The sequence below is a fragment of the Cyprinus carpio genome, chromosome B25 (assembly GCF_018340385.1).
Source record: "Cyprinus carpio isolate SPL01 chromosome B25, ASM1834038v1, whole genome shotgun sequence".
NCBI classification, from domain to species: domain Eukaryota; kingdom Metazoa; phylum Chordata; class Actinopteri; order Cypriniformes; family Cyprinidae; genus Cyprinus; species Cyprinus carpio.
In genome coordinates this window covers 18,123,295-18,195,383 of record NC_056621.1, presented here as the reverse complement: position 1 = coordinate 18,195,383, position 72,089 = coordinate 18,123,295, and the positions used below count along the sequence as shown (strand labels likewise).

General features: G+C 35.6%; 5 protein-coding genes across 8 annotated transcripts; 3 read left to right on the top strand and 2 right to left on the bottom strand.

Moving 5' to 3' along the window:
* The first annotated feature begins 14,266 nt into the window (after positions 1-14,266).
* On the top strand, positions 14,267-19,032 carry LOC109050952 (ferritin, heavy subunit-like). Its single transcript, XM_042753257.1, has 3 exons — positions 14,267-14,675; positions 15,692-15,838; positions 17,925-19,032. The coding sequence occupies exons 1-3, from the start codon at positions 14,508-14,510 to the stop codon at positions 18,207-18,209; spliced, it is 600 nt and encodes a 199-aa protein (XP_042609191.1). The 5' UTR covers positions 14,267-14,507; the 3' UTR covers positions 18,210-19,032.
* Positions 19,033-23,449: 4,417 nt separating this feature from the next.
* On the top strand, positions 23,450-25,624 carry LOC122142478 (myoblast determination protein 1 homolog). Its single transcript, XM_042753411.1, has 3 exons — positions 23,450-24,159; positions 24,562-24,640; positions 24,806-25,624. The coding sequence occupies exons 1-3, from the start codon at positions 23,653-23,655 to the stop codon at positions 25,042-25,044; spliced, it is 825 nt and encodes a 274-aa protein (XP_042609345.1). The 5' UTR covers positions 23,450-23,652; the 3' UTR covers positions 25,045-25,624.
* Positions 25,625-27,242: 1,618 nt separating this feature from the next.
* Positions 27,243-32,768, bottom strand: tnnt3a (troponin T type 3a (skeletal, fast)). Of its 3 annotated transcripts, none has more exons than XM_042753414.1 (13): positions 32,632-32,768; positions 31,659-31,660; positions 31,489-31,528; positions 31,343-31,356; positions 29,834-29,852; positions 29,700-29,745; positions 29,490-29,606; positions 29,317-29,394; positions 29,037-29,150; positions 28,836-28,948; positions 28,669-28,759; positions 28,510-28,550; positions 27,243-27,457 (listed from the first exon to the last, which is right to left on the bottom strand). In XM_042753414.1, the coding sequence occupies exons 1-13, from the start codon at positions 32,751-32,753 to the stop codon at positions 27,421-27,423; spliced, it is 834 nt and encodes a 277-aa protein (XP_042609348.1). In that variant the 5' UTR covers positions 32,754-32,768; the 3' UTR covers positions 27,243-27,420. The 3 variants fall into 3 exon arrangements, with proteins under 3 accessions (XP_042609348.1, XP_042609346.1, XP_042609347.1); XM_042753412.1 differs by lacking the exon at positions 31,659-31,660 and adding an exon at positions 30,666-30,671 and having other exon boundaries at positions 32,632-32,701; XM_042753413.1 differs by lacking the exon at positions 31,659-31,660 and having other exon boundaries at positions 32,632-32,709.
* A 1,584-nt stretch (positions 32,769-34,352) lies between these two features.
* Positions 34,353-40,439, top strand: LOC109090845 (proteoglycan 4-like). The gene is made up of 3 exons (XM_042753410.1): positions 34,353-34,561; positions 34,858-34,908; positions 37,119-40,439. The coding sequence occupies exon 3, from the start codon at positions 37,134-37,136 to the stop codon at positions 40,128-40,130; it is 2,997 nt and encodes a 998-aa protein (XP_042609344.1). The 5' UTR covers positions 34,353-34,561; positions 34,858-34,908; positions 37,119-37,133; the 3' UTR covers positions 40,131-40,439.
* Positions 35,831-68,275, bottom strand: LOC109090848 (non-muscle caldesmon-like). 2 transcript variants are annotated; one of them, XM_019104690.2, is made up of 13 exons: positions 68,031-68,275; positions 60,179-60,325; positions 54,640-55,009; positions 54,409-54,548; positions 52,962-53,220; positions 52,241-52,369; positions 45,349-45,392; positions 44,587-44,668; positions 44,111-44,251; positions 43,371-43,469; positions 42,320-42,412; positions 42,072-42,180; positions 35,831-36,950 (listed from the first exon to the last, which is right to left on the bottom strand). In XM_019104690.2, the coding sequence occupies exons 1-13, from the start codon at positions 68,135-68,137 to the stop codon at positions 36,925-36,927; spliced, it is 1,746 nt and encodes a 581-aa protein (XP_018960235.2). In that variant the 5' UTR covers positions 68,138-68,275; the 3' UTR covers positions 35,831-36,924. The 2 variants fall into 2 exon arrangements, with proteins under 2 accessions (XP_018960235.2, XP_018960234.2); XM_019104689.2 differs by having other exon boundaries at positions 52,962-53,223; positions 68,031-68,272.
* Between the last annotated feature and the right edge of the window lie 3,814 nt (positions 68,276-72,089).

Genomic DNA, 72,089 nt, shown 5'->3' with positions numbered 1-72,089 from the left:
CATGGTGTAAAAAAGGTTGGAGACCCCTGCTTTAATGTAACTCCCATCATATTTGTGTGAAAAAAGAAAGTCATATACACATGGGATGGTTTGAGGGTGAGTAAATCATAGGGGAATTTTCATTTTTGGATGAACGATCCCTTTAAAACATGTTCCTGGTGCCACCAGACATTCCATCTAACTGAATGTGGCCCATTGGCTGCAATGGCCATGCACGAAAAAACTTCTCTGGGAAGGAGCGGGGCTTTGAAAGTCTGGATTGGGACGGGAAGCCCTTTAGATGAGACACTCAGCATGGCATTTAATGAGAAACAATGCAAGCGTTAAAGAATCCAAATGGCGCTGTCAGAAATGCAGTACTTTTGCCAAAGCACTCAAAATCCTCTAAAGTGATGTCCACCTATTGCATGTTCTACTCAGGACATTAATCACATCATTTCCATTCCCATTTTGTCTGTACACTTTTGTTTTGAAAAAGCGAAAAGCTCCTGTTTCACTTCTTGGAACCTTAGTAGAGCCTCCAGAGTTCAGCTCTGTGCTTTAATGTGCAACTTGGTTTCAGACACTTTTGCTCCATTTGACCGAGGCCAGTTGGGGAGATTTGGCAGAGGGCGCAAGTGCTGATAGGACAAAGTCCATAATGTTGCACACGCACGCCAAAGTTTTCAGTAATGGCAGCACTGACAAAAAGAGAATTATGAGGGGACGGCATAGCTGAGAGTTTGCCAGAGAGGAACTAGCATTTTGGACATGGGGGATATTAGATCTCAGCATACCAAAGGGACTGAGTTCAAGCTGTAGTGTAATATATGACCTATACATTTAAAGGCACAGTTCATTCAAAAATGAAAATTCTGTCATTGTTTACTCTCACTCACGTCGTTCCAAACCCATAAGGCTTTGGCAACCTGGTCTCATAAAAACACGTACCTCTGTGCACTTTTTGTGCAGCACTGTTTTTACATACCTCACTGCACGTTTCGCCGCAGTTTCAAAGAGAAATGTCCGCTGAGTGGCGCTAAAACACTGGTTCTATTCGTGAACCCTGACATGTTTTTAATATGTTGAAATGGGTATGTATTGCTGTGTTTTTATTATGTTGTTTCTGGTACGTATTGCAGTGGTTCAGAATTCAAATATCTGGGGACTGTCTCTTAAACCTACCCAATAGTGTAGAACCTATCCTAAACCCACCCATAAGTGTAAACAAATGCATACAAAAACACATTTGTTGATGCAACGTGCCATTTGAACTTCCTTATATGTAGATTTGAACTGCTTTGTCGAACTTTTGTTACACGGGGTTCAAACCGGAGCTCCTCGCCTCTCAAGTATGTCTCCATGCTCTGTGAGCTACCGAAAAAACCCACCTAACCTATGAAAACCCATAGATATGAAGCTGGATATGTGCGCTGCTAACATTTAAAAGCGTCAGTTTTCAATCTTTCAGCATATTAATATTGTTTTGCAGTCATAACATGATATTCTTCAAGTAATTGTGCGAAAATTATGCTTTATTAATCAAAACTCTGTAAATTTGTGTGAAAAGGAATAAAAGGTGTGTGAGTTTTACTGCCTCTAGTGTTCATTTATTTTGGAAACCGCAGTGATATTTTGCGTCTCACTAAAAAGTGCACTCAGGTACATGGTTATACCATGAGACCAGGTAGGGCTTTGGTAATTTTTTGAAACACAAATTATGATATTTTTAATGAAACTCGAGAGGGTATGACCTATGTCATCTGCTGGAAACACCATTCTCTCATGAATGGGCATACAGTTAACGAAAGTAGAGATTGCGGATTATAAAGTTTTAAATATGAATATTTTTCTTACAAAAATGCATTGATTCGCCTCAGGAGGCCTTTATTAACTCTCCGAAGCTGTGTGGAGTATTTTCTATGATGGATGGATGCACTTTATTGGACTTCAAAATCTCAACACCCATTCACTGCCATTATAAAGCTTGGAAAGAAGAAAAAGTTAGCATTTTCAAGACCTCAAAACACAGTTGTCATGTAAATGACTGGCCAAAACACATACAAAGTTTTCCATTTTTAGTTGAAAATGGTGCCAAGTAAATGCCCCCTTAATTTTGGTCAAATGGACTTTAAATGGGGAGACAGAAATTTATCTTAATTTGGGTTTCGAAGATTAATCAATTTTACAGATATGTACCGATATGAAGGTGAGTAAATGATGACAGAATTTTAATTTATGGTTGAACTGGCCCTTTACAATAAACTGCAATTTAAAGAAGGTGTTGATCTTGAATTTAGGTCTCATTTAAGAGTTTTTCTTCCACTATCTGCACTTTTGTTCCTGTATAAAACTTAAAATTTAGACTAGACTTAAAACTTTGTCTTCCAGTATTGTCCAGCAATCAACATTCATACATCACAGAGGGATTATGTTATTTTCTGAATCAAAAAATGTAATTTTCATGACAGTGTGATGTTTTGTGTTAAAAAGCATTTTATGATAGTACGGAGCCCCTCACATCGCATGCAGAAAAAAAAGCAGGCTAAATCGTGTGCACGATTTACTAATTCGTTCCCTCAATTTATAAATTGTGCACACAATTTACTAATTCGTTCCCTCAATTTATAAATTGTGCACACGATTTACTAATTCGTTCCCTCGATTGGCTAAATCGTGCACACTATTTATAAATCGAGAGAACAAATTAGTAAATTGTGTGCATGATTTAGCAAATTGAGGGAATGAAATAGTAATCGTGTGCACGTTTTAGTACATCAAGGGAACGAATTAGTTAATTGTGCGCACTATTTATTTATTTTTTCTTGCATATCATGTGCGGGGCTCCGTATGATAGAACACGTTTTTAACAAAATTATATAGCTTATTTCATAGTTAGCAATTGATGTCTGCTAAATACAAACAATTAAAAATTTCATACCAACTTTGAATTAGACTTTGAAGTCAAACACCTTGTGTAGAGTTTTAGGCTTTAGGCCCCAAAACCTGAAGGAGCCCAATGGCTATTGTGAAGTTCACCCTCATGCTCGTGTAACCTAAGCTAGCAGTATTACAGGGGTCCCGACACCTCGCATTAGGAGGGGAACTGCATCTCTCTGGCTATAAACACCAAGGTGGACTCATAACTGTCCACACCAAGCACATTCCAGAGCTTTTGTCACAGCCACGCTTCAGATTAGCATTAAATCATTTGAGCAGTAACTAAGTCACATGAACGCTGAGAGAGTAATAGCAGGAACTCAGGGAATTAAGACGTAAAAAGTTTATTATTTAAGTGATTGTGAATGGAGAGAAAATTAGGTTTGCAATCTTTATGCATTGCCGATTAAAAATGAATCAACCAGATGCAATGCATTTATCACTGATAATGATAATTATCATTGTCAATTATCATTAAAAAATTTGTCATATTTATTTTAAATATTTAAACAAAAGTTATATTTGTATATAATATTATTTATTGACACAAAATCTGATAAACTGTAAGTTTTTTTTGACATATTTGTAATAAAATGTCAAGAAGACGTATTGGTAAAATTAAACTAAAGGAAAAAAATCAGATGTAACTAAACAAAAGAACAGAAAAGTAGACTAAAAATGTTGAACAAATGCAAAACATCTTACAATAGCTGAATTTATTTCATTATTTGAAAAAAAAAATTGTACATATCTGAAAGTTTAAGAGTTATTTCATCATGTCAACAATAAAAAAATAATGGACATTTTGCGTGAATAATCCAATTGTGAATTATTAACACCCCCCCAAATAATAAATTATTATTCTAAAAATAATAATAAATTAATGTATTACTTATTTAGATTTAACTAACAATGGTAAATATTTAAGTCTGATTTCCTTTCAGAACAAAAGTCCCCAAAATAATTTATGTAAAGTTCAAACACTATGGTGACTGTCTCTTTAAGGACACACCCAGTGTTAACAGGTTGAACCAAATGTTATCAAAGACCTTGATCTCAGGTCTTTCAAACAGTAGGTGACAGGATTAAGATATTCTCTTCCTTCCATGCGATTAGTGACAGTCAGTAAACAAGCCAGGGTGAGGAGAGATATGCCCACCTCACTAATTACTGTAAATTAGAGTAATTAGCAAGAAGCACCTTCTGTTTCACACAATCTCTTCCCAATATGCATGTGGCATCCATTTAGCATCAGACTGTTAATACTTAAATTAGCCTTTTAAGGCTAAAGGTGCCAACCAACATTGAGGAAGATACTGTACATTTTCAGTTTTTGTTTAGTTGACTGGACAAGCATTCCTTAGCATTCTATTTTTAAAAAAGACTAAGCAAAAGTTGTCATTAAACAATACAGTAAATGACTTATTCGACACCATTCATTGCATTCCATTCCACCTACAAACAATTAAGACACTCAAAGGTGTGAATCTCGCTGAGTGAAATTGCCACTGGTAGCAGTAGACATTCCTCACATCACCTAAAGCCTACATTTGGGCCACCATGCATCTCAAACCCTTCCACCATTTGCATGTGACAAAAATGTTGCAAAATGGACCACCAAGACAAAAGCAACAAAGCCGTGGAGGTGACAGCAACTAACTACAACAGAGACATCACTCTGGGCCATCACCTCCTTATTCTTGGCCTCCAGTAGCTAAATTTGGCAAAAGTTGGTGTGTCTTCAGGCTGGTTTTCACACCTGTCACCCCGTCACCATCCAGGTCCCAAACCCTGAGCTTACGTTTTAATGTCCTGTTGTCGCAGGGCAGAGTCTCTGTGTGTGTTCCCCAGGACTCTCACCATGGGACGCAAGCTAACACGGGGAGATCAAAGAGAGGACACTATGAAAATATTGAAGTTCTGTGATCTTGGTCAGACTGTTGAAGGATAGACAGTGGCCCCAGCAGAGGGCCATTACTGCTAGAAACATCTTACGAGAGAATCGAAAGATGGAAAGCTTGAACAGTTATTTTCCTGCTTTTCTTTTGTATTCTTGCTCATGGAAATGCTGTTACTAACTCAAACTTAAACCACATTTTTGAATATGTTAGGAAGGATATATGAAGGTGAACGTGAAAACAAGAATATGCCATCCTGCTTGGTGATCTGTATCTCTGTAATGTACTGATATTGCAGGTAAAAGTAAGAAGATGTGCCTCATCTCTGTTCTTATGTCTAAGAGAACTTTGGAACCATGAAGACCACACAGAAAGCACCCTCTCTCTTTCACATGTACCACACATTGGAATAACCCCATGCCTAACCTATAATGTAACGTAACTCTCATTAAAATATAATGGATTATTTGGAGTGATCATGAGGGTGTATATAGAACAAAGTCCCTCTAGCCTTGTCCACTCCAGTTGTCAAGATTGGCATGACTGACATAACTCATTACACAGGACATCATAAAGTTATTCTCTCTGGCCAGATAAGTGAACCCGAGACTAGACCACTGATGTAATTGATGTACATTGACAATCATCTGATGCACATGATATTTGTGTCAACAACTTGGACTCATTTATCTAAACTTGATGAACAGGAACACAGCAACAAAAATAACCCATGCAAGTCCCCAAAAGAACTTGTCTTTGGGTGGGCCAAACTGAAGGTGTACCTTGATGACCACTAGTGTTGTTTTTATAGGTCTCCTCTTCAAAGCACATGTTTACAGGGGTGCCAAAAATTGGGCACAGAAGACCTGGGATTCTGACACACAGGGACACACACACAGAGAGTTAAGTAGGGCAGCTATGGACCCCATTCCCAATCCACATTTCTAGCTATTCACATCCCCAAGTATTCAATTTCATCCCTGTATCTCATAGAGTTGAGTTTCCATTTAAAGTCCTACTGAATTCCCCTTCCCCCACCTAGTTCAAGTCCTCTGCCATCTGAAAAACAAATATCCACACCATGACACTCTAAACACCTTTAATCCATTCATTATCATGTCATGTCATCCCCATTGCCCAACTACTTAGAGGCTAATGGACATAAGAAACAAGTTTTGGGCACTGACAAATTCTTGTTTCCAGAGGGAAAATGATTGTTAAAGTATGTTGTACTCTAGTTCAGCTATATGACTGGATATTGGCTACAAAATCAATGAGTAACTTAAAGCACAATCGCTAAGTAATTTCCTTAAAATTTAGAGGGGTATCAATTTTGAAAAGGCATAACACATTTTAAGCTTGTGCCTACATGGTCACTAATAGGCAAGGTATAGTAATACTCTTGAGTAGGAAGTGGCCAGCTTAAAGCCCCACAATAAACGTTGATGGAACAGCTATGAGGCCAAGATGACTTTCATATGGTACAGGCGTCATCATCACTATTCACAGAAATCTCCTGAAACATGAGCCTGTGATCAGGGCAGCAGTGCCAGAGCTCTACCTTCCCAAACATTCCCCCCAGCCTGGGCCAACTATTGCCTTCACAACATTCGGCATGACTCACATTCTACTCAACGTCAGAGAGCTGGAGCCTTCAGCCAACATTACAGCCAAGTGAACAGTGCTGTAGCACTTCTAACATGCAAACTTGGATGTCTAACAGCAGTGATTCTTGGTTAATGAATTTAACTCTTCATTTGCATAATCAGCATACACTTACGTCACTGGTGGTTCCTATAGAACTGTTTTTGACCCTACTCTGAAGTAGAAGCTAATTTAGATCCCTAAAATGGAGTTCCTAGAACTAAAACCGTTCATAGTTCCTGAGGTGCGAACATGCCAAAAAGCAGGTACTTATGAAATTATGGGAATTATAAAAAGGTTCCTCCGATGCAAAAGCCCCTATAGAGACTTGGTTCTTCAAAGAGGTGGGATCTTTCAACTTGGTCCAAAAAGTAAACACCTAACACACCCTAAACAAGGTGCATCATAACATGGGAAAGGTTAGGACGATTCCAAGGGCCCTGATCAGAGAGGGGGCCCAACACAGACACCCACCGAGAGGGCCCGAGTCAATATGCTGTTCAGGGGGCGCAGAAATTATAACAGCACCACTGCCCTAAACTGACAGAAAAAGTTCTAAAATTGTACATTCAGAGGTACAACAGCTTGTCACTAGGCAAGTACCATCAGAAGTACATCTTTGTACCTTATCTACCACTAAATGGTGGCTGCTGTTACATTGGGGAAAGTTGTGGCCTAATATTTAGAGAGTCAGCCTCGTAACCCAAAGGTTGTGGGTTCGAGTCTCGTACCAGCAGGGATTGTAGGTGATGAGAATGAATGAACAGCACTCTCTCCCACCTTCAATGGCTGCCCACAGCTCCATGTTTGTGTTCACTGCTGTGTGTGTGCACTTTGGAAGGGATAAATGCAGAGCACTAATTTCGAGTATGGGTCACCATACTTGGCCACATGTCATGTCAAAACATTAAGGATAGATAAGAGGTGGATGAGATACAAAGATGTGCCCCGATAACAAGCAAAAGGTAAACTTCTTGCCCAATTTAATGGCAGTGTATCATATGACAGGGAGTTTTATATAAAGTGATAGCTTAGTTGTAACTGATAATGCTGAAAACAACCAGGCATCTGATGACCTGAGCTCTCCTGCAGATCTACCATCAGCATTTATCATTTCTTCATTCATGGCACATTACTGTGGAGGATTTCATTACATGCACCAAAATGCACTACTCTATATTTGTCTCTTTAATGAGGGTCCAGCATTCCGCAGAGCTTTCGGCCTAATCATTGTGTCTAGGACAACTATGCCTGGACACCCCCTCACTCACACCCATATCATATCCCCATAACGCACGCTGGTCGTCAACAATACGGCATGCATCTGACTCACAGTGCTTTTAACTACACCTTTACCAGCACTACAAACGACAGCCACGAGTTGGTTACGCACACTCCGAAACCCCCTTACACAACCATAAAGGATCCCATAACAGAGTCTTTCCAACGGGGATGACTTTAGGGATGGTGTCAAATGCCAGCTATGAAAGAGCATGCCGACCAGAGGATTAGCTTTTGAGTGTTATGATCCACCATTGTATTTTTCTTTGCCCTTCTTTCCACCCTGTTTAGATGGCAATTAGTGAGCTGCCAGCTTGGGCCGAGTTGTGCGGGTGACGTTACTGAGTATTGTTTATAGACAGCTGCTGGCCCCGATAAAAGCTAAGGCCCATTGATGTATTCACCAGCTGTGCTTGTAAGCTACAGGCTGCCTCCACTACTCTGTCAAGAGCTGTCGAACCTGAAGAGTGACCCCTCGTATAGCTCGCACTGACAGTTCGTATGTTCATTTTGAGTACGAAATGGACACAGTATGTATCGGGGTGTGCATTGACTGATCAAAAACAGTCACAGGGCGGTACGCCGGTACCTTTTCTATTTATCATGATAGGGTGCATATAAGAAGCTTAAATTTATAAATGAGTACCTAAATGATACATATTAGTACATTTTAAAAGGGTACCGCTCCAGTTACAGTTCTTGTACCTTTTTTCCGAGATTGTATTAGTTGTGCACTATGCAAAGCTAGCAGACAAGATGTTGAGATGTTGTGGGTGGTTTCCAGGGAATGCTAGCCGCTTGCTAGCAGTGCTAATTTTGTAGACAATATTTCTATTAACAATGTTTGCTAACAAAATATATTTTTTTAGTTAACAACAACAAGTTTAAGTTACAAATAAAAACTGATTTAAATAAATAAATAAATAGTCCACAAAATTGGAACACTTTCTGAATGTACATAAGCAGTAGGCAATTTTACAAGGAAAATTTGGTTCAGTGGTAGAGCATTGCGTTAGCAGTGCAAAAGGTTGTGGGTTCTATTCCCAAGGAACACGTTAGGTAAAGCATGTTAGCCTGAATGGAGTGTAATTTGATTTGGTTTGGATAAAAGCGTATGTTAATTGATTTAATTTGAGTATTATGATGTTATGATTACTTTATTGCTATTGAGTGAACAATAAGTTATCATATAATCCATAAAAAAGTAACTGTAGTTGGATTACGAGTATATTAAAATGTGCTTGATTTTTGGAATCTGATTACATATTCCAGATTACGTGTAATCAGTTGCTACAGTTTTATTGATATTTTGGTTACTAGATATAGCTTGGGTCCTTCCTTTAATGTAAATCTATGATCTATTTTTCACTGAGATTAAGAAAATGGGACCCACTTTATATTAAGTGTATTTTAAATATTTATGTACTTACATTTAAATAAATATCTGGTAAAACATACTTATTGTGTACATACATGTTTTTACCTTGCACTTATGTTAAAAAAAAAATAAATGCTATCCTGTAGTGTAATTACATCTGTAATTCATTTCTGTAGTTACATCTGTACTTACAATGCTGACCCTATCTCTAAACCTAACCTTACCCGTATCCTATTTTAATAGCAGAAGAAGTGTTTTGCAATTCAACATGAACACAATAGGCACATTGTACCTAACAATTCATTATTTTATTATTAAATATATAGTGTTTAAAGAAACCTAATACAAAGTGGGACCAGAAAATGTTTAAATAAAGCCAATAATGGAACAACAAATCTGCATTTCCACACTTCCACATTATGAATGCAGTCTGTAACAAAATAAACCTATAAATATACGTCGCTTTCAAAGTGTTAATGTGTCTTCTCTGTTAAAAACAAGTGCCAAGGCACTGTGATAAATTCCTAAGTCTCAGATGAGTGCGAGTTACTTCTTATATTTTGAGTCGTGCGATGAGAGACGGGCATTAAAAGCAAAAGGCCACATTCCGATGCTGATGTGGTATGAATTTACACACACACTCCCTGATGTCCAGGATCAACAACCACAAAAATAGCTCCACAAATGAGATGGTAAACTATAAAGGAGAAGACACCCTCATTAATCTGAAATAAAACACTTGGGTGACTTTTTAAGAATGTATTAGAAATATGAGACAATATCCTTTAACAATTTAGACTGTAATTGATAAATGGGGTTGGATTTACATAGCTGGCGTAATGAGCCAACTGGGCAGCACTTCCAGACATCTAAAGAGGAATACTTCGGAAAGCACATCCCGTAATTACTGTGGGAGGATTTGGGATGGTAGAACAAAACTAGTTGTATTTTTCAAGCTAAGTATGGCTTGGTATATAATAATATACACTAGTATGTTTATGCATAAAAGATATATAAGTTTGGAATAATAGGTATTAATGTTTTTAAAAGAAGATGCTTATGCTCACCAAGGCTGCATTTATTTGATGAAAAATACAGTAAAATTGTGAAATATTATTATAATTTTAAATGACTGTTTTCTATGCAAATATATGTTAAAATGTATTTTTTGTGATAAAAAGCTGAATTTTCAGCATTATTACTCCAGACTTCAGTGTTGCATGATCTTTCAGAAATCATTCTAATATGCTGATTAGCTGCTCAATTATTAATAAAGGTACTTATTATCATCAGTGATGAAAACAGTTTTTACTATCTAATATTTAGGAAAGTGTGACTTTTTTTCAGGCTTCTTTGATGAATAGAAAGTTCATAAACCATTTACTTTTGTAACTTTTGTATCATTATAAATATCTTTACTGTTACTTTTCACAAATGTAATGCATCCTCAATGAATGAAAGTATGCTTTTTTTCGAATGATAGTGTATTACTGTTTTCACAAAACAACAAAAATTATTAAAAAGAAAACACTGTTTTGAACATTGATTATAAAAATGCTTCATGAGAACCAAATCAGCACACACACACAAAGATACACACATTTAGATTTATAATCAGCTTGAATAAAAATACAACAAATATTTCCATGGTGACAAATAAATACTGAATGAACATAACTGGAAGATAATTGACATCACAAGTCCTACATAAGAAGCTTTAAAATAATTTAGCTCCACAAATGTTCATTAAAGGGTGCGTGAATCTTCTGCTCAGGCAGAAAATGATATCTCTTTGAGTTAAACAGCTAAGCCTCTGCTGCATTTGGGTAACATGAAGGGGGAGATGTCTAGCCAGTATGAGCCACCCAAGATTATCAATAAATAAAGACAATACTGCTGGTCTTTAACAAGACCAGACACTGCAGCTAGAGGACTCGTCCCTTTAAGTCTACAGAGCTGAAGGTAGGCAAAGACAAACAGCGACTATGACTGACTCCTGGATGTCATATTCATAAATCTGTTTTGGGGGCTATAATCCATGTAATTCTGCAACACGGTCGAGCCCACATGTCCAGCAGAAGCCTCTGTCCACTCATTGTCCATTGAGTAATCCATTGGTAATGTAATCTAGCGCTGGGCCTGTCCAAACACAGAGTGAGGGTTGTTGTAAAAATGTCTCGTCAGGGCAGTTCACCATTTTTACAGCTCAAAGCAGGTGTGAGAAGCACTCGTCCCATCACCAACATGCATCAGAGCAGCTTTTGTATGCCTACACATATAAATATGAAATTTCTATAATAAGCACGGCTATTTTCAAATATAAGCAAAACTTCATTTTAGGATAAATGTCACAAAAAAAAAAAAAATCAAGAATTGGTCACCTTTCACAGAGAAAGCAAAAGAAACAAATGTAAAACACTTTAAAAATTAAAATATGCATATAGCACAAATAACGTAAACCCCCAATTCTTCAATTTCTGGCATGCATTTGTAAAGAAAAGTATTTACAAATAAAGGTAGTATTTAAATAAACAAATAATGACACATGTAATGGGAATCTAATAATCTAATAATCACCATTAAGATTAAGTAATATATTACTTTTTTTAACAAAATTTTAACTTTGATTTTGTAAGAAAGCATTAAATTGATCAACGGTGATAGTAAAGACATTTATAATCTTGTACAAGATTCTATTTCTATTCTAATTCTCATTCTATTCTAACATACCAATTCTATTTTATTTCTGTTCTATTTAAAATAAATTGTAAAAGTGTAAAAATTCACAAAAGTTGCCATCACAGGAAATAAATTACGTTTTAAAATAGAAAACACAAATGGTGATACTATTTCACAATATTACTGATTTTACTGAAATATTTCCGTTTGAATAATATTTCACAATATTACTGTTTTTTTTTAAATGCAGAAAAGAGAAAGAAGTTATAAGAGACTTTCATAAGAGAGGTGTTATAAATATTATATATATATATATATATTAGGGCTGTCAAATGATTAATCACGATTAATCACATCCAAAATAAAAGTTTTGTTTACATAATATATGTATGTGTACAGGGTATATTTATTATGTATATATAAATACACACACATAAATTATATATTTAGAAAATATTTTACATGTATATACATTTATATATTTATATTCTTATATTTTATATATATATAAATATATTTAATATATAAACATAACATATTCTTCTTAAATATATACATGCATGTGTGTGTATTTATATATACATAATAAATATACACAGTATACACACATATATTATGTAAACAAAACTTTTATTTTGGATGTGATTAATCACGATTAATCATTTGACAGCCCTAATATATATACCATTTTTAATCAATAACCAGGACTAAAACCTACAACAAATTATAAAAATGTCAGAGAATGATTCAAGATCAAGAAGGATCTAAGGTTTTTTTTTATATATATATATATATATATATATCAAGTCAGATATTGTTGTCACATTTATACAAGTGTATTTAGAACAGTCAAAACAAACAACATTTGAAGAATGTTTGGAGAATATTTCAGGTGAGACGAGAAACAAAACCAGGAACAAGACTGAAAGTCTTGAATGTTTTTGGACAGCTGCACTAAGAAACTCACAGACAAAGACAAAACATGGACAAAAGGCAGGTGGTATCCTTGAAGGAGGTCTACAGCAAGCTGCCCAAATGTATGACAGCTCTGTTGCATCGTTATCTCAGGGCACACAACACATACCCACCACGATGTACAAGAGCCACAGGCTGTGACCTGAAATGTGGGTCACGCTCGCAACCTCAATTCCGAATTCAAACTGAAATTTAGCCTGATCCAGGTCTGTTTCACCAGAGTGTGTGTGTGTGTGTGTGTGTAATTTGTTACACTTAAGTTCAGCTCAGGTCATTGTATATGTGTCTGAGAGGTGCAGAGGTCAAGTCAAGAGTGCAGGTCCTGTTGACCCGATGCTGGACGTACGCTGAGTGTTCCCCTTTCTTCCATCCAGACCCAACAGGCCCCCGGGGATCTCCCAGTCCCTCGTGTCAGTCATCCGCACTGAGGAGGGCACACTGATGAAACAAGAGACGGGTCCACCAGGGAAGAGGGCAGCGGGGGCACATCGAAGTCCACAAAAGACAACCAAATCACTTGGTTTGAGTGGAAAAGCAGCATGTTATCACATATACATGCATGACTCTTTTTGGTGACTTCTATGTGCCAGTGGTTGCGCAAGTACAGTATGTTGTAATCACCATTCTAACATTGTTCTAAATGAGAATAAAGTCCACATCACAGATATAATGAACAACACAGAAGAACAATATCACTGGAATCACTTTCAGAATGATTCTTCATAATGAGCAGATTAATGAAAAAAAAAGGGATAGACAATCATAGTCCATCCAGTTTTAATGAGCTTGAGCATTTAAAGCAGCTTGTATACTTAATAGTATACAAGCCAATCAAACCTAATGAAGTGAACATCTGCAGAAAGCATGAGATGAAACTTCACCAGAATATATTCTGTTTTGAATAAAATTATTAATTTAGCACTTTTTATTTATTTATTTATTTATTTTATAGTAGGCCTTATTTTTTTTTTAAATGCTAAAATGTCATGGTCTTTCCACACTTTAAAGAAAGTGGCTACTTTACACTTACTCTACAGTTTGGAAGCACCATGAAATATTTTTGCGTTTCAGAAGATATTGATACTTTAAATCTTTCTTTTCTTTTTTATTTAGATATTGCCAAAACACACAAGGTAAAACCATGGTTAGCTAGTCTCTTGACAGGTTTTACAAGAGTGTGGGCACTTTTGAGCAACTGAGCACCAGCTTGGCCAGGCAATGGAGACAATCTTAAACCAGCCTTAGAGAAAGACTTTTGTACGCTTTTAAAAAGAGGACTTTGTTATGGGAATAATATACTTAAAATATATTAAGTACAAACTGAATGTGTCTTCGGACATGTCATTGCATATTATTTACAATGAAATTAGTCAAATAAAATTTATTATAATTAAACTTATATTAAATGTAGAGGAGTTTTTTTTGGATCCACTTAAACTGAACTTAAGTACACCTTTATATGTAGTTTCGCAGGGCAGGTTACCCACTTGTGCATCCACCCACATAATACCGGATGAACTTGACAGAATGAACGGGAAACGTTTGCAAGTTTCTTCCTCCTGCTGCAGCCGTTAAATTAGAATTTTAGTTCACCACTATTTCATCATCAGTTTATTTATTTCTTCACAATACGGAAATACGACAAACTGAGTCATGTGAGGACATATCCTACGAAACGCGTGAAATCACCGAGGAAACACGTTCAGCCTGTTGATGTCCGTTACAGCGTAAACATGTCGGAACCGAGAGTAAAGCGAATAAAAAAGTGCCTTCCCCTCTGTAAAACTCATATATCTTCTGCTGGGAGTCTAGCGAGGCAAAACTTCCCGACTGTTGTGGAGGAAAGTCTGTGTGGAGTTTCCACTTTGCTTATGGAGGTCTCTTACAGACTGGAAGCGCTGGTAAGAACTTTACTGTAAAACATGATGCAAACTTCTATAGCACCCCAAATCATCAGTGTAGCACAATTCAACTGTTTTCATTTGCCATATTGCCTTATAAAGATCTATATTTATAGAGATGTATGCCAAACTGCGTTGTATGAGAAGGTTTATCAGGTTTTTGACAACCTACTGTATTAACCCCCACCCAGCCCGAGCCACCCAAAGACGCCCGATAGTCAGGGATTTTATCACTGTATCGCTGTTTTATTAAAAATTCACTGGGTAAAAGAAAAAGTATCTCTGAGATGATAAACATGCTGTAAGTAATCTTTTAAAAATGTACTTTCTTTAGAAATGCCATCTTTTCATTTAAGTTGGTTTACAGTTTTGAAAAAAAGTTTCAACTATTTTCAACAAAATGTTGATATAATGACACAAATGATAAAATGGAATATCCAAAGTTGGCCAACTAAACCACTTTGCTTGCATCATACCGGAATGTACTTAGATTATTATTATTTATTTATTTATTTATTAATTTTTTTACAAAGTCATGAATATCAAAAACTTACTGATCTCAACACAGTCGAGGGGGTCTAAAGTGGTCTTCACTCTCAGTTCTTGTCACATGACAACAAAATTCCACCTTATCACATGACCTGACACTTTTTTTGAAATATTATTAACAATAATAAAGTATTTGCCACTTCATTTGCCAAATTTGAGTGTGATTGTAACATATTTATTTATATTTATTTATAAAGCACATTTAAAAATTTAAAAACACAGAGTGCTGTACAACATTATAAGTTAATAATAATAATAACTAGAGAAAAACACAGTTAAAAATGAATTTGATGATGATTATTATGTTTGAAATAAATAGAAAGCAAAAACAATCTTATTTAAAACAACAACAACAAAAAAAACATCCTGACCCATTTTCTTCTCTTACAGGAAACATTACAGGAAACTGGGGTTAGGTTGACTCAGTTTTGTTCTAAATCAGATCTGTCTTCCGTTCTGTGTTTCAGGCCAAAATCTTTGAGCAGAGTGATCTGGCTCTGCCCAGAGTGTCTGCGTATTTTCATCAGGAATCAGTGAAGGAACTAGAGCGGGCCGAGGCAATGCTGCAGTATCTGTCCCAGCGCGGAGGAAAATACTGCAGTAAGAACATCCAGGTAACTCACCCATCTAACCAGTTAACCAGAGCAACACCACAAGACTTGGCCGAAGTGCCCTGTATTTTTTCTTAAAAGAAACAGCACCTAGATATGGAACAAAGAAGGTATCTCATTCGTTTAAACTCATGTTTACTCAAAGTGTTATGATCATAAGCCTATTTTTTCTTTATACTGGGGCAGCAGCAGCTCTAAAGGGGGGGTGGAGGGCAGAGAGAATGAGAGCGATGGGGGTAAACCAGCGGGGGGTTTCGCAGAGATCTCCCCTTTAATGCCTGTGGTATACGTTTCCCCTGAGTTCCGGAAAATTGGCGAGATTAATGTGAAGGCGGAAGGACGGTGCATTAATTGTAGTTCCAGATGGATTCCATGGCACTCACTGCTGTCACTTTACACTGCGTCCTCTCTTCTCCTTTCTCTCCTTTCTATTTTTTTTTTACTTTCAGTCTTCCCTGATTTTATGACTCGTGTAAAATTGATCCAGACTGGGACTGGTGAGCGTCCATCAGCAGCGATTTTGAACACCTTGTTATCCGCTCATCCGTGCTGGGTGATGGTTGGACACACTTAGAAACAACTGTGTGCTGTCTTAGTTAATTGTAGCACAATTCAGAATTTGACCTATACATGGACTGATCCATTTAGATGGTTTTTGAGTTGTTTAATAAAGCTTTTGCAGCAAATTTTACAGCATAGAAGAGTTATTTACATTATTTCAATGATTATTTATTCAAAAACACATGTAAATGATTTGTTATTTATGCTAACTAAGGTTGTATATACAGTAAATATTCTGAAATATTATTGCAATTTACAATAACTGTTTCCTATGTGAATATATTGTAATTTATTCCTGTGATCAAAGCTTTTTTTTTAGAATCGTTACTCCAGTGTCACGTGATCCTTCAGAAATCATTCTAATATTCTGATTATGCTGAAATTTCTTATTAATATCAGTTTTGAAAACTGCTTAATGTTTTTGTGAAAAATTCTGACATGAATTGAAAGTTCAAAAGAACAGCTTTTATTTTAAATAAAACATGTTATTACTGTCTCTTTTGATCAGTTTAATACATCCTTACAGAATAAAAGCATTACCCTATTTTTAATTATGAGCATGTTTTACATTTCTGAATTAAATTTTGACTTTTTTTTTTAACATAGTGTTACAGCTGTCCTGTTATATTATGAAAAAATACAAAATTAAAAGACTTAAATTCTTAAAAGAATCTCCTTTTTAAGTAGTTTGGCATAATATTTTATTAGGAAAAATAGTTTAACAAAATATTTTCATGTCTTCTTCTTATTCTTAATATTAGTATTATTATTAATTATTTTTATTTTTTTTATATAATATATCAGATCATTTTATTTTTTTTCCCGGTTTGTGAAATGTCATGTGATGTGACTCCCAAAACCTCAATGATATTTAGAATAAATAATCTGTGATATTTGTAAAACCTTTTAACCTTTTTTTTTTTTAAATGTTGTCAAAAATAATGATTAAGCACACTCACATGTATCCAAAGTGTCAGGAAAATGTTACTATTTACCTGATGGTAACACCGCATGACATTTTTAACTTGATTTAAGTGAAACTTTTCTTTAAAATATATTTAAAAAAAAACCTGAAAGCAACATACAAAAGGTATTTTTACCAACATAAATACTAAAGGTAAAGTACTTTGTGTAAAAGTTTTAATTAATTAATTAATTTTTATTTTTTTAAATCATGGACACTTTTATTTGTCACTGGCCCAAATGTGACCTGCAGTGATTCGACCATGATGAATACCTAACCAGTTAGACACAAAAGTGTTTAATTGGAATAGAATGCCTAACCAATTCGTTTAGAAAAGTATGTGTAACTTCAACGGCACTCAAGGCCGAGCTACATCAGCCCCGTCCCAAATGGCACACTTGACACAGACTTCCTCACATGCGGGGACTCACGGGCTTCTCTCACATGCGTCTGTGAAGTCCAAGCGTCCAAGTATTTCAGAAGGGTGCTGGAACGCTGCATTCACCAATCAGCACCCAGAACCGATTAATTTTATATTTAACCTACAATATGTAACATCTACAGAGGCCAGGCACTGAAGAGGTGTGTGCCGTCCTTCCTGCTCTGGAGATCATGCTTAACCAGTGGAAGGAGGAGATGAGCATCATGCTGGAGCTGAATCAGCTGGCGCATGAGTATGGAGATCCACACACCGCCAGCGTAATCAAAAGTCAGTTCATCCAGCCCCTCGTCCCAAAGGTCAAACTCATCGGTGACCTCTTGACCAGTGCTCGCAGAGTGGGCTGCACCAGTGACAGCACGGGTGGCTATGGCGAGTACCTCATCGACCGGCTGCAAGAGACCTCTTAGACTTCCTCTTTGTTAATCATTTAGGAACCATGTTTGCACTGTAAAAAGTGATTATTCAAAGTAGTAAAAAAACACAAAGATTATTGGAGTACCTTTTACAAGAATAACCTATTTCATCTTAATATTTCAACTTAATTATTCCATTTCAACTGAATAATTTTGTTTAATTCAGTGTGTAACTTGCCATTTCTTTGTAATTATTTGTGAAATTGACTAGCCTAATAATGTTTCAAAGTAAATCCTACACCTACTTTTTTGAGTGTGCGTCTTATTACATATTACATATGTCTGAGACAGATTAAATATTGGTCCAAAAGAAAAAATTAAGTGCATAAATGCACTCACAATAGTGCCAGTTTTGTATGTAACAAGTCTCTCCAGTTGTAGGTGTTTTAATGTCATTCCAGTAAAATCAACGTAATCTTTAGTGATAGTAAGCCGAATAAGAGTTTAAACTGCATTGTCGCATCTCTCTCTCGCTATCTCTCTCTCTCTCTCTCTCTCTCTCTCTCTCATTTTATTTTATTATTATTATTATTTTGTAGTGCTTCACAAATATATATGGAACACTGCATTGCTCTGTTTATCAATTTCTGTGTGTGAGAAATTTATTTGTATTTCTTTTTAAAACCCTACTTTTGAAGTAAATATATATTTAACATTTGCATGTCTTTGTTTGGTGAGCATTACTTCAAGTGAAAATAACAATAGTATTTTTTGGAAAATTAAATATTTTACTATATTTTAGAATATTTGACCTTGTTTTTTGACTTCTGAATGTTATCCTGCACTGTTTTTAATAAACACAAAATGTATATGTGTACATGTGTATTTTTTTCTTTCTTTTTTCTTTATAGCATAAAAAAGTGCTGGTAAAAAAATACAGTAAAATATGATTGTGTCAAACAATTGTCAGGTTATGTGACAAATGAGTTTAACATAAAACATTTTTTAACATAAAATCTAAGGATATATGTAAAAACAGTTTACAATAGGCTGTTAACCTCCAGCAGGCTGTATTCAGGCAAAACGTACTAACAGGAGAGACAGAGGAACTCTCTCTCTCTCTCTCCTCACACACACACACACACACACACACACACACACACTTGGGGCTTCTCAAACAGAAAAGTAGTTTTAACTCTCATCCGGCTCTGTAACGCCCCCTATTGTTGGACTGTTGTACGTCTATCAGCGATTGTAAGAAACGCAAAGTAAACTTGGCAACATTATAAACAAAAGGTGCTAAATAGCACTAAAGGTGGTTCTTTGGCTCGTAATCATAGGGGAACCACTTTAAGTGCCATATAGCACTTATCTTTAAAGGTGCTGTACAGCACCTTTGTCAAATGGTGCTATGTAGAACCATAAGAGGTGCCATAAAGCACCTTGATTGTTTACAATTTCTTCAACAAAAATGGTGCTCAACAGTGATTCTTTGGCTCGTTATAGGGGAACCTCTTTTGGCATTAATGGGACTTAAGCTTTATAGCACATTTGTCAAATGGTGCTTTATAGAACCTTTTTTTTAGGTAGTAGGCCATTATCATGCTATATACTACAATGTTTGAGTCAATATGCTTCTAAATGACGCTTTTATACCAAATCGTGGATTGAAAGATTCAAAATCCTGTACTAAAAGCTTACTGATAAACAAAAATACATTAAACTTTTAAAATAGTTTAATTCATTTCTTTTAGTTGCAAATATAATCCGTGCTTTTTAACATTAACAACACTGGCTAAAGGAGTTAGAAAAAAATAGAAGGAAAAAAAAAAATAGAAATTGGAATAGGGCCCCCCAGAAAAGAAAAGAGAGAGAGAGAGAGAGAGAGAGAGAGAGAGAGAGAGAGAGAGAGAGAGAGACTCTATGCACAGATTGAGTTGTACACTCTTTTAATTGTGACAGGAAGTCCGGCTGCATCCTTCATTTTTAAGACAACGCACTCCAGGAAGGTCAGTGTCTTTTTCAGTCCTTTAGGATATTGGATCCCAAACAGAAAATATATACAAAGGATGAGGCCCAGTGCCACTGAGATGTCCTCACTCTCCTCAGTAATGAACCTCAACTTCAAACAGCAACCCCGGGTCCTCCTTAAACAGTGCAGGCAAGAGCAGAATAGCTGCTTCCAACTGTAGTCCTTTAAACAAAACACAGAATTAGGTTAACATAACATGGTGGATGCTTTTATCTAATAAGTTTTCTTTGTTTTTCTTAAATTAAATTACTAAGACAGTAATTATTACTACCTTTAATAAACTAGAAATTAGTCTTTATTATTACACAAGACAGATACATGCAGAAATGTATGATCTCAGGCAGATATGGGTGTCAGTCAGTGATACACAGAAAATCTAAGTAGTGCAGATTTAATTACCTTTTTTTCAGTCTGCCATCTTCACAGTCATCAAACCACACGACTGAACTTCTCCATCAGGGGACTCTGTGAAACTTGAAGGACTTTAGATGCCATTACCGAGAGCTGAGAGAGAATCTGTTGGTCCACATCAACGTTGGTACGGTCTCTCAGATCCCAAAGGAGCTTATGTTAAGATGAAGGAAAAGTAAAAAATACATAGTCATAACTCGTTAGTCATAAGTCATAACTAAGGAGGCAATTAATACACTACTGTACTTACCATTTTGGCCAGTCTGAAACATGGAAACTCAGAGATAATCTCCTCTGTGCTGTGGTTAGACACAAAATTTCTCTGGTAGATTTTTATCATCGCCATCCTTTCACAGAATTCCCCCAAGTCAATATCTTTTAACCACTGGCAAACTTGGACAGAAGTCCAACCCGTGAAGTCTGTCATAACCTGAAGAAAGAAAGAAAATAACAAAACAAACAAATTACAACACTAGGATGAATGTAAGCTTATAGAGTAAACTTATAGACCTATCAACAGCAGCCTAGTGATGACAAACATTAATTATTTAAATATTTTGTGCATGTTGACAGTATTTTATGATTTGACACGGACATTTGAACCTTATTTGAACATTGGGATAGTTGGTTGCCATTTAAAGTCTGAATGTGTATCCCTCAATTTTTTTTTTATTTGTTTGCACTGAAGAAATAAAGACATGGATATCTTGAATGACATCAGGGTTAGTAAATTATCAGGACATTTTCATTTTGAGGTGAACTAACTTAATCCTTTAAATGTACTCAACACTAGCAGGCGAGACACTAACGTTACATGTGAATAGGGTAAGACTACACAGTATCCATGGTAACGATGCAGCTAGCTATAAAGCCCGCCACTGGGGGAATTAGACCATCGCTATTAGTGATTTGAAAAGATATTAAACGGTAGTGTTATAACGTTATATCTGGAGAAAGTCAAGAAAAGAACGACCCCAGTTAACTTACACTTAAGTTTCTTAACTTAACATACAGTTCAGTGTTTGTGAAACAACATATTTATTAGCCAACACGGTTGGTCAGGCTCCTCAGTCAGCTAACATTAGATTGATACTAAACTTAGCATTAATGTCACAAAACACGGTAAAACTTTTGCAAAATACAATGAAAAGTTTCCCCTGACAAGTAACGTAACGTTAATTGTATATTTCAGTCGCAGTATGCGCTATGACACTCACCTCGAAAGATATCTTCTGTCTCTTTTTAGAAATGTGTTCGTCACGTTCGTCGTCGTCCTGGTTTTGATTGACGTCGAGTCCAACGGTCCAGTTTGAGGAATGCGGCGCTCGCGCTCGCCCTCGCTCACGTGCACCTGAACTGCACAGTGCACACTATTCGGCGCATACTCGCATAGGTTTATATACAGTCTATGGTTTATATTATATATTATATACAGTCTATGGTTTATATTATATATGATTTTTTATTATTTCTTTTATTGAACTTAAAAAATTCTTGACACATTTTCACATTTTGTAAGTAGAAATTGAAACACGTTTTTAAACATAACTTCTCTCCTCACTCATAACAAAAAGCAATTGATGAATATGAATATACGTTTTTATTGAAGTTTGTGACATAATTTCGGTATATATCTGACTTCACATCCACACCAAAAAAATTTCTGTGGTCAAAAAGTCTTGTGTGGAGGCCTTGGATATGTGCCTTGTGTTCAGGAAAATCACTGTATTTTAATGTCATTTTTCTAATCCTATTACCAACTAAAGCTAAGACACTTAGGATATTAGAGAACTAATATCACTAAGAATTAGGGGCTTAACAGGTTATTTGCATGTTAGTGGTGCCATATAGCACCATATCCACCGCAAAGAACCGCTGAAGAACCACTGAAGAACCAAACTGGGCTTAACAGGTTCTTTAATTGGTAGTGGTGCTATATAGCACCATATCCACCGTAAAGAACCCCTGAAGAACCGCTGAAGAACCATTATTTTTTAGTGTGAAGAACCGATTTTTTTTATTTATTTTTTTGTTTAATAAATAAAGTGCACCTTGGAAAAAGCATTTGTAATCTATTGTGTTGTGTGTGTGCGTGTGTGTGTGTTTTATTTTATTGGTTAAAGCATGTTTACTATATAAGTGTATTAATATATGAGTGTAGTAGTGCTCCAGTGTTTCATTAAACAATTGATCCAAACCAAAAATGATTCAAAGTAGGTCTAGTTTTATTATTATTATTATTATTACTAAACACTGGTAAGCATCCATAACATTCAATATAATTAAGCCTTAACTGCTATACACGTGTGCATGTATTTCAAGGCGTTTTAACAATATCTTGAGTTATTTATCACTCTGAGGAAGAGCATCTTTATCCATGGAGCACTGGAAACCAAAACAAAATGTTAACAGCTTTTTTTTCCTGTTCTGTTCTGTTGGGGTATTACTGAATTGTTTGTCATCTTATCAAATGCAATAGTAGACTACAAACTTACTTATTAAGCAACAAATGGTAGTTGAAAGATTCCCTTAGAAAAGATAAAAGGGAAGTCCTTCCTCGAATGTTTCCTGGGAAAAATCAGGAAATTGTAACTAAAATCTGTGACTTGAGGATAAATAAATAAATCAAGGAGATTTCAACTCAATACACAAAAGAAACAACGCAGTAATAGCAACTTTTACCATTATTTATAAATGAATTCATCATTTTAACATTTTTATGGCCCCGTCATTAGCTGAAGTGCCAGGCCGTCAGAACCACGCCCTCTTTCTAAACGCACGTTCATTGGTCAATCTGTCTTCTGCAGGACACGCCCCTGACCGGCTGGGCTGTATATAAACAGGCCCTGCTCTCTCACCAGCAACAAGTACCTGAAGGGTACAAGCAAAGAAACCTTTCCAGGATCTGCGATTTTTAAAGGTTGTCTTGAGCAACACGTTGTTTCAGGATCGGGAGGAATTTGTTTTAATATTCCTAAATCCTCAAAAACTTTACCACTTGGGAAGCATTCAAGTATAGGCCTATCCATTTGTTTCTTACCTTAACACATAAAGATGGAGTTGTCGGATATTCCCTTCCCCATCCCATCAGCTGATGATTTCTACGACGACCCTTGCTTCAACACCAATGACATGCATTTCTTTGAAGACCTGGACCCCAGGCTCGTCCACGTGAGCCTGCTCAAGCCCGACGAGCATCACCTCGAGGACGAGCACGTGAGGGCGCCCAGCGGGCATCATCAGGCCGGCAGGTGCCTGCTGTGGGCATGCAAAGCCTGCAAGAGAAAAACCACCAACGCTGACCGCCGCAAAGCCGCCACCATGAGGGAGAGGAGAAGACTGAGCAAAGTCAACGACGCTTTCGAGACCCTCAAGAGATGCACGTCCACCAACCCCAACCAGAGGCTGCCCAAAGTGGAGATTCTGAGAAACGCCATTAGCTACATCGAGTCTCTGCAGGCGCTGCTCAGGAGTCAAGAGGAAAACTACTACCCCGTTCTGGAACATTACAGTGGAGACTCCGATGCCTCCAGCCCGAGATCCAACTGCTCTGATGGCATGGTGAGAAGTTCATTTTATAGGCATATACTGTAGCTAGAGATTAGTATCGTAATTATATCATTTAATTTAGTTTAGGCTATATTTATTTGGTCGTTCATTCGTTCAATAACGGTTTACTTGGTTTTAAAAGCTTTTATACATGGTTTACAAGGGCAAATAATAATAATAATAATAATAATTATTATTATTATTATTATTATTATTATTATTATTATTATTATTATTATAGCCTACCGGATTACAACTTTGCAGCATGCTATCTTTCTCGAATGATAATGTCACATTAAAAAATATTTAAGCTTAACAATATTAAGCATTAATAGCATATTTAATAATTATTTGTAAAATAGGCTATGCTTTAAATGTGTGTATTTTAACTAATTTTCTCTTCGTATTTTCTAGATGGATTTCATGGGTCCTACATGTCAGTCGAGAAGACGGAACAGATATGACAGCTCATACTTCAACGACACGCCAAATGGTAGGTCATGCGTCGAAAATTGCATGCGTCATTGTAATAAATAAACAAACATTGAGTGAGTCACAGTTAAAATGATCTTACGAAACTATACAATATTTGCGTTAAAGTTAAAATCGCAACTGAGTTAAAATTAAACCTTAAAATTGTATTTTTTTTATTATACAGCTGACGCACGGAATACTAAAAGCTCAGTGGTGTCGAGTTTGGATTGTCTGTCCAGCATCGTGGAGCGAATCTCCACAGAGACCCCCGCGTGTCCCGTGCTGTCAGTACCGGAGGGTCACGAGGGGAGCCCGTGTTCTCCGCAGGAGGGGTCTGTCCTGAGTGAGACCGGGGCCCCCGCACCGTCCCCGACCAACTGCCCTCAACAGCATGCTCAGGATCCCATCTATCAAGTGCTTTAAAGAACCGCAGCATTGCAAAACAAATTGACAAAAGACAATCTGAATTGAAAAAAAAACATTGAGCAGGAGAAAAAAAAACTGCAAATCCGATCTTAACGACAAAAGAAAGACTATTTCGATCCACTGCTGGAAACTATAGGAACGAATGATCTTTCTTTCTTTCTTTCTTTCTTTCTTTCTTTCTTTCTTTCTTTCTTTCTTTCTCTCATGTTGTGGAAAATGAATTCCATTATGAAAATGGATCAGCAGAAGTGAGTTTCTTAACTACGCTTATTTATATTATTGCATCCACGTGAAAATGTGACCATATTTTTCCCCCCTTTGTGAATGTTATCTGTCACCATCACCTTTTATTTCCTAATTATTTACGAGAGAATCGTAATCCAGATACGAAAAGTAGGACCACTTTTGTATATGTGTAAATAAGATCTGTTTTGTTAAAGCGACGAAAACGAACAAACATATTATTGTATTTAATGATGCCTGTTTGAAACACCAGCGTGTTGTGTCTTGTGTTAAACTTTATATTTATACTTCTTAAATGAGTGAATGTCGGATTAATAAAAAATAACTATTTATACTCGAATGTTTGGATGGAATTGTTTTGTTTTAGCTATTCCATGAATTAGCCTAAATAATGACACAATTAAATATTAATTTAAGACAAAACGGTTTTAGCGGGACAGAAAACAATGATGAAAGTGAAGGTTGTTGTTGTTAAAATGTCATCATGGTAAAACTCAATCAACACAAAGTTCTCAAAACAAATTACCAATTTAGTCTATAAAATAATATTTTAGATGTTTACATTTTGTCCATTGCCAACGAACTCTGGCAACTTACAGTCGATGAAACAATGTTTTTCTCAAAGCTTCCCCAAATCATTTGGTTCTAGTCTACTGGACCATCTCAATCAAAATGTCTAAAAGCAAATAGCCGTTTATGAAATGGAGTAAAACGCTGGCTTCACATTAATCGCGATTCTATAACACTTAATTCCATTATAAACTTTAATTCATGTAGGCTACATTTTAGCAAATTATGAATGCATCCAAATATCGAATGATTCAGGCTAAAGAAAAGCTTCCAATTTAATCTACAGGATAAGTTTTGGCGATGTTAATGAAAACTAGAGTGATACAAAAAAATAATAATAATAGGCTAGATGTTTTATTTAACATCGAATATTTCAGGGATGATAATTTTTATTTATTTATCTTTGCTATAAAAAAAGGAGCTGTAATAGAAGACAGACATGATATAGCTAGGCTATATAGCAACAGCACCATCTTGTGTACTGAACTTCATACATCATTAATAAACCGTCACCTATGGCAAACATATATTTGCACAATGTTAACGTTTTATTTTTTAGCTAACTGATCATCGAATTGTGCATTAGAATGCCTAGCATGTGCTGCTGTAGGCTACCCAGATGCATGCTCTGCAAAGATATTTCCTAAATGCATTCAGGATAATAAAAACATATGTCAGATCTAGGAACTTTCTGCCACATTTATTAAACAAAAAAATAAGCTTATCGACAGTATCTGTTACTATAATAAAAACATATGTCAGATCTAGGAACTCCTCAGACTGTAAAAACGCTAAAACACAGTCTACGGATTAATGGTTTAAATAATTTATGTGAAGTTCACAATTTTGTTAAAATGTTTATATTAATTCTTACCAAAAAAAAAAAAAAGTTATTTGAGCCAGAAAATCGACGAAAGGCGGATGATGCCACATTTATTAAACAAAAAAATAAGCTTATCGACAGTATCTGTTTGGTATCCTTCCGCCTGTCACTCGAACATTTCAATTTAGCGTCGTGACAGAAGTTGAAAATGAAGTAAAATTCGCAAAAGGTAGGCTATGGTAAGAATGTGATTATGTCTCTTGAGTTTCATCACTTAAAATGTTTAAATCTTGTGATTATGAGTGTTACAGTATTGCGGAGCAGTGTATTTATCCCGATTCAATAAAAACCGCGAATTTAACGCGAGTTATCAGTGGTAATCTAGGCCTACTAAAGCATTTTTTTTTTTTTTTTTTCAGATATAGTATCAATACAGCTTAATTTATCTTGAACTTGGAACATATTTATCCACTGGTGAACTTAAACAAAAACGGTCTTGCATTACATTATCTAAAAACAACTATTTTATTGATGTTTCAATAACAAGTAGCTACTGACAAAGGCTTTAAGTCACACTTTATTTACATGACATAAAAAGGGAACTAAATAGCCTAACAGTCCAAGACGAAAAAGAGTTGGTTGATCAACAACTACGGAGTCCTGTGTGGTCCGCACAGATCGAGGGGTGTATCTTGTCCATCATCATTGTGGTGGTCTTGGCCTGCAGGACGACGCACTTACTTTCTGCGACGAGAGGCGGCGCCCTTCTTGCTGCTGCAATGCAGAATTTCGAATAAGATAACAGGTGAGCAAATTATATTTTTATTTAACTCTGTCTATCTATCTGTCTATCTAGGCTATCTCTGTCTGTCTGTCTGTTTAATGTATTTGTTTGTGTGAAGAAGAAAAAAAACCCTGAATTAATGTTTATACATTTCACACCACAGCATACACATACCAGGCTGTTCAAACCAGGCCTTACTTGCTGTCACAGTATCATAAAGATACGGTTTTGGCAGCTCTAATCAAAGATGAATCCAAAATAACTCAAATTTACCAAAGCAAGTTTATCTCTCTGCCAGAAAGACAACTGCTCAAATACTATTAAAAGAGTTAAAACATTAGTTTTAGCAAGGTGTATTTTCCTAATGTCCCTTTATCAGCAGTTAGAGTATAAAGTCATATAAAGTATTTATAATTCTATTACAAATATATTTTTATTACTTTTATTTTTACTATTTATACTTTACATATCTCCCCTCCCCTTATAACTTACCCCCTTATACCATTGTAAGTGAATTATACTAAGAATTATTAATAAATATAAATGTATTAATAATAATAATATATTATATTATTCTTTCTTTTAGTAAATAAAACAAAGGTTACTGGAGTATGTTTTACAAGAAAATACTATTAGTTTTATTTTATTATTATTATTATTATTAGTAGTAGTAGTATTTCTGTGTGTTTGTAAAATTAACTATCTATTTCTGGGTGAAGATTGTTTCTACACCAGATTTGGTGATTTTCAATAAAAAGAAAGAAAGAGATGTGAGTTCCAGATATTCAAGTACACTGTCCCCACAGTCCTATTTCTTGAAAAAACATCTGTTATTTTCTGTCTTATTCACTGGTTTTGAACTGCATATTGATACGTTAATAACAATTGGAACTTCCAAATCTACTTCTATTCCTGTTCTCAGAAAGTGAGTGCAATGTTCTTGCTTATTAAGTTTTCACCATCACAACACACTTGTCAAGCAGCCACATGAAGGCCATGCACAGCAGGGGGCGCCATAATATTCATGAAACCTGCAACTTACAATTTGCTGAGCTCCTCCACTCTCCTGCGCAGTGTAGTAACCTGGAGAACACCAGAGATTTATCAGTGATCTCTAAATCAACCTTAAAGAATCACATACTGGTTGGCACAGTGGCATGCATAGGTGCGTAAATGTCTATTTCACTATTCGTTCTCTCACCTCATACTTCTGTCTCTTCAACCTCTCCATGTGCTCAAATTTCTCAGCCTCCAGGGTCTTAATCCATTCAAACAGCTCCTGCGCTTTGTCCCTGAAGTCCACAAGACATAAGTAAGCAAGACTAGACTGTTTACAAGGCCACTTCAACAGTTTGGAGTATAACTCACCTCAGTTTGTCCTCGTTGAGATGGTCAACGTTGAGTGGTTTGCGTCTATCAGCCAGGATCTTTTTCTTCTTCTCTCTCTCTGTTTGTTTCTTGCCACCTTTCTTGGCATCGGCCTGAAGGACAACAGAATGTCGGGTTTCAGTCACAGTTGTTTCAGTTCATGCTCTTTAGTTGATTTTAAGTGTTTGAAGTAGAGCTGACCTTCTGCAGATGGCTGCTGTAGTTGGAGCCCATACCAGACAGAGCTGACTTCTTCTTGGCGTCTTCCTCTGCCTTCTTCTTGGCATCTTCCTCCTCTTTCCTTCGCCTCTCCTCCTGTAGGAGTTATCAAAGTCAGTGTTTTCATAGAAGATGGACACTTTCTAGATTTTGTCAGCTTTGTCAGCAAAATTGGGTAAAAAAGTCGTCAACGATCATGTATTTGTTTTTTATTTTTTGGAAATGAGTTAACTACTAGATCCGCAGGGTCGGTGATACACACCTCACGTCTGGCCTGGCGCTCCTTATCCTTTTCAGTTCGGATCCTCTGCTGCTCTGCCCTCTCAGCTCTGCGCTTCTCCTGTTTGGAGAAAGAAAACACATTTTTATTTATGACTTATTCTGAAGAAGATTAGGTTAGGGATAAAATTTTATTTCTCAAGGGAGTTTTCTTACCATTCTTTCCTTGAGGGCGATCAATTCCTGCTCCTCCTTCTTCCTTTGCTCGAAGTGAGTATCGATGAGGCCCTGCAGCTCAAGAGTATCCTTGTTGAGACGTTTCTTCTGAATGTCCTGCATTGAGACGAGCGAGAAACCATGTTGTCATCTCATTGACAAATACATACATGGCTATTTGTATTTTAAAGACTCCAAAAGAACTCCTACATCAAAGTCCACTTTTTCTCCATCTGGGATCTTAGGTGCTGATGGCCTGTAGTTAAAGAATTAAAATGAGCATTATGTCTTAAATTATTTGCAAATAGTTTGCTGTAATGTGCAAATTCCTACAGGCTACTTACTTGAACTTTGGCTTCTCTTCTGTATCAGGAGTAAGAGGAGACAAGTACATGTTATTGTGTTATTGGGAAATCCACACAGTTAATGATACACAGCAATATTCATACATTGGCATAGCACTGCCACATAATTAGTATTTTTTAGAAGAAAAAAATTAATTATTTGATAGATATATTAAGAAGGATTGTGAAAAAAGAAATATTCCTCTTTCATTTTGAAATGAAATGGAATAGTTAAAAATAAACTGTATTTTCATATGTAACGAAATTGATTTTTTTTTTAAATAATTATAATGTAGATAATTTATAAAAAATAATAAATAATATTTTTAAATATCATTAAAATGCATTCTAGAAATTTACAATTGATTAAATACGATATCAAATTATTATTAAAATATTAAAAAATAGATTTAATTTGTGTTAAAACATTAAAATATTGAAAGTTTTCAATGACCATGAAAAGCTTAACATATACTTTAATTTTTTCCCCCTTCCCTGTCCCTGTCATGGTGTATGTTTTCCTTCTGACATCTAAAATAGCAGCTTGTCTTGAAATGAGTGGTTCAGCTTTCAATACGAGCCATGCAAAGCAAACTTATATAATTATGTTATTATTTAAAACTCTTTCACGCGTTTCATTACTTAGCCTAGTCTGATTATTGCCCAGATTTGGACTATGGTTAGCTAGTGTATATTTTTGGATTATGGGCAGTCTTGCTCCAATATGCCAACCCTTGAATAGAAGGGACAGCATTTTAGATGTTGTCCACTAGGAGGAGACACAGCTGTCCCTTCAACAAAATAAAGTGGAATACATCTGTGATCAACATACCTTCCCCTTCAATGACAGCAAGCATTAAACAAGAACAGAAAGCAAGAACAGAATGGATATTATTAGCAACTATAATAATAATGGACCGAATCTGCCAACAACGGCATTTTTTCGCCAACAAAAACATTTTTAAAAAGAAATACCTGCCTTATTTATGTTTTATTGTATTTATTTATACATTTATTTCACATAAATCTATTTGCACATTTATTCATCTATACATTAAGTCTGTAAGATTATGTTCTTCACATTGTCTGATGTAAGCACTACAGATTCAGTGTAAATAAGACAAAAAAAAAAACATTTTATATACCTTATTGTGTAATAAAATCGATCAAATAGAATGTAAAAATCAAAGTTCAAAGAGGGAGAATAGAGAACAGGATGTTGTACATTTGTAGGCATATACAGAAGTAGAAGTTGTTACTAACAGATGAATTCATACAATAATAATTTTAGAAATTATTTTATCACAATTGCAGCAGTATTATGGATTGCACGATTATTACATTAATGTCTACACAATATCTCGTTGTGATTGCCTACTTTTATCGTTTTCTTCAAAGAACAATGAACATAGGGGGAAATGATGAACTGATACAGCACAAATATTTATATTGTTTAGAATTTAAAAACAAATGAAATTTTACAAGAAAACATTGAAAACCTGTACTCACCCTCAAAATGCTCGCTGTAAAAAACAAAAAATAAACAGAAGCCTGATTATGCTCGGTGACATCATACAAATTCAGTTCAATATGCATAGAAAAACATGTTTTAAAGTTCAGTTGGACTACAAAATGACAAACTTTATGATACTTACACCTCCTCTGTGTCTGACATGGTGATAGTGGACTTTAAGACTAAAAGAAAATGAAAGAATGATGCGCAAATCAGAACCTCAAGGCAAGACTGCAACGAGTCTAATGAACACATATATATAGTGATTCATAAAACTGTCATGAAACTATCTCTTCCCTTTCCCCTGTTGACCCCTTCATGCTGAACTAATGGGCTTTTTGCCAAATTAAATTATCAAGATTGTCAGTGATGACTAAGAATGTAAGGTGCAAATACTTATGTTGATGTATTCCAGAATATGAATTACATTTTATGGCAACAATTACATTTTGGTTTATAGTTGTCTGCTATGTTTTTCGCTTTTCAGTTTCTCACAAGATGTGTGAAGTCATTTTAGCTAAGTATTGACTGAATTGTATTATTAGCTGACCTGTGAACTGGCTGACACATGATAAATGAGAAGTACCCTTGCTCATTCTCAGATTTATGTGGAAGTTTGTTTTCCACTTTGCCTGTAGATTCATGGCCTTGTCAGGAACATTGAAATGATCAAAATATTCCTTTAGAACATCTTTAGTGGATAAAGTGTTTATTTCCAATTTTATCAGTAATATTTCTTTATATATTGCAGGACTCTGATTTAGTAAAGAATCAATACAGAATACTACACAATCAGAAATAATTAAAAGGTTGATGAATTAAAATATAAAAACAATTAACTGTTAAATTCTCAATAACAGGCAGGAAATAGATGTAAGCAATCCCTACAGACATCTCAGGTCAAAAAGAATTTGACTTTGACAAGACAGCTGCACTTAATAGGCCCAAACATTGTTCAGGATCCAGTTTCCAAGTTTCAGCTCAAGTTTTTTTTTTTTCTTTCTATATTTGGACATAGTAAATTTAGATAATTTAGACTGAATAGATTATGTCATTCACACAACATAAATGTAAATGTATTATATATGTAAAATTTAAGGAGTCAATAATTGACCAAGCTTTTAATGCAACTAAATGCATTAGGCTATATGAACTCCACAAGTTTGTGTAAAAACCTACTGAGTTCACAAATTGTTTTAGTATGAATTTATGAAATATTAGTTTGTGTTTAACATTATGATTTTATACATCCATGGTGAAATTTTGTTTTATATTGAAATCTTACCTCAGAAAAGATGAAAGAAGTGAATTCCCTGCTGGCAGAGACTGGTTGTAAAGTTCAGCAAACGTGCAGGCATGAAAAAGTCTTTCTGTTATAGTGACACTTGATCTGTGAAAACATCCCATTGGTGGAGATTCTGTAGTGGGAAGGTCCAGATCTTGGCCCAGGCACTGAATAAGGAGATGGACGAGGGTTTGAGGAAATGTAACAGAGGTGTAAGTTTGGAGGAGTGGGCCGAGACACTGTTGCTATATTTACTGTGGTACTACGTAAGCACAATTAACACATTTTTTGAATGGGAAGAATGTGAGTGTGATCCGCTTGCCTTTTGGTGTTATTTTCAAAATAATGGATAGATGCTTCAGACAAAGTTTTGGGGTGTTCCCCAGGGCTCGCTCCCAAGTCCGCATATGTTGTGTTAGGAATTCCTCAGTGATATGAAACTGTGAAATGATATGAGTTGTAACTTACTCCAACTGGTGTAAGTGTTTCCTACAGATGAAGTTTCTTTTTTTCATTGTAAATGTCTAGAGGTCACTAATATGGCAATACATTTCTACAATTGAATTTAAAAGCCATTAAATAATTAGATGTGACTTAGTAACTTTTACATTTGATAACTTTTAGATTTTAACTTTAACTTTTACATAGATTTTACATTGTTAATGCACATTCATTGAAGTACAAATTGTAGTGGTTCCAGCCTGTCAGTAATAATGCATGAATAATAATTATTTATATTAAATAGTATATTTGAAAATGTAAATAATACATTTACATGAATCGGGGTGGTGAAACCTTGTATATCACTTTACATACAACGGATTAATAAATTCACCAGTTACATTATGCACATGTACCATTCATTTAAGTTTCATGCTCTTCTCTTTTGTAATGTAAAAAGTGTAAATGTCAGCTTCATCATATATGCCTGGAAGATTGATGGTTGTATCGTAACAGATTGAGCTCTATGGTGTAATCAAATCAGATTTTATTCCAACCATTACTCCTTGTCAGAGGCTTACATAAATATTTAGTTAGTTCACAGGATTAAGTTTTAAAGTGATAAAGTGACAAAAAATAAAGTGACTTGACATACAGCCAAGTATGGTGGCCCATACTCAGAATTTGTGCTCTGCATTTAACCCATCCAAAGTGAACACACAGCAGTGAACACACACCCGGAGCAGTGGGCAGCCATTTATGCTGAGGCGCCCGGGGAGCAGTTGGGAGTTCAGTGCCTTGCTCAAGGGCACCTCAGTTGTGGTATTGCCGCCCCAAGACTCAAACCCACAACCTTAGGATTAGGAGTCAAACTCTCGAACCACTAGACCACGACTTACCCAAGTCCAACTTAACTAAGTTGGACTTAGTTAACAACTTAACCCAACTTAACTAAGTTTAATCATACTTAGTGCTCATTTACACAACAATTATACTCAAAGTTCAGCTGCAACACTGGCAATCAAGATAAAATAAGAAAAAAACACTTTTATTTCTTGTTTAAAGTCCTGTTTGGCATTTCTAAAGAAAAGTCTTGCAAAGACAATTCACAGTGGACTACTGTAAAGATTTGGCCCTCAATAGAGCTCTAAGAGAAACAAATGCTTCTTCTTAACTGTAGGGGGCACTGTGCTTATAGATTGTGTAAATGAGGGTGTGCATCTGGTGTCATGGGGGAGGGGGGGCACTTGGTGATATCTAAGGTGACCTGGATCCCCCCTGCTTCGCTGACGGTTCCCTCTACACCGTCACCACTCGCCATGCATTCTGAGTAACAGACTCAGGGTTTTATTTTTGGACTGCTATGGAGCCTGTGCCTTCCATTTGAAGGAAGGGGGAATAGTTGAACTCAACATGAGTCTCCCGTTCTGACAGTCCAAGCTGGGACAAGCAGGCAGCCGCCGGACACCCCTGAACAGCAGACGAACAGGTATAAAACCAGAAAAATCTGCTTAAAATTTGATGTTTTTGTCTTCTGAATATTATTAAATGAATGCCTAGTGTGGAAGTGCATGCCATGTCTGTCCTTTTGGGAAAAGGCTTAAGCAGTTTGTTGCATGCTAACTTGACTGGTTTGTGCAATAGGGACTGTAATATAGCACTGTAAAACTGAAATTAATAATAATGATATTAGTTTCCTTGTCACCATATATTGCGTCTTTATTAAAATGCAGTTGCTTATTTTAAAGGACATGTAAAATAAATCATACCTGTTTATATTTACAGGGGACCTCGTCTGAAGTGTCTTCAACTGTCTTCTGTTACAGTCATCTCTTGGTAAGTTATCTTTTTACTTGTACAATGATGACTTTTTTCACCAGGTGGTTGCTAAGAAGCAATTATGCTGCGCATGATTTTACTGCTTTGCTATTCTTGCCCTTTCCTCTTTTGAACTTGCATCTTGGAAATTTTCCAACTGCCCAGCCTACCAGGACCTTAAAAGGATGACCTCCTCTCATATGGTTCTTCGTGTCACTCTGGGCTGGAGGCTTCTTTTAAAAGCTTTTACAGGTGGCTTACATTTGCACTATTGCAAAAAGAAGAAAAAGTCATTTTGCTTAGTATTTTATCTTTAAGAAATGTTCTTAAGTCCACTGGATTTCATTTGTAGTCAGGTTTTGTATTTTGTAGTCAAATATCTAAACATCCCTAAAATAAGATGAAGCAATTGCTTATATACTAAAACCTGTTTTGGGTGAATATATACTGAATTCAGTTTTTCTTCCCCAATGGCATGTTTTTAAACTTATTTTTAAGCACAAATATAGCTAAATTTAGTGAGATTTATTCTTATATCATTATATTCTTGTATTCTTCTTTAATACCGGAAGCAGTGCCTTGGATTTCTTTCTTATAATAGATTTATTCTTACATTTATGCTTTCCCAAAAATGCTTATGAACCCACCAATTCATAACCTTATATATATATATATATATATATATATATATATATATATATATATATATATATATATATATATATATATATATATAATAAATTATGATCTAAATGATTGCATAAATGAACCAGGAAAGGTCCATGAGTGTTTCATGAATATAATTTATGAATAGTCCAGTCTTAAAGCTAATTATTATCTATTATCTTTAGTAAATATATTGATACAGTATGAAAAACTTAAAAGCAGCTTTGTGATATGTGAGCTTAGGTTGTGCATAAATAGAAACCACTGAATCTTATTGGTAGTAAATTTTCAGTGATTTATTATGTAATTTAATGTAGCTGCTCCACCTATGGCTAAAGCAGCGACTGCTTGGGATTAGTTTACGGTGAGGGTGGAAAGTGGCACCGCACTCTGTGACATGGAGCAGATGACTTGCTCATTTGCTTTCACCCTAAAATTAGGCCAAGGAGCTATCCTAGATGTGTTGTGGAAGTTTACTGCATGGGAACTTGTCATTAACTGACACATTGTATCAAGTGGAAACTTGGAAAAGCAGCCAAAATCCAAATTACAAATCATACAAAATATCAAATTTATTGAAAATAAAAGCTGTAATTGCCTATAAATGAAATTCTTCTTTTAACCATTCTCAATACCATTGGGTTGAAAAATGCTCATACCTAAAAAACATGTTTATTTTAATATCATAAATATGATAAATGGAGTAATTCCAGTGTTTTCATGAAAACCAAAAAGAAAATCAATGACATATTTGAAATAAAATATAACAGTAAAAGATTGGTTGTGGCTTAAAAAGCATAAGAATCAGCTGCAGGAATTTTGGAATATGTTTTTGGATTATTCTACTGTTCATCTATTCAAGTATATATAAATGAAACAATGTGCCATAATATAAAAATAGCAAAGATAATCAATATAAAAACAGTTGACAAAAGTCATGACTTTGATCTATTTGACATTAACAGTCACTTCATACTCATACATTGTTAGAACTAGGCATGATATCAGCACAAATACTGCAGATGATACTGAGGAAAAAGAAAAGATTCTGTTACAGTCGGTCAGAATAATTCAATAGGTCTGAGAATAATTTTACATTATTTATATATATATATATATATATATATATATATATATATATATATATATATATATATATATATATGAGACAAATTAATTGTAGAAAAACATTTCAAAGCCATGCCATTAGAACAGTCAAAAATGGAACAATCATAAAAAACAACACAAAACCACATATAATGTAGTGTAATGGTTTCTTCTGTTTTGTTGATTGAAATATTGTACTATATATATCAATTAATGTGTTCTTGGTGAATCAGGAAAGATGTTATTGCTGAATTAAATTCCTCACAAGCGATCGCTGGAAAATTCACCTGAAAAAAAAAAAAAATAGAGTAAACAACAGTATTAGCGAGCAGAGCTTTTGCCAATTTATTTTACGATGCCTATTTTTGGAATGGTTTGCACCTTTTTACCATTATTAGCAAGAACATTCATTGTTGTGTTCAAAGTACAAAATAACTGTTATTTATTTGTTTCAGGGGGCTGAAGATTCAATGGCTGTCAATATTGGCAATGCTGCCCAGGCAGGCCTGCTTTCCCAGCAATACCCCCCACCTTTGTTTCCCAAACCTGGGAAAGAAAATGTCCGGCTCCAGAAACTACTCAAGAAGACAGCAAAGAAAAAAGCTGCAGCCCAGGCCTCCCAACCGTCGGTCCCCTTCCGCTCAAGCCTCTCTCCAGTAAATGAAGCAAGCCCTGACTTGGAGCACAGTGATCACTCAACTCCTCCTAAGACTCCAGAGACACCTTACTACATTGGCACGGTACACCCACGCTTCAATGTCCGACCACTGTATCAGCATGTGTCGTCTCCTTATCCTCATCACAGAGGATTCACTTACGGCAAGACGGCAAGGTTTTCACCACAACCATATGCGGCTCCCCAACGCCTGTCTCCAGCATTTCAATACACAGCCTCACCAGTACCAGGACTTGACACACATGAACCTGTTCCGGTCACTATTCTACAAACTTCAAAAAGATTGGAAGTCAGCTCAAATCTTACCACTCATGTAACCTCTAAATCTCCAAGCCCTCAGCCAGCTACTTTAAATGTTTCTAGAACAGCAAAACCATTGTTTGAAGTTCCTCAAATCACCAATTACACAGCAAAGTCAGTAGGTGTGAGAACACCTCATGCATCACCAACAAGGAGTAAAACACCTACTGCAGAGTTACTGAGAGGCCCAACGCCAACATTTGAGGTTAGAAGGATAGTGACACCAACATCTGAAATTAAAAGAGACAGAACACCAACCAGAGAGATCAGAAGGGTTACAACACCAACATTTGAAGTCAAGAGGATTACAACCCCAACTTCAGAAATTAAGAAAAGCCAAACTCCAACTTCTGAAGTCAAGAAAGAGACAATTCCATGTTCTGAAATGAATAGGGTCAGTACTCCTGCTTCAGAGATTAAACAAAATGCAACACTGACACCTGAGACAAAATGGGGCACAACTCCAATGCTTGAGGCAAAGGGGGCTACAACACCAACAAGATTAAAGACACCGACATTTGACTTTAATTCAACAAAAACACTTTCAGGGCATCCCAAGACACCTTCAGATCATGTGTTACGTGTTAGAGTACCTGTGATTGAGATTTCAAGACCAAATCCACTTTTATTTGCTGTGTCTCCTGTGCACATGGAGGGCAGAAGATCCAAAACTCCAACCTCAAGTTTGACTGGTCCACACGATGAAATGTATAAAATATCAAATCAAGTGAATGACACCAGTCGTTCAGAAATATCGCAAAATGGGGACATAGATGTCAAATCAACTGAACCCTTACAAGAAAAGCTGGATAAGGCCACAGAAAACCTGTCAAAACTTGAGTCATCAAAGCCAAAGGCCCAAATACAGGAAAGCCCAAATGAACAGCCAAAGCCTAAAACCCCAACAACACCCAAGACTGAACCTGCACAGCCTGCTTTATCCTCAGTTGGGTATCAAAAAACGTTATCTAGAGTCCCTTCATTTACAGGTCAAAGACCCAAAACACCAACAGCACCTAAATCCAAACCAACATATTATGGATTGACTCCCTCTGAATATGTTGCCCATGGAGGAATAAAGAGTTACACACCCAGTTTTAGCATTTCTACACCAGCTGCACCACTAAGTGCAGAGGCAACTCATCTTCCAAAACAGGAACCAGTAGTACCTCAACCTGATGCAAATGTGACCATGATGAATGACAAGTCTGAGGAAGAGCCTAAAGAACAAGTTGAAGTCCAGCCACCTCAGGCTGGTGTTGTTAAAGAGGAAACCGCTGTGGTGGCTCCACCTCCAGAGGTTCCAAAGTTAGCATCTGAGCCAGAAGCAAACTCTGTAAGGGACATTCCCAAGTCAACTGTGCCAGAATTAAAAGCAAAAATTCCTGATGTTAAAATTCCAACTATTGTGGTATCTGTAGGTGACACACTACCATCAGAAGCAAAAGCAGAGCCAATAAGTACCGTGAAACCAAGAGTCAGAACTCCAACCTATGGATCTCCCAGACTTTCCCAAATGACACCAACCCCTCCAACTGTGAAGGTAACTCCAAAATCTGATAGTAAGGCTGTGCTATTATCTGACCAAGATGTGGGAAAGCCAGCTCTTCCAAAGGTGTCAGAAGGTAAAGTTAATGCAGAAACAACCAAAGTAACAGAGAAGCCAACAGAGGCAAAACTGTCTTTGTTAGAGAGAATTAAGAAGCAGAAGCTTGAAGCTGCTTCTTCTGAAAAACCTCCTGAAAAAGGAGAGGTTAAAGATGTGGTTAAGCCACCGGCTAAACCAAAAGAAGACCAAAAGAACCTTGAAACAAAGGATACCGAACCTGAAAAGTTTGACAGAGTGGAGACAAAAGCTATCCCACAACAGGAGATCAGGTCTGCAGTGGAAAAGAAGGAGGAGAGTGAGGAAGGCTCCTCCCTAACTGCAGAGCCTCTCTTGAAGGTGATGCAGAAACCAAAAGGCATGAAGTCAAAACTCAGTGGCTGGTCTCGCCTTAAGAAACATATGGTAGTTGAAGCAGAGGAGCCCAAGTTTCCAGAGGCAGAGCCTGTGTCAAAGAAAGATGTCCCTGCCAGTGCTGATCAAAATGTAACTGAAATGCAAAATAAGTCTGAAGACAGAGCTACGCCTACAGACAGCCAGGACAGTAGAGACTCCCCAAGGGCAGCAAAAATGTGGGATGCTGTCCTCTTCCAAATGTTCTCCACTAAAGAGAATATATTGCAACAAATTGAAGCCAATAAAACCGAGGAGCAAAAAAAGATGGAGGCAGAACAGAAAATGCCAAAAGAGATTCCCACTTTTGCGCATCGTTTGCCAGTTCTTCTGTACAGCCCGCGGTTTGATGCCAGACGACTAAGAGAGGCAACTTCGCGACCAGCAACAAAGATTGCAACAGTTTTTGAAATGGGACTCATAGGCCGCAAAAATAAAGAAGAAGAACCAAAAGACTTTAATAGAACAGCCAAAGGCTTCAGTACTTCTTAAACCACTGACGTCTAAATGGATAACATATAAATAGTGGGCAAGGATGTTGTTAGCTTTCACTGCGATGGTAGAGTTCTGTTTATTATCCAGTCCAATTCTTTACATATGCTTTTATAACTTTATAACAGGTCAATTGGCAAGTAAATTTAAAAATGACTATCAGTCAAATGCACAGTAACTTATTTGCAGTAGGTAATTGCCCACTTGTCACCTGGCATTAGCCATTTAAGCTAATTAGAATATTGAATAAAGAAAAATCACCGTTTTGAAGCTTTTAAATTAAAGAGTTTATTGCTTAAGACTTTCAAAGCTCATCTCGGCATTTTATTTTATTTATTTGTTTGAGCATGTTAAATATGGTAATGATTTTGATAATTCTTACATCCCTTGACACCTTCATCAAATAATAATAACAACTTAACTGATTTAATAATACAGAAATAGCACTCCAGCCTGCCACAAGAGACAAAATCGAAGCAAAATCAAGAGAGTGTTTTGGGGTATGAACATGTCAAATATAATGCAGGTTTTAGGTATCAAAATTTTTTAGTTAACCCACAGTATTCTTTTTTAACATTACAATAAAATACACCACACCTTTTTCTCAGCAATATTTTTCTACAGCCAGTATTCTATGGTGCTTAATGAGGCATAAAAAGTCTTTGTGAGGATAAGATATACAGTATATACAAGATAACATGGTGTTAAGGGACAAATTGCTATTGTATGTTTTTTAAGGAGTAGAGACAATTAAGAGCGAGTTTTAGGTGGGTGGGCAAGTGCAACCAGTTAACTGCAGAAGAAAGAATTAAGAGATCGTATAAGAAAGAGATGTATACAGTAAGTATGCTAAGTTTTGGAAATTTATTCTAAGCCTTATTAGTACAAAAAGCAAAGTATGGCGCACTCTGCTTAGTGCTTAGTGTTGACAAAGAGCTTTCACTGATGGAGCCTCAAAAGGGGCTTTCCAAACCTTTAATATAAATGCTCTCATTGCTTCAGTATGACTAAATGAATAACAGTGAATGCTGATTGTCAACTCCAACTCATGCATGTTCTTATTTCAGGCTTAGATAATGTTAAGTTTGTAGGCTTGGCCTTTTTTGCATGTTTATCTTTTGTTGCAGAAACCGTCAGACTGAGAATCCTTTCTCTTTACTGATGCCAATGTGTATAATGCTTTGCATTCTAAGGTGCACTGTACTAGATTTAATGTTATTTTATATATATTTTTTTAATAAAATACCTGTTTTGAGAGAGGATATTTTGTGTGACTACTTTTATGACACTAGCAGCTGAATGAAAACATTTGCATTGTGTTACAAGCTTGCTGTGATTTGTTTGAGATATATTATCAATGTATTATCAAATAGGTGTATGAAAAATCTTTAGACAGCGAGATTTCAAAATCTAAACATTTTCAGGTGTTTTCAGTCTATTTTAAAATGAATTATATTAGCTCTCAAACTTTACTTGAGACAGCATCTTAACTTTTTATGTGATATTTCAAGAATGTTTTGCATTAGAACAATGACATGAGTGATATAACTTTTTAGAGCTCTCATTTATGTACTTGGGGGAAATGGATATCATCCCATAAGGCACTGGAAATCGAGTCGCTCTGGGTTTTTGTGTATTTTCAAAGTATTCTAAAAGCATATTTTATGCTCTAATGCTACAACAGTCAGTATTTTAAAACTAATCTTAGCTATAGCTTGCTATGTAGCTAGTTTGGTACTAGCCTGGTTTCTAGTTAATATTAGATAACATTACCTAGCATGCCTGTGTTAGCCTGCATCAAGACCATGCTTCCATGTTGTTGTTTTGGCATTTTTATTTAAAGAAACATATTTTAAGATCTTTTACTCACTAAACAAACAAATGTACATGTTAACTGTTTTGTTAGCTTTAAATTATGTAAAATAGAAGAAAGCGTCTCACTTGATTTTTCATTCGGGTAGATATTGTAATGATTACCATCAGTGGCAATCTTCTCGTATTTTCCGTGGCCTGTCACAACAAACTTGTACCGTTTACCCGAGGAGGAGCCCTACAATATAAAAGGTGAGTAGAAGAAATAGTGAGAGGGCATTAAGCAAGAGATTCATTCAACTTTAAAATAATAAAAAAAATAATAATAATAATAATAATTAAGGTTTATCAGTATAAGATTTTATCTGAATATTTACCTTTCCTCCTAGTCCTGATCTCTCTCCTGCAGAACCTTCTCCAATAATTTCCCACATGTTCTTTTTCTGCAGAACATCTCCAGGTTTAACATCCTGGAAATGAACATTAGAAAGCATTTGTTAAGAATTACTTTATTTTCCTAAATCTGCTGTTGTACCCCAATATACTTTTATGCTGACCTGAAATCCAAGTCATTTTTCACTGATTAACTGACTAGACTATTGAGTCATTGAGTTGAATTAAGGAACCAGATTAGCCATCAAGGTTGATACTGTGAACCAGATTAACAAACTCATTGAATTCATTCAAGTTATTGAATCACTTCAGAAGACTTGGAATATGGTGTAGAAGTAGTATAAATCACTTTTAATGGTGCTTTTTTTTTTTTTTCCTTTTAGAAACTTGAAAGCTTCAGTCACCATTTGTTGCGAGAAACCAGCACAGTCTTCAGAATTACTCCTTTTGTTTTCCACAATAAGTAAATCAAAAAGATTTGGAACAACATGAGGGTGAGTAAATGACTTTGGGTGAACTATTTTTTTGACATAAACCAGATGTCATAATCTGCTATCACTTAATGATTCAAAGATAAAATTTAATCATGTAGCCTTTTTTCTGGTCTTTAAAAGCTCTTACGTTTCTTAGAAACAATGTTCATTACATCTGGATGTGATGATCTTAAGGTTTTTTCTTCAGACCTTAACCGCTAACATTATAAACCACATGCCCACATCAAAGAACATTGCAGTTTACGGGACATGATGATTGATTAACTCAATTTTGGTTAAAATAAGTGAAGTTGCTGTAGCTCATTCTACCACAAGGGGGAAACATAAATGTACCTTTTTGTTATTTTACTGCATATATAATTTTTTTTTTTTTTGACTACATCTAAAGTAACATGTCTGTTCTACACAGAAACAGCAATCTCAGTTTTTCAAAAAATATGCCAATGAAATTATTAGTTAATTTCTCCATTCCAATACATGTATCTCTCCCCAGCACATTGGTTACCATGTAAAGATTTTCAAGGTTTATTAATAGACTTACAGATGGTGGGGAAGGGGAGTGTCTGTTCCCTCCTTCTGGACTTCCTTTCACCCAATGGTTGATCAGGTTTGCTACACCCACTTTCACACATTCTGTATCCTAAAAATATAAAACCGTTACAGAACATCATGTATAACAAAACTGAATTTCAAATAATCTAAATGATCTGCTTTTTGTATGTTTTAGTTTTGACTTCATATGTTGATGGTGAAGTGGTGAAGCGCAATTCATAAGGTTGTGATTGATCTGGCAAACATTTCCCAAGAATTCCCACACAAGAGCTTCCCATTGATGGTTGTTCATGTGCGTCAGACTCTGGCAAACCGATAGTGTGGGTGTGGGTGTGAATGTGAACGTGTAAAGAGCAGATGTTGTTCCACACTACATGACCTACTATATCTCACGCTGCCGCTGCTGCAAGCCACCTCTTGACCTCCAAACTTGCACAATCTGAGGCTCATTCAAAGCAATAATAGAAGTGCTCTGACATCACTGTTTTCCCTGATATGAAACAGCTGATTTCTTATTAGTTTGGAATTTTCCTGAATGCTTCTTTCACTATTACTCCCATAAAGACACAGAGCATTTTTATGATTTTCTCATGCTTGAAAGGTTTAGCACCTTTGTAAGAATGACCAGTACGATATTCAAGATCTGAAACAATGTGAAGGTAAGTGAGTGATGACAGAGTTTTCTTTTTGGGTGTGAGACAATGAATGAAATGAAATCTGATTTCTGACCTTCAAAGGCGTTCCTTTCGGGCTGCTTTGACTCATGGCCTCTCCTGCTTCAAACAGGTTTTTTTTGGAGGCCACCGGAGCAGAGACACTGGGCATGTCAGCTGCTGCTGACTTAGTCAGTTTTGCGTCTTTAGAGGAGATCTGCAACACATTAAGACAGTTAGGCTCAGTGAGTCAGAGCGATAAATTGTTTCTAAAGAAATATTGCAAATGTAGCAATAGACTGTCTCAGGAGGCGGTACAAAAAGAGATCCCATTTAATCACTCCAAATACAAACCATTTGATCCATTTGTTTAAATGCTGCCAGAAACAGGCCTGATTTCTCTAAATAATAGTTTGACTAAGAGATAATTTTTCAACCAGGCATAAAATAAAATAAGAGTTTACTGTCCACACTTTGACTACAGATTAACATAAAGATCATTAATACATAAAAGGCATAACATAACATAAGATGTAAGACTGTAAATTGAACCTCAATTGCATGAGTGTATTGTTCCAGTTTGTCATCAATCTTGGGCAGAAGGACAGGTCTCTGGGTCTTCTTGAAACTGTTACTGTTTTCAAAACAAAGATTCATATGAACCAGTGGCGCTTTGTTGATTAAAAAAAAAAAGTTTGAAAAATATGCAATGTTTTAAAGTTTTAAAATGCAATATGATATAAATATAAATAAATACTATAATAGTAATAATACTAAAATGAATAGGCAAAATGCATTAAAATATGCTTAATCTTATAATTTTTTTGTAAGGCTACCATATATCGTAACAATACACATATTTACATTTTAAAAAACCTACAAAATTGCAACCATCTAACATGGCATTTACCAAAAAAGTAACAAATAAAAAGACACAACTTCAGTAGTAGTAGTAGTATTTCACATAGTGTGTCCTGAATGTTTTGTATAGATAAATCTAATTTGTGTTTTTATCCAACACAATATCTAAGCAGACATCAGGAAAAGTGTACACTCCACATCTGGTTTAAGTTAACCAACCCATAAATCATTGCTGACAAGGCAATGGACTAATAAAGTATTACAGTGACCTATGCCACCAATGTCAATATTTACTTTTACACAACAGCCATATTGCCAACATACTTGTAAGTTTTTGTCAAGAATCTGCCATTTATTGCATTTAACTCACTGAGGCCAAGAATGTCAAGTAGATTGCGCACTTTCTCATTTGCTGAGTCGTATCACTAAATTTATGTTGATGAATGAACTCACCTCTTCTTTAAAGATCGATTCAAGGATTCTGTTCTCTCTGTGATCTGGAATTAAAAGAAAGTTACATTTTAAAAAGTTACAAGCAGAGTTTGAAAAAGACTCTGTGACTGAGAGGATTCCATGTCATATTTAATTAAAGGTTGTGTTTTTTTAGCAACAAAAGATAATAGTTTTCCTCTCCAGTGAGCTGTTACCTCGAAAACTGACTGGTTCACTGAGTCAGTGAGCTGAACTAAAGAATCAGACTAGTGAATGAATAGTTCTTTTGAACTTATTCTTTTCAGTGAATTAGTTGATCCAGTTTCGGGATCCATTTGGGACAAAATCAGCACTCGTGTAATACTGCTCTGCCTGCTTGTGTGATATCGAATGATATAAAAACTGATATAAATACATGGGCATTATTTGCACCAATATCTTGAATTTTAGGGCATAACTTCATTTATGGATTTGTTACCCTGCATCATATTTGTCAACAGTCAACTGTATGAAATGTAATACAGGTCTGGGGGCGGAGCCAGCGCGTTAAAATATTTTAATCGCATTATTTTTCATAACTAATTAAGGTAACGCGTTAAACTGACAGCTCCTCAGGGGTCAACGTGTAATTTTGATAGATTTGCTGAATGAAGAATGACGCCAAACAAACGAGTGTAAATATGAATTCCTTGAGGATTCCTTGTAATAACGTGAGAAATCCATACTGTAGTTCTGTTCAGTCTTTTCTCACTTCCTCAGACGCACAGTGTACATGTTAACAAGCTCCTGTTTCATGCTCACAGAAGGATCTCTTGTGTTGCAGTTAATTGTCACTACTCGATCCGTACCGGAAACACGATTTGTACTGCGAATGCGCGAAATTGCTTCCACTTCCTGTCACCGTCAACGTTTTTACAACAAAGTTTAGTGATGGACCCTTTTGCGTTCTACATTCAGCTTAAAGAAATTCTCTTAAAAGGAAAAATTCCATAAAATTCAGCAAATCGTCGGAAGGTTAGACGGCCGTCGATGAATTTTATCATCAAAGGTAACTATTAGTACCCAAAAGATTTTATAATGAAGAAGAGAATTGACTCTTTTACAACCTGGGCCATGTGCTTAATTAAAAAAAAAAAAAATTATTTAAAATTATCAAGCTACGTTTACATCACATGAAAACATTAACTTATTATTAGTGTTATTATAACAACAGGATTATTAAAACTACAGAAATTGCCGTAAATTGTTTCGTCATACAGACCGGAAGTAGATGCATTTCCGCGCATGCGCAGTACAAATCGTGTTTCCGGTACGGATCGAGTAGTGACAGGGCCCACTGGCTTTTTAACCTCTGCTTACTGAGAATGTACTTTCAACTGTCAATCACTTCTGTTTCTTACGTAAATACACAGACAAGCACTGGAAAACCCATGATCCCCAAAACACAGACTGCAAATCCCCACATAATAAAGTACATTTGAGTTTTAATGGAAAAAGTCACACTTTTGTTGTTTTGTGGTCAACATGCAATAATTTAAACAATAATCTGTGCGATTGAAAGTTTGTTTGTTTGAGGGCAAAAAAAAAACAAAAAAAATCCCAATGTTGCTACCCTAAGCTATTTCAGATTTATGAGAATCTTTATGAGACATTATAAGTCTGATGTCATTAATACAAGCAAGATTCAAGCATTAGAAATCTAGAAAAGCTTCAGGCCCAGATGGTGTTTCACCTGCCTGTTTAAAAGTCTGTGCTGACCAACTGGCCCCCATTTTCACACAGATCTTAACAAATCATTGGAGCTGTGTGAAGTTCCCTGCTGCTTCAAACGCTCCACCATCATTCCAGTCCCCAAAAAGCCCAAAATCACTGGACTTAACGACTACAGACCTTTCGCTCTCACGTCTGTGGTCATGAAGTCACTTGAGACTGGTCCTGGCCTACCTGAAGGACATCACTGGACCCTCGCTGGATCCTCTCCAGTTTGCCTACAGAGCAAACAGGTCTGTGGATGATGTAGTCAACATGGGATTGCATGACATCCTTCAACACCTCGACAGACCTGGGAATTACACAAGGATCCTATTTGTGGACTTCAGTTCGGCCTTTAATACCATTGTGCCTGACCTTCTCTCAGACAAACTAACACAGCTGTCCGTGCCTACCTCCGTCTGTCAGTGGATCACCAGCTTCCTGACAGACATGCAGCAGCTAGTGAGAATGGGCAAACTCACATCCAGGACTAACACATCCAGTGCATCAGCACTGGCACCCCTCAGGGTTGTGTTTTCTCCCCACTGATCTTCTCTCTCTTAACGAATGACTGCACTTTAAAGGACCCCTCTGTCAAGCTCCTGAAGTTCACAGACCACATTACAGTCATCGGCCTCATTAAGGATTGAGACCAGTCTGCTTATAGACAGGAGGTTGAGCAGCTGGCTGTCTGGTGCAGTCTTAACAACCTGGAGCTGAACACTCTGAAAACAGTGGAGATGATTGTGGACTTCAGGAGAAACCCCCCTGCTCTCCCTCCACTCACCATCATGGACAACACTGTGACTGCATTGGAGTCATTCAGGTTCCTGGGCACGACCATCTCTCAGGACCTGAAGTGGGACACTCACATAGACTGTGAAAAAGACATTGTGAAAAAGGCCCAGCAGAGGTTGTATTTCCTTCGCCAGCTGAGGAAATTCAACCTGCCACAGGAGCTGCTGAAACTCCATCATTGAGTCTGTCCTGTGTTCATCGTGTTTGGTTCAGTTACAAAATCAGACATCAAGAGACTACAATGGACAGTCAGGACTGCTGAAAGGATCATTGGTGCCCCTCTGCCCAGCCTCCAAGGTCTTTACATCTCCAGAGTGAGGAAAAGGGCTAAAAAAATCACCTTGGACCCCTCGCTCCCAGCCCACTTTCTCTTCCAACTGTTGCCTTCTGGTCGCGCTACAGAGCACTGACCACCAGAACAGCCAGGCACAAGAACAGTTTTTTCCCACAGGCTTTATTCAACCTGAACAATTAATCTTTATAATTATACATCGTCCATCACAACTAACATAGTTATCTGACATATTTATATTAAACTGCATACTTTGTAAATAACATATCTGCACACTAATAACATACACGTACATTTATCTAACCAATTATTTTTTTTTCCTATACTTCTATTTCTGTATATATAGTACATTATTTAATGTTTTGTTTTTCTTTTTTTATATTAGTGTTAGGGGTGTGACGAGACACTTATCCCACGAGACGAGACATGAAACTGGGTTCACAAGAACAAGACGAGACAAGATTTTTTTGACTTTTTTAAAGAAATCCTCAATGATGAAATATATAGGGAAAAATTGTCTTATTCGACTGAAAAACACAAAATGCAAAAAAATGTAGGTGCTTTTTAAAATCAAATTGTACTTTATGAAATTAAATATCTATTTTAATAAATTTCATGCAGGTATAAACAACATGTAAACACTATAAAAGGTTTTGCCACAAACTCAACTGACAGGCAAGTAATTGCACAAAATTATATAGTATACATAAAAATAAATAAACAACACAATTAATATCCCTTTAAAGTAGCAGTCAGTCAAGTTTATTATTTAGTAAATTGATTTCCACTTTAATAAAAAAAAAATGTTTTTTTTTTTTTCCATTTAATTGTTCTCAACTCCTTTTTAATAGTATATACATTTTTACAACAATTTATTTAAAGTTTAACAAAAATTACATGTTTAGGGCCCTATGTAATGTTTTATTTTTTTCTCACCATATTATTTATATTTTTTATTTTTACCAAATTATGTGTTTTAGCATGTCTAACTATTTGAATGCATAAAACAACTTAATTTATTCATTTTATTTTTTCTTAAAGTAGTCTTATGATTTTTTTTCCCCTCAGAAATTCTGTGTTGTGTATTTACATTTTTCTGGTTATCAAATGAAGGCATAAAACATTAATTTCATCAGGTCTGCACGAGGATATCGTCACCTTCTCGCGAGACACATCTTGTGCCACGAGATCTCGTCACACCCCTAATTAGTGTTATATTACATCCCCACTGTGTTATTCCTATGTATGTCTGCACTATGTTGTCACTTTTTATTATGTGGTATCTCCTGTTGTCAAGTCAAATTCCTTGTGTGTGTAAACATACTTGGTAATAAAGCTCTTCTGATTAGTGTTTTCCTAACATGTTGTATTAAGCCATTACAGAGTCAATTTCATATTTTGGATAGATAAAATGCTATATCATAGCAGTGGATAAATGCAAGGAATAGAGACAATAACAGAAACACCTAACCTTATACTAAAATAATAAACTTATTAGCAGGGACTGGGGCTTCATTTGTAGTCTTTGCACTCTGGAGAGGAACTGCACAATTCACGGAAGAAACACCTCCTGTTGTTTGCAAGTTTAGGATGTGTACAACTGCTTTGTCCTCAAGACCTTTCCATTAAGGTTCAAGATGATCAGATATGGTCACTTCAGACCTTGTAGGAGGATGATGTTATATTACTTGTTTTTTTTGTTTTGTTTTTTGTTTGTTTGTTTTTTTGTTGCCCAGGTGTGCAGGTTTTGTGCTCCTCACACTATGTTCTGCATCTTTGTGGATTGACCATAAAGATAAAAGCCAGATTAGCTATAAATTCCAGCTTTGCTTAGCTCGAGACCTACAGTTTGTGTTTAGACTAAGTCACTGTGGGCCTGACTAAATTTATTTGATTTATGTTGGTAAGATTTGACTAGAGACGAATACTCTTTGACATTATAGAGTCTCCAGAACCATTCAAACCTCAGCGCCATAATGCTGTGTAGTTGGTTGCTAGTGCATCGCTTAAGATGTTGTCAAGATGTTTTGGTTGGTTACTAGGTGGTTACCTATTCCACAACTCTTTCCAATATTTTGGTCTCTTGTTATGATTAGGGGTTTATTTGTTGTTGTGCCTTAAGCACCACTGGTTATGAATCGACCATTATGGTGTTTCCATTTATGTATGTCATGTTTTTGGGAAATTTAGGCACATTAATGAATGTGTCTGTGCGAATGCTCAAAAATCACAGAATGTCGTGTAAAATTTATTCAAAAGCCTCTGGACATGTGTTTTTCCATTAAATGAAGAAATGTAACTTGGCAGTTGTCTGAAATCACTCAAACAAGTGGTGAAACATCTTCAAGAAACTGAAAAAAAAATCTGTCAGAATTATTTTCAAGATATACAATAATGAAAGTCCTATAAGTGCATATATAAAACCACAGATCTTTTCACACAATGGAAAGCAAGTGCGGCAAATAAACAAATTACACCCGTCAAGCAGTTTTGGTTGTTAAACTAATTAAACAAAAACATGCCCAAAAATAAATTAAATCAATTTAAAGGACCAATATATGAAAATGCATGCTTGTTACTTGACCTAAGATGTGTTCAACCACTTATACACTGCAAACATGTGGGTTTGTTCACAGCACAACGAGCACAAGCAACTTACAAAATAAAATGGAGCTTGTATTCTGTAAAAAAAAAAAAAAAAAGAAGAAGAAGAAGAACAGAACAGGATTATTTGTCATAATTCTTCAATGTCTTAGAAATGCTCATTTGTTGTGACTGATTTTTAGGCTGTACAAAAAAAAAAAAAAAAAAAAGATCCTCCTTAAAAAAAATTTAAGTTTCCAGATGTTTCATAGTGATCCAATAGAAGAACTATTTAACCTTCAAATAATAAAGGTACCTTATTGACATTGATGGTTCCATGAAGAAAGTTTAACATCTATGGAACCTTTCCAGTGCACAAATGATGTTTATAGTGGAAAGGGTTCTTCAGATTTTTTAAATGTTCTTTTAAGAACTGTTCAATGAAAGGTTGTTTGTAGAACCAAAAATGATTCTTCTATGGCATCATTGTTAAAATCTACTTTTGGAACTTTAATTTAAGAGTGTAGTGTGAAGAACATTTAATTAATCAAAAGAACATTTTGTGGATGGAAAGTTTCCATGGATGTTAAAGGTTCCTCATGGAACCGTTGATGCCAATATAAAGAACCTTTATTTTTAAAAGTGTACCATTAAGGAACTCATTTCTAGGAACTAGCCAGCAGGGTCATTCCTAGAGAACCAGTTTCTTCTTCGGGCCATTTCACTGGTTGTATTTGCACCGGCAACATGAACTCTAAAGCGTACCTGTCAACATTTGGGTACCAAAATACGGGAAGGGGGGTCAAAAGTAACAATTTGTATATTATATTATATTAATTATATTATTTTATTTTTATATTAATTTAAACAATTATTATCAAACAATTATATTCATTTAGTAACATAAATATATCTTAGTGTAGGCTATATCTTTAGAGTTTTAAAATTCCATATCTTCTTGTCAATCCACCAGTTCTCATTTATAACTGCGTGTTTTCTATGTAAAAATAAGGGTCGTTTTTGGCTTTGGTCTAAAAACAAAGAGCAGAAGGGCTTATTGAAAAATGCTAAATCATTCTCTGCCAGCAGGTGGTGCTTTTCGCCCGAAATATAGCCATTTCCTCGGTAACCGCAGTAAAAAAGGAGCGCAGCACCTAACCAACTTTTTTTGACCCTTCTCTGAAGTAGGAGCTTAATTAGTTCCCCCAAACAGAGTTCCTAGAAGTAAATACGTTCCTAGTTCCTGCGGTGTGAACATTTCAAATAGTGGGTCAAGGAACTAAAAAAATTTTTCCTGCGGTGAGAAAGCACCTATAATTACCCTTTTGGTACCTTGGATAATCATGAAAAACCATATCCATGGTTATCAGTCAGTACCATGGTGTTTCAGTGGCATTAATTACTGATACCATCCCTATACTATGGTACTGCCACGGTACTTGTTTGTAAGGAAAGGTTGAGAATGTTTATGCAGATATGTATAGTTACCTTGAAAGTTGGACTTATTGGGTTTAGAGGGTTAAAGGGATCATCACCATCTGTGGGATTCTTCATTCTCTTCTCCGCTGCTTCCATTCTCCTCCTCTCAATGTCCTCCTTCATCTGTCTCTTGTCCTCCTGTAATTAATACAAATGAAACTGACTATGTTTTATACAAACTCTAATAAACAATGTTCTACTACGGGAAGAAACATAGTTTAAAATTCCCACCAAAATAGAAAGTTCTATCCTGATAACTCTCGGAGGGATTGGCATGGCTATGTACATGACAATGTTAATGTGTTTTGTCTTGGCGGAATAGATCTGTTACGCTGCTGCTGCAAAGCAAGTACTGAGACTTGCTACTGCCCATACATCTGCAGACATGCTGCTGTGAGCATGTAAGAAATACTGCTGATGCACATATAACATATATGACATAAGCACCATATATAACATACATTAAATCACCCCGTAGCAGATCTATAAAGGTGGAGCTGGGGGAGGTGGAAGGTTTCTAAAGCACACTGCAACGTCTACAGCAAACATTAGCCAAGTATTTGAATGTTAAGCAACAAGTTTATTGGCTGCTGATACAAAAAGGACCAATCAGCTGCACCATGTGATAATCATGTCATTATGTCAGATTAAGTTAGAGTTATCGGACTGTGCCATCTAAATTTTCATGCCAGAACTTTAGATTTGGACAAATAGAAATCAGCTCAGTCACCTCTTTTTTGGTTAGTTTCTGCTGTTCCTCTTCCTCTTTCTTCCGTTCCTCCTCTTCACGAGCCTTGCGTCGTTCCTCTCTCTTCTTCTTCAGTTCCTCCAGCTCCAGCTCAGCCTCGGCTTGACGCTGCCGTAGCTGCTCCATTTCCTGACTCTCCTTCTCTTGGTGGCTACGTCTGATCTTCTCCAGCTTCAGCTCCGTCTCCAGACCAGCGTGCATGTCCTTCTTAGTCTCAAAGACCTGATCTGCATCTACAGTCCTGCTGGAGAAGAGTGGAGAACAGGAAAACGGGTTAGTCTCAGACAGAATGTTGGTCATTTCTACGAAACAATCAGTAATTATTACTATTGGTCCAGATTTTCTGATCAGTCATACATTATTATTTTTCCACACAGTCTGTTATGAGTCTATCTCAGATAAACTTAAATGGCACATAAAAATAAAACAAATTGTGACTGGTCAGTTTACTTTTAGTCAGACTCTGCGAAGTCGATAGTTCTTGGCCAGAATAAGCAGTAAAATGGGCCAGAAATTACAGTATTAGTTAAAAGTCTGGCTATACGAGAACTTTATATAGATATTAACTAACTCCCTTAACAGCCATTAGAAACTTCCTGGCACAACTTTTTTGGCAGCAATAATAATTAGGTCACATCTATAACACATACTGTATGACATAAGCCTCTAATTTTAACAAGACTAAATTCTGTTTATTTTTCCCCCTAAAGTCAACTTAAAATGTTAGTCCTTTCCTCAAATCATTATTATTTATCAAAAATAATAACTGTCATCAAAACAATTATTTTGTCAATACATAATTTCTCCTTTCTTTGACTCTTACAGTTAAACAGGCTGTATTTTAAAACAAGTGACTAATAATATATATTATTTATACTTATTTAGTTGCTTTCTCAGTAGTGTAATGCACAATAACAACAAAGTGACAGTTAAGGCATTTATAAAGTCACAAAAGTTTTCTATTTAAAATAAATGCTGTTCTTTTCAACTTTATATTATTTATAAAGTATCCTGAAAAAAAAAAAACAATGCATCACGGTTTCCATTAAAATATAAAGCGTTTCCATTGGAGTATAATGTGATGCTGAAGTGTTTTTTAATTTTGTTTTAATAAGAAATGTCTCTTGAGCAGAGGAATGAATTGCATTAAAAAATATATTAGAATAAAATTTCACAAAATGATTGTTTTAAATGTATTTTTTTCAATGGTACACACACACACACACACACACATTCATATATATATATATATATATATATATATATATATATATATATATATATATATATATATATATATATATTTTATTGATTGATTGATTTGTTTGATATATATATGGGAAACATGTGACCTAAGCATAAGCATGTGACCTCTTCACAAGATTTCCCCTGAAACCCACAGATGAGAAAGTGCATGGAAACAAGTTACCTGGGTGATCTTTTGGTTTTGACCAGATGTGATGTCATTTCCTCTGCAGCTGCCTCTCCATTGCCATTAGGCGTTCTGTCTTGCTGTAGGAATACTTTTGACGTGTATGACACCTTCACCTCCTTCCTCTCCTCTTTCATCTGTGAGTGAGGGTACTGATTTAGACATAGTAACATACATGATATGATGTTCTGTACTTCTAATACTGTACTTTACTAATTCTCATGGCACCTTGTTCTCCATCAGTGGTTTTATTTCCTGTTGTCTTCTTTTGCTGTCGTCATGCCATTCCTCTGATCTCGGGCTGCTCACCCTCTCACTGATCTCCATTCGTGTCTCAGCGCTGCTCCTCCTCTCTGGTCTTTTCTCCTCGTCCTCTCTGTCCTGTATTTTCTGACACTTTATAGAAGTGGTGAAGCTGCTTTTGTCACTTTGTGTAGATCTCTCATTCCCGTCTTTCTCCTCCTGTTGTAACTGTTCTCCACTGCCGTTCTCAGCCATTCTGGACCTTGTTCTCCGTTCCAGCTTTTGGGTCCAGTCACTGAAACCTTCATCCTCATCCACAGCAGTCGGATTGCTAGGTTTGAATTCACTTTCATAGCTGAAAAAACAACAACATATATACTTATTTACATATATAGTAAATACAATCTTATATGAGCCATGGCTTTGCAGTTAGTTATTTTAAAGTTATTTTACAAGTTGCATGTTTTACAGATTAAAAATAAAATGTACAGTATAAAATGTATTTCATTAATTGAAATAATGTTAATGTACCACATTACTAAAAGTGAGGTAACTTTTTATCTTGAGGTAAATTCTATTCTGAGGCTATATATAGAATGTAAACTGTCATATGCACAAAAGACCATCATATTAACACACGGCACAAAAATAATGCAATAAACATTCATTTTACAAATAAAGATGTAACATAAAACCTAATGTATGTACACAACTAATAGAAATGACTAAAAAGATGCAGTTATTTCAATGAAAAACATTCAAATTTGAGCTGTCACAGAGAATGTCAATTTATGTTTTTTCACTGTAAATTATAAGATGACTTTTTCTTTAATGCATCCGAAAACTGAACATTTTACAGTATTTTACATGAAATATCCTGTTAGATCCATTACAGTTTTTTCACTGTATAAAGTAAGGGAACTTACTAACATATTTTATCAAATATTTAATTAACTTGAACATTTGCAAAATAGCTAAAATATACTTAATCATGTCCTTCCAAAATGAACTGCCTTTATAAAGACGTGCATAGATTTTTTTATATATATATATATAAATGTGACAGTATAAGAATTTCAGAAATATGAAATATATAAACGAATATGAAAAAGCCCATATGCACACAAAATAATCCTGAATGCATTTCACTTTATAAATCTTTACATCTTTATTACATAATGTGAACAAGCACATCAACTCCATCTAGAGAATGCCCACAATACAGTTAGAAAATCTTACTGTATATAATTAATAAAAAAAAAAAAATTAGTGACATAAATATCACAAAGCAGTTGCTCATTTGCACATTCATTAATGTCTATTTATCTTTACATTTTTAAAAACAATGTGTAATCATTTTAATTACTGATATATGCAAGCACAAAAAAAGAAAAAAACACATGCCCTATAGTTGCTGTATGCATAACATTTACATGTTAGTTTTTGCCTTTATAAATTTTGCCTAATTTGTTCCTCACTTTTGACATAGGCTGAACTCTATCTAATCTAGTCCCGAGATTTATATATATACATAGTATATGATGCAGACTCCATTCCACACTGGACATTCTTAGAGGAATGTGAGGCAGACCTATATAATTACATTCTGGGCAAGTTAACAGTCAGTCAGGAGTAAACGGCTCCAGTCAGTGAAAGCAGCACATGTGCCCACACACCTGTGATGGTGTTACTCTGACGAGAGAAACTATGCGCTGAAGTCACTGTGCCAGCCTATTAACACCAGAGTCAGACTTCAAACATGCTCCTCGCAAAACAGATGTGAACAGAGGTGTGTGTGACGATCTGACAGGTGCTAGTTTGTTGTTGTTTTCTTTCGTTTGCCAGGGGCAACCAGAGGATTTTAATGAAGTGCCATGAAATGTTGTTGCATAATGCTAACTATTTCACACACACACACACACACACACACACACACACACACTTTTTTTCACACACCACACACACACACACACACACATATATATATATATATTAATAGGCAGTATGCTGTGGGCTAAAGGGCTAAAGTTTGTCATGTGAATTCACCAGGTTCACTATTAGAAATCTGACTGGTTTAAAAGTAACACATCTTTATTGTACACATATTTATAGTTCCCACAACGTAAGAATTTGTTTCCTCATTTTTGTAAATTTTGGCCACAATTTACTAGTTGTTCCCTCATTGTAATTAAATTGTTCGCACAAATTAGAAATTTGTTCCTGAGACTTAATAATTTTTTTCTCTCATTTCAGGAAATCGCGGCAACATTGTACAAATTTGTTCCAAAATGAGGGAACAAATTAGTACAACATGGCCACAGTTTACTAAAACAAGAGAACAGACTCTTAATTTGAGGCCACAATTTAACTAAAATGAGAAAATTAATTAATTAGTTGTGAGAATGAACAACATATTATATATGTCATGTGCAAGGCTTCATACTATTGACAGTAAACCTTTTTTTGTCAGTGAAAATTTGCCAAAAATTTAGCTAATTCACATAAATGAAAAAGAAATGTACAAAAGAAGTTCCATTATTATTTTTAAAAAGTTTTTTTAGTGTATTGTTCAAGATAAAGCAATTATCTTGGTTTCAGTGTTGCAGGTCTGCATAACAAAACCAGCCCAATTGCATTCTGGCATGGGATGGGGGATGACAAAAAAAAAAAACAACCCACAACGGTGTTAAAAAAAAAAAGCAACAGTGTAAAGCAGCCCAGTGCCTGGATTATTCATTCTTAAATATCATTATATTTTTGGGAAGTTGCACCACCCTGAACAAACCTTGACTTGTCATGAAAGATCAAATTGTCTGATATTTAAAGAAACATATTAACCTTTGCATTCAATCGTAAAATGGGGGACCCTCTTTATGACATTAATTCCTTTTTTTATGCATTTTGGTAGGTTCCGCTTCACTGATTGGTCGGTTGATCGTATTTGATTTGGCAAACAAAAATTTTAAATATTAAAAATAGGGCTGCCAGTTGATTTAAAATATTTAATTGCGATTAATTGCATGATAACTCGTGATTAATCGCAACTTAATTGCATTTTTATCTGTTCTAAATGTACCTTAAATTAATAGTTTTCAGGTTTTTAAAAAGGCTCTAATCAACATGGGTGTGGAAAAATAAGGATGCTTTATGCAAATATGTTTATTATTAGTGAAACCATAGTCAACATAGAGCAGGAAAGGTATACATGTTTCAAAGGTCGTAGATGTTTTTCAGATAACGCTTGTGTCTATTAGCACATAAAAAAAAAAAAAAATTGAAATACCAGGTTCCCATTACTTCTCTTTATTTGCACTGAGCAATTTACTTACACAAGCCTGTTTACAATTTCGCAGGACAGGGCATATTACTTCTTCTGAACATGCAAAATGTACATTTATGTGTGTGCGCAAGCGTGAAAGAGAGACCCTTTGCGCGACAGTACCGGTGAGTCTCAGAAACTAGGTTTGGGCAAACCTTAAAGATTTGTCGCTAGATGCTTTTTTGAGGAAAAAAAAGGTCGCTAAAGGGCTCTGAAAAGTTGCTAAATCTAGCGCACTAAGTTGGCAACATTGTGCATCTCCATTTCTCCAACTACGGGAAAGGCCGCAGGTCAAACAGAAAAGGCGCGCTGCAGTAATCACAATAATATAGGGCCGTTACGCGTTAGTTTTGACAGCCCTAATTAAAATTTAATCCGACATATTGTTATTGTATATATGAATTGCAATTTAAATGTATTTTTTTAGATTAAATGAACATCACTTCATCATTACTGACCCATATACACTACTAACTATTGTTACCAGGGTAAATTTGTGTAAGGGATTACTCAGAGTTCACAAAAGGTTTAAACATGCACACCTTGCACTTGAGCTCATAATAGTGATAACAGAGGCCGTTTTTTACTGACACCAACTGCACCTCTCACCCTGTTCATTGCAAAGTCTTGAATTAAAATCTGTTTCATCTGCCCAGGAGCGGCCGGGAAGGAATGCAAAGCACATTCCACAAGATTATTAAGCAGATTTTCAGCAAAGCATAACGACTGAACATCAACAATCAGCCAATACAACTCAGTTGCACAGTTATTAATCTCAATGCTTATTTACTTCACCCAAGTATGAGCCCAGTTTGAAAACCTCTAAACGGGCATTACTAAAAACCTCTTTCCGTGTTGAACCGATCTAAAAAAGTCTTGAAAATGATTCATGTGTCTCTAAGCCAAGAGCGAGCATTTAAATCTTCTATGATCAAGGATAATTACAAAGTGGCCCTAGATGACCTATTTCTGCTTTAAACAGGTTGACTCAGAGAGCTGTGTTTAACTTCACACATATAAAATATGTGGGATGTGAGGTTCGTAATGTTTCTCTGATTAAAAGCAAGGCGCTGTGGTGTGGGATATGACATAAACCCTGCTCCAAAGGCATGCTTGCTGAAAATTCTTCAGAGATTAGGTAATGATGAGAGAAAAGCTGTGCCACTATATGCACGTGTAGGTTTAGTTGAGAGAAAAGGAGAGAGAGAGAAAGAAAACTAATCTGGCCTTTTATTAAGCCCAACCTTAAAACCATAATCCTGACACTAAAAGACATGTCATAGGGTTAATCACATAATATGAATCGTTTTTTCTTCCACATCTGTGTTCAAAAATACATAAAAAATGCAATTCATACATAAAATTGCTTGCGTATTTATATAGTTTAGCATGTTTTTAATTTCTGATTTAATTTTTAATGTTAAAAAGTCAAAATTGTCAAACTGACCTAAGATCTTTAATGAAGAAAACAGTTCTTGAAAATAAACCTTATTAAGTAGTTTGACACAACACTTAATCTTTTTATTTCTAAAAATAATAATAAGAAAGCAGTGAAATATTAGTATTTGCAAAACCTTTGTCTGCCAAACAATGTCAAGTGGCGTGACCAACATGCAGAAGCATGCAAGAAAACAATTGAAAACTAAAAAACAGAAATTGAATAATGAAGAGAACTAATGAATTAATGTCAAGGTTGATAAGTCTCGTAGAATATCAGATAATGAACATTTTTATGACAAGCAAAGGTTAGTTTTGTAAAATGTCAGGTGGTGTAACTCCCAAAAAATTTTACTTTACATTTTTTATATTTATTCTTTTCATTTTCATGTTTTTTCTCTTTGTAAGCATCTGTTAAATGACTAAATGTACTTGTCTTGAGAACGAAACCAACATGAATACAAAGAGTACATTTCACAGAACTTGGCACATGTACAGTATTTTAAACCAGATTTTTCCTTTACTTTATCATGGACACTCTTATATTTGACCTTAAAACTAAACAAACTGTGGTTATTTGCTTTGCATGTCAGTCGGACTGTCTCCTTCTGTCGAAGTGGACAGACTTTGGCCAGAAAAAGCGGCAATGAGAACCAGACATGTTGTAAGTCTGTATTTCCATATTTCACATGGAAATCAGCCAGGCAACAAAACAAGCCTAACTAAAACCAGGTGAAGTGCGAAGAATAGAATGGTGTTCACACTTACAGGCTGGTCTCAGGTGGGTTCACACTGTCCTGAGGGGAACCGGCAGATCCAGACAGGCTTTGTTGATTGCGGAAGGATTCCCGGGCCCGACGCCGCCTTTCTCTCTCGATCTCCTCAGCATCTTCGATACTTCGCTGAGCCGTCACTCTGCAGGAAGAGAAACGAAATCGATCCCCTTGTTACGCCAGAAGACAATCGTTTTTCTTTCTTGACCCATGTGAGAGCCGTGGTCGAATGATGAATGACCCGAGCCCAGAAGAGTGCTGTTGTCTAAGATACATGGACCTCTTCAAGAAAGCTCTAACAATCGTTTGTTTAGTCCCTTGAGATTCAGAGCCAGTGGAACATCTGCTCTGGCGTTCGACACCACCAATACTTGAGTGACAGAGACCCTGCAAACTCACACTCAAGATGCTGAAGCATCTCTGTGTTTATCTAACTTGTAAAAACACAGATATGCTCTTCATGTCTTCTATGCTGGAAAAAGTAGCCCAAACAACTAACTTCAGTTGCTACTTGAAGCTATATTTACTAATGCTAGGTCTTGCTAAATGTTTATGGTAGCAAGCATTAACTTTGGTGTATGTTCAACCAAAAATAATTTATTCACGTTCCAAACTTGTATGACTTTCTTTCTTCTGTGGGCCACAAAAGAAGATATTTTGAAAACACTCAGTGGTTTTGTTTTGTCCATACAGTGGAAGTCAATGGGCTTCAATGTTATTTGGACCCCAAGATTTTCCAAGATTTGTTGTGCTCTGTAGAAGCAAGACCTCAAACAGGTTTGGAAGGCCAGGAGGTTGAGTAAAGTTTATTAGGACTTTAGGGACTCAGTTAAAGGTGAACACAGGTCACCAATGACCCTCAGAAGAATTTCTGGCCAGATTACAGCTGAGGTCACTGGTTGCCATGATCATTTTACAGCTAGCCATATAAAAGCATGTTGACAGATAAACACTCATTTATCAACATTAAAAAAAGTTTCAGTTAAAAACAAAAAGGTTTTTCAGACTGATGCCATAGGTACTGATGCCAACTTTTTTGGGTTCCACAACTTTTTTTGAGTTCTTTATTAATGATAGTGGTGAAACCGACAAGAAGAACCTATAAAGTAACACTAAAAACGTATTTTAAATTGCTGAAGGAGCAACTGAAGAGCCTACAAATCCCACAAAACTTCTTCAGTGCACTTCTTGGGCAAAGAACCGTTTTAAAGGTGATTCTTGATTCAAGATGTATATGAGATTGTTTCTTCATCAGAACAGATTTGGAGAAATTTAGCAGATTTGGTATGAGTCCACTATTCATAATATTAACAATATTGCTTTCTCCAGTAAAAAAAAAAAAAAAAAAAAAAAAAAAAAAATGTAGTCTTGTCTGAATCAGGAGAGTGATATGCACAGATCTACCACTGTTTATAAGCAAAAACAGTTCTAAACAAATGTATTTGTGTGTTTTTCGATGTAAGAGGACAACAAGGGAAAGACTTTGTCACTGAAGGAAGTGTTATTCTGAGTTAAAATGCCTTAATGATAAATTTGTTTCTTGCAGATGTTTCTTATGTTAATTGAATAAAACACACACACACACACACACACACACATCTGAAACCAACCATACAGTTACACAAAGGGTTTATGGCAAGATCTAATGTGTCACACTCAGTTCCCGTGCCTCTGATTATTATAGGCTGTTAATCATCCAGACAGGATTACTTCATTTTTTTGGCAGAAGCCACGTGAATGATGTCAATCCCGCCAGTGATGTCATTCAATATCTGATTAATTTACCACTATCAGTCCGATTTTGTAGCCTGGGTTTCTTTTTTCTTCATGTCTGGAAATACCGTTTTCCAAGAGTTATGGAAAAGAAAACACATTTTCAGTCATGGTGAGCATATTGTCAAACGCAGACTGACTAAAGGTTTCTCAGACCAATTCTGAATTAAATGGAAACAATAAAGTGAGAGTGAGGGAATGGGAAAAGAAAACAAGAGCCTGGCTTATATTCAGCATGTATCACCTCCCCTGACAATGTGTTGACTAAACTTCCACAGCCTGGTGCCCTGAGGCTGAAAGGATTTGGAAGGCTTGACGGATTGGGAAATGTTTTTCGCCATTGTTGCCTGCCCTAATTTTCCACAACCAAGTCTGGTCTTGCAGAGCACCGGCTGACCTAGATTGGTCAGTCTCAAATGGGTCACATAGAAGTTGACCTCCGAACTGAGTTTCCCTTTCCAGCTCTTAACCTTAATTATTAAAGTGAAACTGCTCAGTAAATGTCAATTGTCTGATATATGATCTCCAAACAGGGTGTTGTTACTGCTGGTGGAAGGCTAAAAGTGATGGCTCACCCAAAAAGGAAAATCCAAAAAGGAGTCTTTATATACCCTTGTTCCAAACCTATGACTTTAATTATGTTGCAGAACACAAAAGAAGATATTTTGAATACATATTATGTTCCACAGAAGAATGAAATGCATGCAGGTTTAAAACGGCATGAAGGTGAGTAAATTATCACAATCTTTTTTTTGTTGTTGTTGTTGATTGAACTACTTTTAAGCCCTGTTTACACCAGCAACATTCATTAAGTTGTCATTGTAATGTGACCTACCAACTTCAGATGTGTTGCACACTACCAACTCCTCTACCTCTCCTCATAGTAAACTGTCCAGTGATTGTACACTCCAGAATATTCTTTTCACATACTTGTTTTTCGCGTACTATGTATAGTAAATATGATATTTGGATGCAGCCAGAGATTTAATTTTTTTGGTGAACTATCCCTTTAAGCCCTAGTTTACACTGACAGCAACAAAGCAACTGGAAGCATTCGTTCAAAAGAAGACAAAGAAATAGTGATGGGTGCGTTCGAAATACTGAATGGAGAGTAGTGCGGGAGCTGAGTGGAGTTCCCATCATACGTGTATGCTGAACATTCAGGTCCAATTTGAAATATTTGAAGTTCTGCGGCAATGTATTCTATTAAAAACTATGAGCGTAAGGTTAGTACCAATATTTTGTTCACTTTAACATTATTCTTTAAACACTATTTCTGTAAAATGGTGCTTTAGAATAATTATGGCAGAAATAATTATTTTATAATTATTAAATCATTATTTATGTTGATTAGCCCCATAAAACCTACTATGTTTTTATTTTGGGAGTCATTTGATTTGTGACGATGCATTCATACATTAATTATATTCATTAAAATTATTCATTTTACCATGGTGAATATGGCATGAAAAAGTTGAAAGCTCTGTGCGACTGCCACTAGGGGGAGAAATGCATCAGTCGTGTCCGAATGTCGTGTGCAGTGGAAAGGTGGCTTTCATCTTGTGTGAAATATGGAAGTGTCGAGCGAACAGGTAAATGTTACTGTGAGGAATTTATATATTTCTACTAGTGCTGTCAAAATTAGTGCGTTAATGCAGTTAATTAATTTTTTCCATTTAATGCCTTAAAAATATTTAACGCCGTTAATGCGGGGGCGGGGCTACAGTTGGCCACCCCACTCACGACTGCTGTTTCTGTCTCTTTTTTCGTGACATCGTTTATATACATAGTTTATTTAAGAAAGATCACTAAATTGCCTCAGTTCAAACACATGAACTGATTGTCTTTTCATATTTAACGTTACGTAAAGCATGAAATGAACATGAATAATCATCAGAAAGTATTTTATTTCAACCGTGGAACACACCATTCTTCAAGTTTAAGTTAATCTACTCTGATCCTGTCTGATTTGTGGTTAAGGCTAGAAGGGATGCAACTGCAGCTACTGTGCATGCGTATTTACATATTTTCCAAGCCAACAATATAACGTGAAACCTATGAAAATAAAAAAAGCTTTTTATGAAAATAAAAAAGCGTTGTAACCTACTTGCTGAAGGGCACAGGTAAATATGACATTTATTATAATGGGTTTATGTGATTTTAAGTAGACTAATAAATGTTAAAATTGATAGCTTTGTAATGTTAAATGTGTAATCAATGATTAAATATTTGGGGGAAAAACTATTTCATAGAGACATCAGAGTGATACTGGCCTGCAGTCATAAAAAAATGCCATTATACAAATATTAAAGATATACTGTCTTTATGTTGTTTATACATTAATTTGGATATTGAATTGCGATTTTTAAAATTTTAATGTTAGGTGGGATTAATCGCAATTAATTTCAGAAAAAAAATGTACGATTAATTAGTTAAATTTTTTTAATTGATTGACAGCACTAATTTCTACATAAAAACAACGCGTGGAAGTCATTTATTACCGAATTCAAACAATAAATTATGTTTTGGCGGTATTTTATTTGGCGCTGTTTAACTTTTGAATTTAAACGGCAGCATGAAGCACATGTGAACGACCATCTCTTCCATTTTACTTCTGGTTATTGTGCGAATGAAACATTGAATGAAAAGAAAGGTATGTTAAAAGGGTATGTTACAACTTACTGAATTGCATGAGCTCTCACATAATCGCGAAAAGACATGTAGCCTACACGTAACACTACGTTACTTCAGCAAAGTCCTTCAGTCCTATTAATAAGCTAGAAAAAAGAATGTTACACTAAATCATATCCCTAAATTCATTATTAAATAGTTATATGCACAAAATAAGATTTAGGTATTGTAGAGGAAATTTCTACCACAGCATCCAGAGGTCGAAAAACACCTACAGTTTATGCAACTGGTGCCAGCTGCAATTTGCAAAACACTCCCATCTATTTTAATGTGTTCAGTTTTTCCATCTCGGACTTAAATGTTAAAGGGTAAAAAAGTTCCTGCTGTAACTCTACTCTTTGCTGATCTTCTTTGTATGAAAGAACAAATCATTGTTCTTAATTGAAAACATTTAAATGTTCCCTTTTGTTCTTGTTTACAGGGAAGCACGTCCTTGTTTTGTGTTTGTTTACAGGGAAGCATATCCTGCTCTTTGAGATCTAACTGATGGATGCTGTTATTTGCTCCTCTCTCATTTTGTGTCTGCATTGAAGGGCAGCTGTGAGGTTTATTGACTCTGCGAGTCAGATGATGTCATCTTAACGACAGATTTAAAGAGCCAAGGAGCATTATTTTCCCAGGCATGTTAGTATCTTCCTGCTGTCAGTGTGTGGTCGCATCACTGCAAACCTCACATACATTTCCAAGTGTTCCCTGAACGGCTGACGAAATTTCAAAGCACTGATCTAAGCTGTGGAGAATGTGGCATTATGAATCATGAGAACTGAAATATCTATAATTATGTCATTTCATGGGAGAGCTCTAAAACTGGTTTATTTCCTAGCACACTTCAAAGAGAGAGGATAGGTTCATAAATGGCATAAAAATAAAATAAATGATCACTTCATCAAAGAAAATGTTTTTATGTGAAATATGAATATGATTGACTCTCTGTATTTTAATGGCCCAGGAATAGACATGTTCTTATTACAGTTGATTGATATATACATATACTAACCCTAATTTTACCTCTGTCTCATTTCGCATTGCATATAGAGAATATCCTCAGTGGCACATCTTACCCCCACCCCACTATATACTTCTCTAAATACTCTTGTAATGCTTAACTAAACATAACACAGTGCCCTCAATGTTTATTCTACTCTGCTGCCTAAAACCTTTGGAAAAGCATACTGCCACAGGGATGGTAAAGTTTATTCACCCTTTCAGTCAAATGGCTAAACCCCCTGCATTCCAGCAGCTCTTATCAGAGTATCGTAAATAGAAGAGCGGCTCACGTAAAGTCATGGCTTAGTCCACAATGAGAGAGAGACTTTTCCAGCAAGTTAAAAAAAATGGTGTGAAATTTTTACATTACAGAATTAACACCACAAAACTAAAATCTGACAGCTTGCCAAATCTACAGTGGGAGAAAAATGGCACAGAAACAGTTTTCATTCAGAAATTGCTAGTATGGAAGCTTGTTTCCACCAAAGGGTAAAAACTTCTTTTTTTTTTTCACAATTGCACAATTTCACAAAGTTTATATCTTACAATTTGTACTTTTTTTTCTCAGAATTGTGTAAATTCTTTTTTTCTCAGAATTCCAAGTTTACATATGACAATTATCTCTCTATCTCTCTCTTTTTCTGCAGGCATTGTAATGGTTTTCAAAATACTGCGACAAGTGTATACAAAATATTGTATACGCAGCGTCATAATTGATGTATCCAGTATGTGCCTAAGCAAACCATACAATGGTTCTGATGAATGTAGGCTGTTAATAGAGAAAGCAGCTTGCTGAGTGTGAGAAAAGGCTGTTTTTGGCAGCTCTGAAAAGCCTTGGGGAAATAAATCCTGTCTGCCATTAATGCAACCTGTTTGTGTTTGACAAAGCACACCTGATCCATCTCAAATCCTCTCCGTACAGAATTGAACACAGCAAACACATCCGCAGAGGTTATGCTGTTTGTTTAGTCTTTCAATATATGTGTGTATGCTATTAAAAACGAAATCTCTGTCATCATTTACTCATTGAACCACTCCTTTGGTGTTCCACGGGAGAAAGACAGTTATAGGGGTTTGACATGATGGGTAAACAATGACTAAAGTTTCATTTTTAGTTGAACTAAGCTGTTTCTGGATCGTTTAAGTCAAATTCTGAACAGACACGTTTGTGTTTGTGGAAAAACAAAGTTGGCTGGATTTAGGTTTTTGAATTGGTATATTGCTTCATTGTTTACAGTAAACAAACTACAGTTTTCTACCTAAATTATAGTTGGTCTGCAGCACCTTTACAGATAACCGTCAGATTACTGTGTGTCACAATGAATGTCAACAGGTCACATGTTTAATTAGGGTGCCTTCAACCCTCACTTCCTCCCTTGTCCTGTCCCATCATCCATCCACAATCCCGCAGCACCTCTGGAAGAAACAATAAACTCTCATCTGGAACCCTGACAACTTTCCAACTTATAAAAGTCACAGTAAACTATTTCTCTATAAAGACAACAACGCATGAAGGTGCAACAAATTGCTAAGATGTAGTAAAATGTGCTGAGTTAATTATTTTTCATATTTTTCTAGTTTATATCTTAACATCTCACAATTTTGGCTTTTTTCCTCAAAATTTTAACTTTTTTCTCAGAAATGTGAGTTTACAGCTCTCAATTCTGACTTTTTTCCCTAACTGCAAGAAAAAAAAAATTACATTTTCAGAAACGTGAGATTAAATTTTGAGATAAATAGTCGCAATTACTTTTTTGTATTTTTCATCCTGTGGCAGAAATAAGCTTCCATATTCACAAATCACAATGTATTACTTTAATTATTTTTTGTTAATTTATAGTAAAGTTTATTAGTTTACTAGTGAAATGTGGGAATATTCATACTGTTTGGTCTATATATTCATATTGATGCTCCACAAACCCATTTTAAACTAATAAAAACAAAAATTTTATTGAATAAATTTTTATCAATTTTATGATTAAAAATGACTAAATAATATATATATATATAAAATTAATGTTCATAAAAATATAATTTACAAAAGAAATTACTACCAGTTTCCTTCAGGTATATGCAAAGTTTAAACTACAATCTTAATGTTTAATGTCATCTACCCCAAAACAGACACATTCATTACTCAAATGCAAAAAGTTTTGGTCTTCCCATAACAAAGGATGACAGGTTCTTAAAGAACACAACATGGCATTGTTGTGAAAGGGAATCCCTTTCATTTCAAACAAGAATAACCAATGTTGTATATCTTTACCCATAAAACTGACATTAGCAATTGCGAATAAAGAACAAATAAAACAAAATATATGCCCATCATCACACCTGAGATCCCATCTGCAAGCCTTAAATGATCTGATGAAAAGTCTGGCACACAAAGTCCTCACCTCAGGAGGTTCTGCAAGCCTTTCTTGCTGGAGCTTCGTCTCATGATTGCACTTGATACTGTTCTTTCTTCTCCGAGGTTGGAATTCTTGGAAGTTTTGTATTCCATGGAATCTGATTCACAAACGCTGACGTTCTCTTTCCTTCGCACACTCAAGCTTTTGAGAAGAGATCCACGCGGCACTCGGTCTGGTTTTAGAGACTGGCTTTAGTCACACTCTGTCCCCTCCTCCTCCTCTCCTCCCTCTGTTTTTTTTTTCCTTCCTGCATGTGGTTCTCATTGAGAGAGCTCAGACTATAACCTAACATCTTTCCCCCCTCCCTTTCTCTCTTTTCCAGGGTCATGTGGCCATCCCAGGGGAAAATGTAAGTTGATACCCCCACCCCATGCTATGAATCCAGCCCCCTACAAGACCCCCGTCCCAAACCCAGAACTCAGTCTTTCTTTAACTGTGTTTACATATCAAAACTTAATTTTTGATTAGTAATATGCATTGCTAAGAACTTGGTTTGGATAACTTTAAAGGTGATTTCCTCAATATTTTGAACCTATGATAGATGATGAATAAATCTCAATTAAAAAAAATAAAATAAAAAGACCTTTATGACTGGTTTTGTGGTCCAGGGTCACATATAAAATGTGAGATGCAATAATACCTTCTCATGCAAGACAAAGCATGAGAAGTTTTCCATTTTTATGAGCGACTACATGGAATATTTGTTTTTGGTTTTTTTTTGTTTTGTTTTGTTTTGTTAATTATCTAAAAATAGTGAAAACACAAAAAATTTGGACCAAACACAGAACATAAATATTACATTTCCCTAATTCATTCACCTTATTAAAATCTATACTCCTTAAACAAAATATTTCTTGATACTTAAATATAATTAAAGGTGAAGTGTGTAATATTTCCATTGACTGGACAAGCAGACTGTCTTCATTCAGTGTTATGCTGGGTCTCTCAAACAAACAGAGCAATGTTTTGTAACCACCAGAAGCGCAGTGTTTACAGTTTTCAGGAAATCAACCTACAGATTGCTTATTTTTAGTTTTCTTTGCATATTAAACTGACATTTAAACCAGGAAAATAATTACAGAATTCTCTTTCAATTCTCAACCTCAGCAACCGAAGTTAATCAGCTTGTTTCTCATTTGCTCAAAGCAGATTTCCATGTTTGCACCGTCTCTCATTGCTCTCATTTTTCACCACACACAGGCACATTCACACTCATGAACACACGGCTGTCTCACTCTACCTAACAAGCGCCTTGTTAACCCGGTTACTATGGTAAACTACACAGCATTCAGGCCTGTAGACTGTTTGGGTCTCTCTCCAGACAATAGCAGCACTCAGCACTGCAGTCAGCTCTTTACTGAGCCTTGTTTAACAAGTCCAGCCCTCGCTTGAACACTGGCCCACCGGCCCACACAGAGAGAGACATCAGGAAGAACTCAAGTCCTTCAGCTGAGTTACAGCTCTCTGTTTGAGTTTCAGTTACAGATTTAGTCGCCTTGTTGATATTTGTAAAGGAATAGTTTAAAATCCCCCCCTGGTATTTGTTTATATCTATCTATCTATCTATCTATCTATCTATCTATCTATCTATCTATCTATCTATCTATCTATCTATCTATCTATCTCTCAAGAGTCTGATTTTTACCCTTAGTACTGATAAGTTTTTAAGTTTAATATCAAAAGTGAATCATAATAATGGAAATGATAATAATATTAATGGTAGCTAATATAATATATCTAGATTTAAAGGTACCAGTGCAATTTTAGTAATATATATATATATATGTTTTTATGTTTATTTTTATATATATATGCATTTTATGGATTTAAAGGTACCAGTGCAATTTTAGTAATATATATATATGTTTTTGTACATTATATATAAATAATGTTTTTGTTTTCATTTTTTAAGTGAACTTGTATTTTATTTTATTTGGTATTTATTAAGTGAACTTTTATTTTATTTTATTTGGTTTTTTTTAGTTTTTTTAGTATTTATTTTTTTTTTATTTTTATTTTTTATTTTTTTTATTTTGTTTTTTTTTTTGTTAAAAAAATATTTTTTATAGTTTGCTTTTTATTTTTTATTATTTTAATATTTATATTTATCTTTCATTTATTTTTAAGTAATTTTACTATTTCAACATTTTAATAAGTATTTTAAGCTTAGGTTTTTTTTTATCTTACTTTTTATTGGCTACATTATTTCAGTTTATATATATATATATATATATATATACATATATATATATATATATATATATATATATATATATATATATATATATAATTTTAGCTTTAGTTAACAACAATGAAAGGAACAATATGAATTTTAGGTGCTGTATAAAGGAGTTTTGGGGATTTTTAACTGCTGGGGTCGTGTCAGAACATATGTATGACAAAACTGGTTGGGAAACTCTGTAGTCTAGACCATGACAGTTTGAGTGCGTGAATCATCTGATAGTGAATATTATTGCGAGTAAGTCAAAGCATATAAGGAAGAACTCACAGATCTCCATTAGTGCTCAAACAAAATATGATTGATAGTGAATATTATTGCGAGTAAGTCAAAGCATATAAGGAAGAACTCACAGATCTCCAATGATCATTTAAAATCTGGATTGTTTCTCCAAGACACTAATGAGATTAAATGGAGAACAAATTGAGAACAAATTCTTTTTCCTTTTTTTCTGTTGTTATTGGTTTTCATGTCAGTATTAAATACTGTATTTGCCTACAGTATGTACTGCATGTAGTGACATCAACAGAAATCAACACACATGATGACACTACATTTAGGATGGGTTCCAGGATGTTGGTCAAGATCTTGTCAAACATCTCAATACTGTCTCACTCCAGCACAGCTGTGCTAATGACAGTTCAACTCACAGACTCATAAATATGAGTCATGTTATGTTAAGCTCAGAGGACAATAGTAAAGTTGTGGAGGAGAAATCAAGTCATTTGCAGCCCTCAGTTGTACCTGTAAAGTGAAAAGATACACAAATTACAAATTAGTAGAGAAGGCAACTACTTTTTATTATACAATAATTAGTTCCAGTCCTTGAATCTTCTGTGGATTTGTGATGGGAAGTTTTCAATGATTTTTTCTACAGGTTACACCTATGCCAGGATATCATCATGCAAGTCTTATGAGTGAAAGATCTGAATCATTAACCCAACTGATTCATTCAGGAGTGAATTGTGACAGTATGAGTGAGTCACTGAATAATTAATTCAACCAATCTGTTAAAAAAAAAAAAAACCTGATTCATCCAGGACTATAACACCACTATAATGAGTTGCATCAATTAAGATTTTGCAGTGTTTTGTTATTATTATTTTTTTTCACACGGCAAAAAAATAAATAAATTTTTAAAAAAAACCTAGCGCTACTGCATCTCAGTATTAATTTATTTATTATAGAAATGTTCTATAACAGCTTTTAGAATTTGTGGATGCATGGATATCTCGAAAGTATAGAATATTAAAGGAATACTTTACCCAAAATGAAAACTTGCTGAAGATATACTCACCCTCAGGCCATCCAAGATGTAGATGAGTTTGTTTCTCCTGAACAGATTTGGAGAAATTCATCATTACTTCACTTGTTCACCAATGGATCCTCTGCAGTGAATGGGTGCTGTCAGAATGGACCTTTCCAGTCCATCAGTTGTCAAGTGGAAAGCTGCATGTTTGTAAGAAACAAATCCATCATCATGCGTTTTAACCACTACTTCAATTACGAGTTCATAATGAAAAAGTCTAACCCCTGTTGTCCTTTCACATCCAGATCAACTCACATATGTATTTAGTACTGTTTGCACTGTTATCACTTGTAAATGGTGCTGGATCTTTGCAAATTTCTAATTCAGACTTTTTCTTGGGAGAAAGCACTATTATGATAGAGGACATTCTTTAGCTGAAAGCAATGGTTTGAATGGTCTGAATCAGATTATTTGTGGATTATTGTAATGTTTTTTATCATCTGTTTGGACTCTCATTCTGACAGCACCCATTCACCGCAGAAAATAGATTGGTGAG

What these genes read in the sequence shown, in the direction of transcription:
- LOC109090845 (XM_042753410.1), top strand. Translation starts at nt 37,134, where the DNA reads ATGGCTGTCAATATTGGCAATGCTGCCCAGGCAGGCCTGCTTTCCCAG.
- LOC109050952 (XM_042753257.1), top strand. Translation starts at nt 14,508, where the DNA reads ATGTCGGAACCGAGAGTAAAGCGAATAAAAAAGTGCCTTCCCCTCTGT. An exon ending in CTTACAGACTGGAAGCGCTG is followed by an intron (nt 14,676 to 15,691) that starts GTAAGAACTTTA and finishes TCTGTGTTTCAG; the next exon opens with GCCAAAATCTTTGAGCAGAG. An exon ending in ACTGCAGTAAGAACATCCAG is followed by an intron (nt 15,839 to 17,924) that starts GTAACTCACCCA and finishes TAACATCTACAG; the next exon opens with AGGCCAGGCACTGAAGAGGT.
- tnnt3a (XM_042753414.1), bottom strand. Translation starts at nt 32,753, where the DNA reads ATGGGATGTTTTCACAGATCAAGTGTCACTATAACAGAAAGACTTTTT. An exon ending in TCGCCCTCAAGGAAAGAATG is followed by an intron (nt 29,395 to 29,489) that starts GTAAGAAAACTC and finishes TTCTCCAAACAG; the next exon opens with GAGAAGCGCAGAGCTGAGAG. An exon ending in ACAGCAGCCATCTGCAGAAG is followed by an intron (nt 28,949 to 29,036) that starts GTCAGCTCTACT and finishes GTTGTCCTTCAG; the next exon opens with GCCGATGCCAAGAAAGGTGG.
- LOC122142478 (XM_042753411.1), top strand. Translation starts at nt 23,653, where the DNA reads ATGGAGTTGTCGGATATTCCCTTCCCCATCCCATCAGCTGATGATTTC. An exon ending in CCAACTGCTCTGATGGCATG is followed by an intron (nt 24,160 to 24,561) that starts GTGAGAAGTTCA and finishes CGTATTTTCTAG; the next exon opens with ATGGATTTCATGGGTCCTAC. An exon ending in CTTCAACGACACGCCAAATG is followed by an intron (nt 24,641 to 24,805) that starts GTAGGTCATGCG and finishes TTTATTATACAG; the next exon opens with CTGACGCACGGAATACTAAA.
- LOC109090848 (XM_019104689.2), bottom strand. Translation starts at nt 68,137, where the DNA reads ATGGAATACAAAACTTCCAAGAATTCCAACCTCGGAGAAGAAAGAACA. An exon ending in AACCCACCTGAGACCAGCCT is followed by an intron (nt 55,010 to 60,178) that starts GTAAGTGTGAAC and finishes TTGTTTTTTCAG; the next exon opens with CTATGAAAGTGAATTCAAAC. An exon ending in CGAAAGGAACGCCTTTGAAG is followed by an intron (nt 43,470 to 44,110) that starts GTCAGAAATCAG and finishes TTATATTTTTAG; the next exon opens with GATACAGAATGTGTGAAAGT.